A 64,012-nucleotide genomic window follows, 5' to 3' on the forward strand; every position below is an offset into this window, starting at 1 on the left:
CGGACAGTGTTTTTCACCTGGAAGCTCCAACTCCCAAGTTTCCTCAAGGTCAACTTCGATTGGTCTATCTTAAACGAAGGTACGAGGAGTGGTGCGAGTTTTATTATTCGGAACTCATCTGCTAGAGTCGTGGCTGCAGAGGGTAGTCAACTTTTCGACATATCGGTTTCGGGTGCAGAGCTGATGGCCGCTTGGGCGGGCCTTCGTCACACCCAGTGTGTTTTTCGTGCTAGTTTCATCGTCTTGGAGGAGGACTCGGCCACGATTATCAGCTGGATCCGAGGAGGTCTAAGGGGCAACAGTTGCATCCACTCTTTGCTTTGAGATATCTGGGCAATGGTGAGGGTTGGAGGGACTTTCCAAGCCAAGCATATCTTTCGTGAAGCTAATAGGGCCGTAGACTGGGTGGCTGCTTATATAGCCAGTCTCTCGGATAGTACCTTATGGGCTGGAGATGGGGAGTTGCCCTTGACACTCCGAAGTATTTTGTTTTTTGATTTTATTGAATGTATCCGTACTCTGTGGTATGATCCATCCGCCCTAGCCAAAAAAAAAAAAAAAAAAAAAAAAAGAAGAAGAAGCAGTACAAGGTGACGGGAAAAACGCTTCCATGCATGGGCGCATGGCAATCTCTTCTTGGCGTGGACCCAAACTTCTTCATCCCTGGTTAATGGACCCCACTTGGAAATTGATATTGGGTTCAAGACAACCCTCAAAAGAAGACATTGGGCTCATGATCTATAAGTCCTTTGTTGCTATTTGATCCGCTTGCATGGCAACAATGCTATGGTTGAGTCACTTCTTACTAAATATATTTATATTTAGAATAAATTACAACCCCTTCTCCTTTTAAGATTAAGATAAAATTACATTTACATTCAATAGTTTAAAAAATCTACTTTTACTTCCTTGAAGTTTATTTTTATTCAACGTTTTAACTCATAACTTAACATAATATGGATCTAATAGTTAACCTTAAATGGGATCCAAATACCATATCAGATTTTTTTTAAAAAAAATAACTAAAATAATCTTAAGTAACATAATAACCACCCAGCGACATAAAAGAAATATGTGCATCCTTCTTTTATCCGAGAGCAATTTCAACTTTTCATACAAGGTAAACGGTTTTACTAACATCATTAATTTAATTAGATGTATAGACTATTAGGTTTAAGCATAATAAACATAAATGTTAAGAAGATTTTTGTAATTTACTCTTATATATAAAAATGCAAGGCCTTGAAGAGGTAGTTTTGATGTTTCTTTTGGTCCGAGGGGCAACCATATTTGAGTCTCAAAGAGAGGCATGGAGATGGATGTGTTTGTTGGTGAATGGTGGAAACAAAAGTTCTCTAGATTTGATTAGTCCACACTCAACAACAGCCCCCACCCAAAACAATTCCTAGTCTCCCTTGGACTCTTCAGGATTCATTGGACAGTGCCAATTTTTTTTTTAAATCCACCCTGTTAACAACCTTTGGCACCATGCATCATTTATATGACACCTTTTTCTTTAATCAATACCAAAATGATTTGTTGATATTATATTGCATGCATAGCTTAAAACATACTAAGATCCCAACTAAAGCAATAGAAATAGCCATTATCTTATTGGTGGAGTGACCCTTGCATTAGAAGGACCACTTTGGAGTTGGTTGACATGCATGGATACAATTCTAAACTATGACTACTATTAGCCATTTAAAGATTCTGGTGCAGGTGTTAGTTAGGTTGCTTTCATATCCATTGGCTTTTGGTACGCAGGATAAGACCTCCTCAGATTTGTTCCAAAACAGATGATGCTGCAATAAGAATATCCAGCCAAAAATGATTACTTTGTATTCTTTAACCTAAAGCAGGGGGTGGGGTGCAACCTTAAGCCTGGCTGCCCTTATATGACTTATATATTTATACATTTATATTCGATCCAAGAACTGCCGAAACTATATCGGATGCCGTACCAGTCGATGCTCGGTTCGATTTGGTACCGGGCTCGTATCAAGAGAAAACTAACTAGAGCTGGAGAAAACGAAGAGAAATAGAGACCGGGCGGGGGAGGGAGGGAGAAGGAGCTCCGTCGCCCCCTGCGACCCTCCCTCCCCCGCTTGCTCTCTCACTTCGTTTTCTTCAGCTTCAATAGTGAACTAGTTTGGAAGCTGAAATCGTACTGATAGGCTACCGATATGATTCGGAACCGGTGAAATCGTTCGATTCCACATTTCTTGATTTGACCCATCGTGAACCCGCTATATTAGATGGTCAAAATGATGAATGGAATGGAGACTTTGTTGATTATTTATTAGCAAAAAAGCAATTGTTCATGGAATTAACTATCATCAAGGGGGTTACTCATGGAGAAGAGTATTGCGACAATTTGCCGGCTGGTCCTACGTGGCATTCGAGGATTGGGCCACCAGGAAAATATGCAGAAGTTTGCAAGTTAGAACATAAAGGTCCCTTGAAGGCTTCATTTGATGTCAAAAATAGATTATATGAATTTTACGATGTAAGTATTATGATATAAATATTATAGCAGTGATATCATTTATCTTAAACAAATTCGCATGTACAGTATAAGTATTGCTCCCTATCTTTGACCTAGGTTAAAAGAAAATCAACTTATCCCACAGAAAAGAGAAGCAACTGAATCTAATCCTCATGCAACTACAATTTTTAAAAGATTTAATGAAACAACTTGGCTAAGACTTTATAATTATAAATCTCACTCGTGAATGCCACCCCGCCATGCACATGTGAAAATATATGCTTCTATTAGCTATCATATAGATGATTTTTCGTTGGTTTAATTATATCTATGATTTATATCTTTATCTGGTACTCTAGTAAATTAGAAGTGAAATTTGACAAAAAATTTTAGTAATATTTTTGAATTCGATAATTTTAACACGTAATCCTGTGATATCAATCCTAGCGCTAAAAAAAATTCTTGATAGTCAGCATGCCATATGACAAGAAAGGATTGGTGCAGCTCATGGATAGCATGATTTATGTTGTATTATGCTATTTTAACAATAAATAATTTCAAATCATATAGATTGGGAGAACAATCGCTATTATAACCAAAGAAGAAATTCATCAAAAATATAATTGTTATTCGCTAGCAAATTTTCTAAGCAACGAGGCTTATATGTTAACAGTATAGAAAAAATAAGAACCGGAGAAATTATGCCATGTGTCAAAGCTATTACATGCTTATGCCAAATTTTAAAGGAACCATCTAAAATATTGATTTGTTGATAGAAGAAGGCAAAAAATTACAATAATATACAATATTTTATAATAATATAATACCAATAATATAAATATAACATTATAACATAATATTAATATTTTGTATCATGATATTTTATATGATAATATTAATATTAAGGAATTAACCTAAGCAATATAAAATTAAAAAAATACATCTTTTTGTATATTAAGAATATCTAGAGGGAAATAATATATTTTATATGCTATATGAGATTTTTTTTTTTTTTGGCTAGACCGGATGATTTATATAACACGTATATGGATGCACCCAGTAAAATCGAAAAACAAAATATCGCGGAGCTCCTGAGGCAGCTTCCCATCCTCCGCCCACAAGATGTTATTGGAATAGTTAGCCACGTATATAGCCACCCAATCCACACGCTCGTTGGTTTATCTAACCACATGCTTTGCCTGAATAATCTTTTTTCTTCATCTAGGTTTTTGAGTATGGACTGTGGAGTGGGGGCTAACCAAACCTCTCCAAAAACCTAATTGACTTTGGTCAGAATAAGCCGAACCTTATATGGGATTATTATTATTTTTTTCTTCTGAAAAAACGGGAACGAGAAGCGAGCGATTGCGATCGCGAGCTGAACCCCCTTTTTTTTCTCTTAATTATAAAAAAGGATTCCTCCTCTGTCCTCTGATCTCTAATCCTACGATGTTGGCGGCATTGCGATCGCGAGTAATCTCGGGCTCCCTCTTTCCTCCGTGCCCTCTCCATCGCCCATGGAGGCAGCTAGGGTTTCTCCTCCGCCCAGCGTCCACCTCCTCCTCCTCGGCCAACGGGAAACTAGGGATCCTCGATCTTGAGGAGGTCGAGAAGGTGCTGAGCGACGTCAAGGCCGATGATGTCCGGGTCATCCCTGTCCGGAACCAGTGCGACTGGACGGACTACATGGTCATCGCCACCGGCCGCTCCAACTGGCACGTCAGGAACATCGCGCAGGCCTTAATCCACAAGGCAGGTTCGATTCCATCTTCCCAATTAGATTAATTTCCCTCTCAGTTGGGCAAAATGTCAAATTTCTGATGGTAGGGTAGGGTATCCTGGGTTATGATCTTTCTTATTTATGACGGCTTCAGTTTCTTGAGAGCAAAGTGGACGAATAAGCTCTGCGGGTGTTTGAAATTATGGGTCCTGAGTGAGATGAACCAAAAGAGATATATATATATATATATATATATATATATATATATATATATATATATATATATATATATATATATATATATATATATATATATTAAAGATGAAATTTATATCTAGGTATCTATCCTCTTGTTAACTATGCGGCAGCGAAATAGGGCCTTAAACTGAAATTATTATCTAAAGTTTTCTACCTTTTGCTCCTACATTTTTTTTTCATAGTCCAAGCTTCAAATTCACCGTGTTGTGGAAGGTTCATGGATCAAGGCTTCTAGTTCCGCTTATGCTGATAAATTTTTGTAGCGAAAATTTTTATCCCAATAAATCCCAGGACATTTGAGTGATGATGTTGCTGCTCAAATTAATAATGAGTGTGACTGGATATGATATTGGTTGCTGACAATATGTAACATTCTTAGCTAGCTAACGTTCAACAAATGTTGCTTCAAAATATGTTGATCATTAGGTTATTTTTCTGTAATAAGTACACCGATATTCAATATATTCGTATCTCGTCTTTTGATATTTTATAGGAACTTCTTCATATAAGGCTCATTATGTTCTAAAGCCTTGTACCTTATGGCAAGGATTATACTTGTACCTGAGAAGGTTTTATTGCCAGACTGTATCAGCTAGTACAGGGTGTGTCATTATCAGTAGGGAACCAATACCCTGAACACCTCTCTGGCATTGGATATTTTAAAAGAGAGTTCTTTATGGTGACCTTGTAGATTGCTATAACTTCAAGTAGCTGCTTGGGCTTATTGGTCACTGGTATTGATAATTTTTCTATTCCGCACTGCGGTTATTTCCAGCTGAGCAGACAGTTATACACAATGACCAAAATTTCTTAGGTGCTTATATATTTTTGCTTCTTAATAGTTTACTGATTTGTCATGTATCTTGTAGCTACAATTTGTCCTCAGTCTTTGTCATTATCACAAAAGTTTTTTCTCATGCTATGTCTTTTGATTTGTTAATTTATGTTGAACAGGTAAAACAAAAGCAAAAGGGAGCTGAGCGAATGCTGCTTCCAAGTGTAGAAGGCCATGGAGGAGGAAAATGGATTGTCATTGATTCTGGTGAGTTCCTCATTTCTAGAACCACATTTGGGGCCGATATCCTTTAATCATTCAACATTTTCTGCAGCTGATCAAGCCTAAAAATAGTCTACCTTTCTACTATAGAGCTTTTAATTCTGTTTTTCTTTTCCAGTAAACGATTACCAAAATGTTTTTTTTTGGTTTACATAAGGACTTCTGCTTAGTATAAAATTAATACTTTAGTCACCTGTTCTTAACTGACTAGGTTCTTTGGTTCATACTGTTTTCATTGCTCAGGTACTGTGATAGTTCATGCACTTGATGAGAAGGCAAGAGCATACTATAATTTGGAAAGCCTTTGGACAACAGAGATTTCTCCCAAGGGACCCAGCCAGGTTGGCTTAGAAATCTATGCTTGTATTCAGAATACCCAAGCACAATGGATAATTTTGATTTGAAAGACTAATGCTGAGCTCATTGATTTTCTTCCTTTGTTTAGTTTCCCATATCTAAAATGAAATTATTAAATTACCGACTGAAGTACATGGTCCAAGCATATTAGCATTTTCACTTAGAAAAGAAAAAGGTGTTGACTTTGATGTTCATGCTGTTAGAAAATTGGTGAATGTCCCTAGTGTTTATCTGCTAGAGAGGAGAAGGCATTTTCATCTTCCACGGTACATCAAAATCAAACGATGCTAGTTTAAAACATTATAATGCAACATGACAAAAGGGGTTTCAGTCAACCACATTATTGGACAGATGGCTTGGCAGACGCCATTGGATTGCATGAATGGGAGTTCGTTCATGCCTAAGGAGTTGGCAGACTTGAGTACAGGCCAAAGAGACTCAGGAGAAAAGCATCAACTATATGTGCTTGGGGAACTGACACATTGCAAGTCTCATAGTGGACTTTATGCTAGGGTGCAAGTCCAAGAAGTCCTGTTGAGACTAAGAAAACAGTGCATATCACTTGATTAATCAAAAAAAGTCGAGTTATGAGAGCTTGCTAAAAAATATTTGTTTCAACTTGCTGGCTTTAACACAAATTGTTGCACCATGCATGTGCAGATTTGTCTATGCAAGCTATCAGATGTTCTTGGTCATCTTACATCATATCACTGAGGGTGAAATCTGCAATTCAAAGTTCCATAAAGTAGACTTGAAGATTAAAACATTTAAGAAATGAATCCTGGCTGTTAGACATCCGGCAACCAGAATACACATTTTCTTCATTTTGCAATTTTATTTTTGAATTTGCTGTATGTTACTGGGTGGTGCACTTTCTTGTTTTCTGCCCTTAAAAAGAGTAAGAACTATACCAAAAGAAGTGTAATTATTAAATTTAAAACAATGTATAGAAAATGAGCAGGGCGAGAATATGTGAATTTGATTTGCAGGCTAAGGAATTTGTGTTATAATAGTTGAGAAGTGGGTGTTTGTTGGCGGTCCCACATGTTAATTGTTAATCTGCATGATATGTAACTTGCGATACCTCCACTTTGGCTGTTGCAATTCTCTTGTACTCTGTAGAGTAAGAACTAGATTAACAAGGGTTGTTGTGAGATATTATGTGCTTCCAAAAGACATACTGTTTCAACGGTGACAAATTGAAAGATATTTTCTGAACTTTTAGGTTGTGGTTTCTGGCTGTCAACAATCTTCTCCCTTGCAGTGCTTTTTGTTCCTCTTTGTGGAAGGTGATTCGGTTGGAAGAATATCTGTTGAATGAATTTACTTATACACTTAATCATCCACTTAATCATCCAATTGTTTGGTGTCCTCATTTTAGAAGAAACAAAGTGCAAAGCAACTAAGCCAAAGACATTAGTAATTTGTGTATGCTTATGTAATGATGCTACAACTTCACTTTGCATATTCTATCCTGATAGTTTGGATCTCGAAGAACTAATGGGATATCCATTTCTTCTCTGCAGGATTTGGAGAAAGCCATTGTGAAAACTCGACGTAGGAACAACTCGAAAAAACCAATGAAGAGTGTTCACTGATCTACTCTATTTCAACGAACCAGTTGTGAATTCCAAGATGCCATCATTCCAGCGTCCTGGTTAACATCTCTGATTGGAAGTGTATTTAGTCAACCTTTTGCAATTGTTGTGCTTCGTTAATGAATATTTGGCAGTTTCTTGTCCAAGTTGCATTGGAACTATATTTTGGTGTATGATGACGTATAATTATCTCGTCTCCAAGCTGAAAATAAGGATGAGTCAGTCTTGATTGGAAGGGAAAAGCCTGAAGTCAAGAAGTCCTGTGCTTCCTTGGTGGCTTTTAGATTAATGGTCATATCAACGATGCAACACCGCCTTCTTGCTGACCTACCTGAGCCCCACAGCAAGTGCAGCGGGGCCTCAAACAATCTAGTCACAAGTTAGGTTTGTTCCAACTATAGGGATTTGGCTTATACATGACTTGACCTCTTCCTCTGATATTCAGGACTCTTGGTGGGCTCAGTGGAAGGGAGCAGATTGTTTTCAGCTATTCTGTAGTTGTGCTTTTCACTTGTTGGAGTCCAACATCAAGGAAGAGGTTTCATTTTGTCACAATAAGGAGTACAACCACTATATGATGCCCTGTCGTGTTGATGACTATGATAATGATTACAGAAAGCTTCATAATAGTTGCTTTAAACAGGAGACTTTGATGTCCATATTTTCTTAAGAAAGATAGCTCGTACATGTTCTGTTGTTCTTCTAGCATATAGATGATTAGGTGATTCTGGTTAAGGGCAGAGTATGTTGGGAAGAATTCTGATTGGTTCTTTTAGCTATTGTTGAATAAGCTGTTCAGGTACCCACCAAAGAAAGGAGCTGGGCAGGTACCCAGTCAGAAAAAGAGAAAAAAAAAAGGAGGTAAAGGGTTGTGAGAAAGTCTTGTTCTTTTTGTGAGATGGGCAGTGATGGTGTGGAGTCGGAAAGTGAATAGACTGGGTTCAAAACGAGATAATGGTAGTTCAAGAGAGGTCTAAAAAAAGATGCTGCAGTAGTTGGACTTTGCCAATCTCTCTATTTGTTGTGAAATGATTGCATTGGCTATAATCATTTACTATTATCGATAGTGTGCTACTTCTGTTGATAAGATTTTAAGATAAAGAGGAGGGGGAAAAAAATCTGGACACACAAATTAATACTTGTATCTACTTCAATGGTGCAGCTTCAAGCCTTGAGCCAAGTTCAGGCATTAGCAAGCAACACTCTCATAACCACAGCTCATTATTTCATGATTGTGCAAGGTCTAGATAGGCTGCATCATGGGTTGTTGTTAACATTGGTGCAACTTCATTTTATGAAAGTTTTCTAGTCTTTCTATATTGATGCATGGTAGGCTAGGCACCTTGCCCCTAGTGGCCAACTGAAATACACAGACTAGGTCTGTTCAGCAGTGGAAACTTGGTTTCTCCTATTAGGGGATCTGATGGTGCATCGGAAGGCGATCGTGGAGCTGCGCACGAATCTACTCAAGCCTACGGTAAAAACCTATGCAGCTATCAAGCTGCCAATACAGATATTGTGCATCACATACCTAGAAACATAAGCCCCATTGAACATTGACAACAGTTTGGATCACAGTATACTGCAATCACTATTGTTTTTCCAGTGAATGAAAATTGAAACAGTTTGGATCACAGTATGTTGCAATCATTGCTGTTTTTCCAATGACAGATGGAGAGCATATAATGAGCTCCAACATCCTTGATCACACCAATGCTAGAGGGAGTTATGTTGGATACAACCAATCTGCCATTTAAGGCTGTTCTGCAATCGTAGTACATTTTGAGATCTAATTCCTTTTCATTGAAATCACAGTTCAAAGTCTGAAAAATTACCATGGTGAGTTACTATTTTACCATTCATTTTTTGGTCACCAATTAAATGATCCATGTTGGATGTGGTTAAACTGGGTAAAGGCTTAAAGGAACAAGCAATGATGGCTTCCCATTGGGTAAAGGCTTAAAGGAACAAATTTTCTATAAAACTAAAGGGAAGATCCTTGGGGAACAAAGGCTTCAAACGTCAAGGAGTTTGGGCAAAGGCATATTATTCTCTACCATACTATTCTTCGGCAGATAAGATAAGAATCTTGGAAATGAACATCAGAAAGAAGTAGGCCAACAACTCATGCATTTTTTGGCATGTTGGTTTAGCATCTGACTGCTGAAGTCGTAAAGGGGAGGCCATCTCTTTGATTCTAATATGAGCTGGTTTTGGAGAATTCTCCAACACCTTCAAGATAAGAGGAGCAATTGGCACTTTATAAGCATTGATGATGACATCAAGCTTGCAAGGGCTCAGATGCAATGTGCTCGAAGCCGGTATAACGGCACAATTTTGTCTGTCAATTAGAGCCTATTGGTGCTTAATCTCACCAAGATATTGGTCAATGGTTAAGGCAATGTATCATGTTGGAGTATGCTTGATCCAATATACAACAACATATGAAAGAAAGAAAGAAATTAAAAGGTTGTACCTAATAGGATTAGCGAGATCAACTCCCATGCCTTTTTTTGATGACAAGGATTGGTTGCTTAATACAAGAGAATAAGAGGCAATATCTTTCCACAAGTCCAAGGAAAATTCTAATTCTAGTGGTATACATGATTGCAAGGGAAGGCCTCAAAGTAGGGAAGCAGGGAAAAAAAGAGACACTATTTACATTGCTAAAATGATAGCCTATAAAATAATTTCATAAGTGTTAAAAATTGGATTTTTTACATGTAAACCTATATAAATATTTAAGATTGCATGTATTCCCTCATATATTCACTATTTACGTGCATACCTTTATAAAATATTTCTTATTATATGTCTACCCTCGATGTCATAGTTATATTAGTTTAACTAGCATTTAATTATCTTTTTTTGTATGTTTACCTTTAATAAATTTTTAAGCTTATGCATACACTCATAAATTTACTATTTAGATGTTTGCCTTATAAATTATTTCTTTTATACTTTTATCTTTATTAAGTTAAGGTTATTTAATTATTTCAATTTTAAATAGCTCATTACTTCATGGCATTAGAGAGCATATTGACCACTGGGTAGATACATTAAAGGAAGTAATAATATGTAAGAGCATATATGTAAACAATAGATATACAAGAGTATACATATAATTTCATATATTTATAAGGATATATATGTAAAAAAAATATATTTATAAATTGGGAGCATAGAAATTTCATTATGAGACACATAGATGTGCCTATTTTAGCTATTTTACATGCAGTTTAACCATGATTGCATGGCATTATCCCCAAACAGCTGCTTTCATTTAAACAAGATAGACATGCCATGAATCTAATATGGTAGTATGATACTACTATTTTGGTTGTATACTTGTATTTAACCTTCTTCTTTGTTTATACCATACATTAAATTTGGAACTAAATCAAGCTAAGCCTAACTTGAATTGTTAAATGTTGGAAACTTGGTAGTCAGATTCCACATTCAATTCCAACCATATCCAATTTGGAATGATGACTGGGTTAGGCTGCAGATGATTTGTAAAGGCAAATTAGAAGGTGTTTTGACATTTACCGGTAGAATTCAACCGAACACCACCAGTAACCTTGTGCATGTCCACATAAAACCACTCTCTAAATTCATATTTTTGTATGAACTAATGAAAATAATTTCCTTTGTTTACTTGAGGAACTCTATTATACAAATAATGCTATCAAATTTTTCCTATTATCTTTAGTTATTTTCTATTATATTGGCGAAAAATGATCAATAATATCATTGTAATAATTAAAAACAGTAAGAGTGGTATGTGAGAACTCGTGCGGGTGTGTGTTTAGTTTCACATCAGTTACTCGTTGGATAGATATTGGATACTTATATAGAATCAAGAGATCCAAATAATATCTTTCGACCAGTCTTTTTGAATGAGGTCTTAAATTGTTATAAATGATATCTGAGTGGATTCGGCCCACAATCTATGTAGATTAGGGAACATTGTAATATAAATTCATTAGAGCTGACTACGAACCGATCGTAGTACTTATAATTAAATTTAAATAAAATTAAATTTTTAGTTTAAATAAAAGAGTACGTGAAGACTAGTTCGTCATAATATGCTTCGTCTTAATATGCATGCAGCATGTCGCAAGTCTAAAATATGAAAGAAGTCTTCTCATGCATGGTGCATCTAACCATCCTAAGGTCTGCAGCCGGACGCACCCATGCACTGAATTTGGAGATGATTCTAACCAGACCTACCCTGATCTTTGGTGAACTAAAAAGTCTCCTTCGACTTTCAGTTCCAACTTTTTCCGGTCTGCATTTATGACTGGTCAAATTCCACATTCAATGCCAACCATATCTGTTTGGGTTAGGCTGTAGATTATTTGTATATATATATATATATATATATATATGTATATATATATATATATATATATATGTATATATATATATATATATGTATATATATATATATATATGTATATATATATATATATATATGTATATATATATATATATATGTATATATATATATATATATATATATGTATATATATATGTGGGGATTGATAACCTACTCTCTGTTATGGTAGGTTATCAATCTACCCATTTTTTCTAAAACAAAAAATATCCTTACTTTTTATAACTCTTAAGGGTATTTATGTCTTTTTACAATTCCACATTAATTCACCCTCTCAACCCTCCAATTAATACTCTCTCCCTCTCTCTCTTTCTCTCTCCGGTGTATATATGTGTGTGTATGTATGTATGTATGTATATATGTATACATGTACATTTATATATATATATATGCATATACGTACGTATATATACATACATATATCTATCTTTATATACATACATCTATATGTATATGTATATATATGTACATACATATACATCTATATATGTATGTATATACATACATATACATCTATATATATGTATATGAGAGAGAGAGAGAATTAATTGGGGGGTTGAGAGGGTGAGTTAATGTGAGATTGTAAAAAGACATAAAATACCCTTAAGAGTTATAAAAAGTAAGGGTATCTTTTGTTCAATGAAAAATGGGTAGATTGATAACCTACCATAACAGAGAGTAGGTTATCAATCCCCTATATATATATATATATATATATATATATATATATATATATATATATATATATATATATATATATATATATATGTATGTATGTATGTATGTATGTATGTTTATATATAAGTAAATATATATATATAAGTAAATATATATATATATATATGTGTGTGTGTATATATATGTATATATATGTATACATATATATATATATGTGTGTATATATATATGTGTATACATATATATATATATACATATACACACACACATATACATACATACATACATACATACATACATACATACATACATACATACATACATACATACATACATACATAGACACACTTAGGTATTTGGATTTAAGATTTTTCCATCATGAGCTCTCTCATGGATAGGCCATGGTGCGCCATAGGCCAATCCAACTCTATAACACCTCATTGGAGGCAGCTCCTCCAATCACCCACCGATCAACCGTGCCAACCCTATTAAGTGGGACCCGCAGCTCCCCATCAATCATCATCTTGCGAATGGCTCCCACTTTTTCAATATCCCCGAACTATCCCTCCAACTAGCTTCCAAAGTTACAACAACTAGGACTCCTACCTCCTAAATCGTTATTAACTGTTACAACTGCTATGAAGAATATTATTTACTCAAACCTAGTTGAATTAATACTATTTTAGAAATAAAATGATGACAGTGCTATAGCTATTCTACTAAATAAAAAATATCCAATAATACAAAAATTTGATTTAAATATATTATTTTATCAACGCAAATAGCTATAACCTATATTACTATAGTCATACGGTAATATATAATGGAAGTAATTCTCATTGATATTCATTGAATACTCCACTGCATCATGTGAAATATCATGCTACTAGGAATATCGAAAATCTATATTACTTGGGATAAATAAGAGTTAAAATTTAGAAATGCTTCCGCACATATATCATATGTGTTCAATATCGCACATAACCATCGAGATCTCAACTTGATAGATATATAGATAGACCTAGTTTCAAAAGTGGCACATTTTATTGAGTCAATGACTAAATTGGTTGTCTCTGTCCTACCAACTATAGCCTCAATAATTCTGTTGTCTTGTTGATGTAGACTTCATATTACTTGATAAGATCGTACCTTTATTGCAACTTTTTATTAATGGAAGAAGACCCAATGGTAGTTATCACTTGGTTAAAATATCCACTCGATGAAATGGTCAATCTCATTTTATCTCTTGGGACATGGTTTGTTAACCTAAACATAAAGAGGGCTGTCATTTACTCCAAACCAGGCAAATAGCTCTTTCATGCGAACTGGCTGCTCGGGTTGTAGAAGTTGTGTATTTTAAGTATAAATTTTCACTCCCATCTCGCGTAAGATATGCAGGTATGGATCATACATACAAGATTTATTTCAATGGCAGGTTTACGTTAGATCGTGGATCTCTACTCTTTCTTTTTTAAGCTATTGGCCTACTTGTTTTTTTTCTTTTTTGGTACATCGGTTACTTTTACTAATCTCGCATGAGCACAGTCAACTGAAGCCATAAAAATAAAACTACATAGTGATGGAGGGACAGAAGCGTGCCGAGTCCAGAGAATCCTTCCAGAATATTGGGCAGCAAATGAGGCGACCAAATCAGCAGTTCTGTTTATCTTTTGAAATACATGCATGGCCCGGAAAGCACATCACTCCCTCAGTATCAACTAAATATTGCCTAGAAGCGGTGCTTTGCCTCCCCTCGCCTCCTTCCGTATGCGCTCAATCACCACATCTGAGTCCCCTTCAAGGAGAATACACCCAACCTCTAGCACACGTCTCGTATAGGAGAGTCCCTCCCATACAGCTCTGAGCTCCGCCCCAAAAGCAGAAATCTCAAAAGTACGACATCTCTTCCGTATTAATTAACCTGGAGGCTTGGTCCCTGATCACAAACGCCACTTCAGCATTACCACCATTAGCAAGCAGATTATCATCGAAATTTATTTTGAGATGGCCAGAAGGTGGGAGCTTCCAACATACAAGAACATGTCTAGGCGCAACACAAGCAGAGAGAGGGGTGCCCACTTGTTTCAACAAGGTGGATCCTGGCTCATCTAATTTGTAATGTTGTATTTTATCTATTTTTATTTTTTATTGTTAGGTTACTATTATTAGTCTGATTCCAAACAGTTATAACGGCCGTTAGCGGAGAACATCTTATCCAGGTGGGGGCATTTTGGTCCTTCGAAGAAAATATTTAAGCCCAATAAATCTGGTTGCAGGCCACGTCGCTGTCAAACCCTCAACGTGTCCCCTCTCCCCACTCCCCAATAATAGCAACCAACAGCACTGATCCATCTCTCATTCGTCCACGTGTCTTCATTCTCGAGACTCGCCCAAACTTTCTACTATGTAAGGCAAAAGGTCCACTGGCTCGACGCGTTTTTTTCGGGAGCCCTAGCCAAAGACACTCCTCGCCTTCCCATTGGCCCGTTCCCTCTATCCCCGACGCCGGCTCCTTCCTTCCCTCCAATCCCTATCTCCTAGCCTTCACGTGGTCACCTCCTCTCCTCCCGCCACGTGTTCTTCTGCCCACTCGCTGTGCCCGGTCGCTGTCTGCCACGTGTTGACGTGGACACGCGTCGCCCTTCTCCGACTACTTATGGCACCCCTTATCGGCTCCTAGCTGTGTCCTGAGGCGAGAAAGTAGAGCTTGGGAGGCGAGTTCTGAGGTGGGAGATGGAGAGGAGGGGAGGGTGTTGCATCGCAAGTTATGGAGGAGGAGGAGGGGGGGGAGGAGGGGATTGTGGTGCTGACGTTGCGTGGAAAGTTGGCCGGATTATGCTGAGGTTCCGGCCGATCGCGCCGAAGCCGGCGGCACCTCCGCCGCCGCCGGTGGCGGCCGGGACTGCGGCGGACGGGGTGACAGCCGGGAGGGCGAGAAGGAAGGCGAGCGGCGGGGGAGGGAAGGAGGGTAGAAGGGGAAGGAGAGCGAGAAATGTAGCTGCAGGGGGGTTTAAGGTAGGGGAGAGAAAAAGAAGATCGCCGTCGTCGTCGGTGGCGTTGTCGGTGTGGTCCGGGTCGATGGTGACGCTGCCGCTGATGCCGGAGACACCGGAGAGGAAGGGGGCTACGCCGCCGGAGGACGTTCCGTCGGCGCCTTACGTGACCCCGGCGTGGCTACGAGAACGGGAAGGAGGAGCGGATGGCGGCGAGGGAGGGGAGGTGGTGGCCCCGCGGCCGGTGAGGCCGGCGGGATCGTGGGTGACGGTGGAGTGCGTGACCGACACGTGGGCCGCTGCCGCCGGTGGCGGCGGCGACGAGGTCGTCAGAGCGGCGTTGGAAGCCGAGGACGTGTGCCCGGGTTTCATCTCCGACGCGTGGGACCGGGTGATGTGGACCAACGAGGCGTACCAGAGGATGGTGGTGGGGCCGGTGGCGGAGGACGCGAGGGAGGAGGTGGCGGATCAGGAGGAGGAGGTGAGGGTGGCGCTGTTGACGAGGGGGATGGTGCCTGGCGTTACGTGCCGGGCGTTCACTTGCAGGGTGCGTGTGCGTTACGCGAGCCGTCGGCGGGGACGGGGGTCGCTGACGGCGCCGTGCGACGTCTGGCGGCTGGATGACGGTGGTTACGCCTGGAGACTCGACATCAAGGCCGCCCTCAGTCTTAGCTTGGGGAGATAGATCTAAGAAAATAACAAAGGAGGAGGACTAAAAAGAAATGGCATATAGAAAGATGGCAGGGGGGTGGTTGTAAATATTTTTTGGCCGGAGTCCTTAAGGTTTGATAGAGTCTCCGGCGAAGTGCAAAGCCGTCGACGGTGGGTGCGAGCTAGGATGGTGGAAGAGCGGAAGACGAGGACACGTAGGCATCAGGCGACAGAGGATTTGATGGGATGGAGCATGTAAGATGGTGATGAGTGCCATTCTATCAGCAGACTGAATGGTTTTATTTGCAGCATACTATTTTAAATTTTTTTTTTTAGACCTAACAGTTTTTTTGTTTCTTCTACTTTATATGGTTTTTTTACTGGTTGTGCTCATTTGGTGTGAGCAGTCGATGTAACAATTAAAAAAAAAATGATGAGAGAGAGTGTTTGTGAGCTGTCCTATCAATATTTGATGAGATGACAAGCGAAGCTAACTATATGTGCATGGTTTTGCTTTCGTTACCAGAAATAGCATAAAATGTTGTGTGTCTATTTGTGTGTCATGCACTTATTTATTTATTTATTTTTTCCTTTCTTCGGTTGGGAGCAGGTGCCATGTAAAGCAGTGTAATGCTGATTTCCTAAGGAAAGTAGAAGGTTGCGTGGAGTTCTACTTTTTCTTTTTCCATTTGCTGTCCTATGAGTGATTTTGACGAGATGACATGATGAAGCTAACGATCCCTGAGATGGATTGGCCTTCCTTACGAAAAAAAGTGGCATAAAAAGATGTGCCCGTCTTTGTTTAGATTGTGGGTGAACCGCACCGGGTGGGTGCTCGTGCGTTGGTCCGACGTAATTGGATGGATGTGATGACTTGAATTAAGATGGCATAAAGAAAAAAGAATAAGAGGACACAGTTTTCTAAAGATGGATCATAAGATCCGTGCGCATTTACTAGTATATACAAAATAAGACTTTCTATATTTATACACTTCCCAACCTTCTTATTCTTGACCGGTTCACCCACCTTAAGACATAGTTCTTATTTTATCATCTTATTCCATTGCCATAATATTTAGTTTCTTGACTGAATGGGCTAAGATTGTATTTTTTGTGCGATAGGATGATTTCTTTCTGCATAGATTTTGAAGCAGCTATTATATGATCCAATGGTATGCAAAAGCTTTAGAAATTTTTTTGTAATTTATTCTTAATTTATTATTATTATATTTAAGGTCTTCCCTCTTCAAAGTTCACATATAAGGTTCATAGATGGTCTACAATGGACATTAGATTTGATCAACTTGAGATCCTAATCAATGATGCAGCTTGAATTCTTGGCTCTTAGCTGCAGAGTTTAGGTCACGTCGGATGAGGTCGCGATTCTTGGATCTGGCTACAAATTGAATCTGATCATGAAGATTTGGATGATAGTAATGCTAGCTCCTGCACCACTCATTCATATCATATGCTTGCCATGGAAATTGCCTGTGAAGTAAGTAATGCTCAGAATGGTACACATCTTTATACCCACAGTGGGATTTTAATTAGATTTGCGTTTGAGACATGGTTAACATGTTCATGTACCTCTAAATATTCCTTCTAGGATGTAACACCCAACAGGAATCTAAAAGATCCGCACGTATCTAATCCAACGTCACAACAACAATAAAGAATCCATCATGTAGCAGAAGTAGCCATGTGTTTCTCCCAAGCTTTCTAGTTGCGAGTCCTACGTAACTTCTACGACCTGAATCATGTGGCCTCCCATGTGGTCTTGCCATGATTGGTCCACATAACGGGAAACATCTGGTCCAAATGAGACCAATAGAAGATCTAAACAAAGCAATGCTACGACTGACGTAAGTTTGAAGTAATGCTACAGGACTTGAATTTATTATCAAAAAATTTTCTTGTAATCCTGCCAAGTCTTCTCGTGGTTAGATGCGAGCAAATTTGATTGGAAATTAAATTCAAACTTGGGAATTGCAACCGAGCTTGCATGTTTGTTATCTGATCGAACCGAATTCAAGCACAGTTCTAGCCAAACTTAAGCTCTTTTAAGCTACTTGGAAAAGATTAACTAAACTGAAATCAGTTCAAGACTTTTAAGCATGGTATATGGTGCTCGTAACATTACTATTGTTTTGTGGAAGGTTTTTCTTAATTATAAACAATATCTCATATTTGTGACACGTTGCATTCCAGCTTCCTATGTTGATGAGTCATAAAAGTGACATTAGAGAAGGGTGGCGCATTAGGAAATAATATAGCCAATTGAATATTAAAGTTTTAATGGGAGATTCCACAGTAGAAAGGTGGTGGAATGCAAACAGAAGTGTCTACATCTAAGAGGGGCTGGATATCCGAATTATATTCTTAATCAAAATTTGTTGTTTCGGTATCAGATCTCGTATCGGTATTACACTACTATAGTATCAATATAGTATGGTATTAGATTTTTTCAGCACATGTATGCTATCTACGTCATATATTGATATTGAACTATTATAATTTGATTTGTTTCATACCGATTCACCCACTTCATGCACATTTCGGCTATGTTTGTTTTTGTATATTCTATATATAATATCTAGTTCGTCAAGTCACAACACGTGTCCCATTAATTTACATGCAGATAGAGAGGCTCGTGCAGGTGGACAAGATTCCCAAAAAAGAGGCATCAAATATATTCCAAATTTTGGAGGCTCTCTTTTCAGGGTTCACATTTGGCATGACATAAAAAAGTCAGAGAGAATCGATATGGATATTAGAAAATTCACCAAAAAAATAAAAAAAAAAAATATTGGATCAATCTCAAGAGTGCTAGTAGCTTAGATCGGCTCCAGGTTTAATCCATACCTGTTGGGATTTCAACTCTTAACTTTCCTGCATACCCTAGTATAGTTAAGGATGAGATCAGACGTGGGATTGAGTAATAAAAATATACATCAGGTTTAGATCAGGTGGAAAATAGGTCCGGATACCTATGAAGTATCAAGCATTATATCTTGAAGAACTAACCAAGCTAAAATAATCCATACTTTTTTTTAAGAAGCTTATCAATGGAAAATCCAATACATTCTACAAAAATTAAAACTTAGAATAGCAAATACTTGATGGTTCACTATATAACAACAGGTATCAAAACATTGAAAAGATATATTTTACTTAAACTTAAGTTAAGCACTGCTCCTCTAAACAATAGAAGAAACTTTCATGTACTAAGAGTTCAGAAATTAATTGGAGGATTTACAAACTAATATACATATATACATATGCACAAGCACAAACATACATATATGTATGTGTATAAACTAGGTAATTATGTAGGTTCCGGTAAGGTCAGGCCTAAAATTCCAAAATATAAATATGATTTGTAAGTTTTAGTATGTCAGATTTTGAACCCCTACCCAGTTTTTTCATCGTTGTTCTAGTACAAGACTAGGTCGAGTACTAGGTTTATACGTTGAAGTGATAGCCCTATTGACATATTCATCAATAAACACATTTATAGAAAAGTCAATAGTACTGTAGACGGGATGGCGAGCTATGTGACTAATCATATTGGAATTTCATTTTGGAATTCTTCAACATATCTTCATCTTAATTTTTGAATATTTTGTTTTAGGATTTCCACAGATGTATCTATACTTGTATTAATTAATTTATTTAACTTACAAAAGAATAGTTGAGTCGAGTCTACCATAGGCGTAACCCTGGTAACCAAAATGGCCCTTCATAATTAAAATACCATGAGAGAAAAGACTCTCATATTCTTTTTTAGTACGGGGGTCGGCCATAATACCACTTTAGCTAGTCAAAACTTTAGATTGACTCGCCAAACATGACTTATAGCTACTTGTAGTCACAAGTTGACCATGGGCAAAAGCAAAAATTCATAGTTAATTATCAAGTTAGGGGCTTGTGGGAGCAGAAATTTCCTCTTTAGATTTTGGTACACATCATACTGTGATAGAAGGACTGCTGGCGAAAAAAATGTATAAAGATGAAATAAAAAAATGATCGATCATGGGAGGATTTTGGATCTCAAAATTTCAAAATTAGGATTAGATAAATCATCTTTCTAATAGAATCTAGTTTTAAAATTCAAAAACTGTGAATTTCCCTGTTTCTCTTATCTCTCTTCTCACTAACATGTATAATTTTAGATAAATAAATTAAACCATGATTCAAATAGGGTGCAGTAAAAAAAGGCAAAAATAACATATATTACTGTAGAAATAACTTTCTACCTCATCGTGGATTACATTTAATTTGGCTAGAGATTTGTACTTGGGAGATGATCAAACTTTTCATGTCCCAACAAACAAATCCCTGCCAGCACCTTAAAACCCAGCAAATCTCGAAGCTCAGCGTGGGTCCCACGAAATCTTGCAGCAGACAGACACAATCTAGTTTGAATTAGATTTTGTGAAAGCAAGACCGGATCTTCTACGACCTGAAACATGTGGCCTTACAATGATTGGTCCAAGTGTTGATGAGGGACATGTGGTCCAAACAGAAGTAATCAATACTACCACCAACACCTGTCCTGGTTTGATGTAATTTTATAGTGTAGTCACCGTTTGGACCAAGTATCGATGCTCGGCACTCAGCAGCCACAGAATCTTAGGGTTTTTTTTTTTTTTTCTTTTTTGCATCAGAACTTGGGGGAATTAACCCCATCTGCATAGCAACCTCCACTGGGCTCCTTCTACCAGAAAATGTTCGATGCAGATAAAAAATTTCTCATATCATTTCTACCAGTACGGACGAACCCGCGTGTGAGCACGTTATCCCAGCACCATCTCAGTACCAGAGGACCAGCAGCATCCTCAACAGACAAACTAGATGGGGGACATCCGATCTCTGCATTTAATCGACGCATGTGCGTTTCGAACTTGTGTCACTCCGTTGGAAACAAAGCTCCGTTCTAACTGTGCTACTACCTCGGTGGTTAAGATTTTTTTCAGGACATGCTTGCTTGGAAAAAGATGGAATCAAAAATAAAAAAAATAAATGGCTTCTATTCAATCTATTGTTTCAAAAAAAAATTATTTTTATTTTAATTTTGAAAAATAAAAAAATAGTTTAATTTTTAAAAATTTAATTTGAATTTTTATCTAGTTCTCAAATTTTATTTTGATTTCGGTTACTAATTAAATATATTTGAAAAAATAATGATGCTTTCCATTTCAATTTTGATTTCGATTTCACTTATAATTCAAATACATCTTTTTATTTTATCTTAAGAATTATCCTATCCAGCACAATTAATCAGTAGGTTGGGATGAGTGAAGCCTTCACATCAGGACTCAAACAATCATTGTGGTGCAAGCTATCATGAGGTCTAATCATGTCCTTTTAGGAAGGAAGCTCCAAAACAAATGGACATCTGAATGAAGCAGGAAGTCTTTACAGGTCTGTTCATGGTGGCGACATCTTCACCATAAACAAAGTTGTAGTGAGATTTATTAGTCTAGAGAGGAAAAAGTTGAATGCCACATTGAGATGATGGCTTTCCCAGTAATCTGAGAAGCTTGGACATTGGCTGGTAGAAGATCCCTTTCATGGTTATTATTGGCAAATCAAGCTTTGTTGCCAGGTATTTGCATAAATGGCTCTCCACTAATTAACTTAGCAGCAAATGCTTAAGGCTTTCTGAATTCTATAACTAATTCTTGAATTGTTCATTGATGCGAAAATTAAAATTTAATTAATTAATCTATGTCTTTGGTAGAAGATCTCTTTCATGGTTATTATTGGCAAATCAAGCTTCGTGGCAAGGTATTTGCATAAATGGCTCTCCACTAATTAACTTAGCAGCAAATGCTTAGGGCTTTCTGAATTCTATAACTAATTCCTGAATTGTTCATTGAGCACTTAAAAACTAAAATTTAATTAATTAATCTATGTCTTATTATTGACAGCAGCAGTATTGCTGTTGGTCATTGTTGTTTCCTAATGCTTATTTTAGAATTTTTAAAAAAAATGTATTAATGAACAAATCATAATTTTTAAACCTTTCACTAATTGGTATCTACTATTACCTAATTTCTTTCAAACGTTTGGTAAATACTTTATCAAATTTCAAATATTTTCTCCTAGGACATGTTGTTCCCAGATGCCAAAATTGTGACTGTTGTCTTAACCATCTTAAATTTTCCCTTGTAACTTAAAAAGTTTAACTGATTTAAATTCCAAAAAAAATGCATGAATATATGGTTTTGAACGGTTCAATTCCATCGATGATGTTTAAGTGGTGGAAAACAATTTACTTCATGATGCAAAAGACTTTCTAAGTAGTGGTTTACTAATGTGTCATACATCACATTTTGGATGGTCATCAAGTGCTATGCAAGCAAAATCACCTGAACCATCTGTTAAATTGCTGTGAAGTTAGAATATAGCGATGTAGACCAAGCGACCGGCATAAAATTACATGTAACAGGACTGCTCCATTACATCTAATCATCCATGTTTGGTTTTAAAGATACAAAAATTATGATGTTACTCATAATTGCTAAGTTTTTCACTGATACAGTATATAAAATTCCCATCCCAACAAATAATGACCTCTCAATTATTTATGAGAGTAACCTGATGTTGAAGGTTGAGAGATCATCAGTGAGACGCAATAGTTTTCACAAAGACTCAATCATAACGAAGGTATTCTAAATATATCGATCAAATACCAAAAGATAAGAAAAAGAAAGAGATGACAAACAACTCAAGATGAGTGTCTTGCCAATTATTTATTCGTAGTTTGTCAATCAATAAACCCAGGACTTATGGATGATACACCCAACTTCTCTGGTTTTTCTTTCTATAAAATAAAATAAAAAGAGCAAAGAGAGGCGAATTCGATGAAGGAGAGTGCATAAACATAAGGTAAGCATTACAGCATCGATCATATGCAAATATAGAATACACTAAGCACTGTTATGTGATAAATTTTGATCATGTTAAGAGAAACAAAAAGAAAGCAAAAAATAGTCAGGGCCAGCTGCCCCAAGATTACAAAAAGCATCATAAATTCGATTGTTTTAAAACCTGTTTTTGACCCTTTAGATTGTAAGCTAACAGTAGTAATCTTGTTATAAGATCTTGCAGCTGAAATGCAACAACAAAAGCTGAGCCACAGCTAAAAGATACAAACTGTAAGCCATCCAAACCTTTCAGGCCTACCGTCTAGGCCCAAGTTGGCTTTCGGTTTTGGATCTAATTTCAGATTTCATGGCTATTTTTTATTTTTTTAAATATAAAAAAATTAAATTAACTTTTTAAAAAACTAAATATGAATAATTAGATATTTGTCAATAATCTACATATGTCTATTGTCCCATTAAATTTACATGTTAATAATAATTGTCCAACATAAGCAAATAATACCAAGGCCATGTTTGGATGCAATAAGGATTTAGACCAATTCTATAGGATTTAACAATTCCAAGGATAATAAATATTCAATACATTCACTACAGAAATAGTATCTTTTACCAGCATTTTTTATAACCTTTACCGATAATTATTAGCATCGGTACATTTCCGGCCGACGCTAGAAAAAGTGTCGCAAATGCGTCGGCGATACCTGAGTAGAAAATTTTTTTACTGATTCTACATAAAAGCTGTCACGCCCCCGGCTTGAGATCGCGAGTTGGGGTTTGTGCCAACCGACGTACACCCGTAGGAAACTCTTCCTACGAGCATGCAGGGCATCTTAACCAAACATTTCAATTATATAAATCCAAAATAATTCATCTAAATAAAAATGCAATCTTATTTCAATGACTAACTCAAGTTATAAAGTCTCACAGTTTTTAAATATACAGTAGAACAATAAACTGCTAACATGCATAAACTTATTTCCTTAACTAACAAAATTTTGCAATGTCTCACACTTCTAATAATAGTTTAAGATAAAACATCAATTTAAATAAATCATAATCTAAGATAACTTGTGCTTCAGTTCTTCTAGTCGCTCTCCTATTTTGAAACCCCGATAGGTTAGTTCTCGGAATCTGTAAAAAAACAATAAATTGTATAATGAGCTAGACAACCTAGTAAATAATAAATATCTTAACTAGTAAATTCATATAATAACATAAAATATGAATACAAATTATGATGAATCAGCATAATGACATAATCAATTCTTTTTCAAACACTAATCCATTGAAATCCGTATCTTTCAAATATACATAATTATAAATCCAACTCGAAACAAATCACATTCAACTCAACAGCCTTTAACTACAACCACACTTATACCCTATGGCTAGGCCAGAAACAGAACCATACTTATACCCTGCGGAGTGGGCCGGAATACCGCACTTATACCCTGCGAAGTGGGCCAGAATACCGCATTTATACCCTGCGAAGTCGGCCAGAATACCGCACTTATACCTTGTGGTGGGGCCAGAGTTACCAATACATAACCCCCAATTGGCAGGGTGTAGAACATAGCCAGGCCGAGAGTTCCAAATCTGATGCACATCAAAATTCTTTTGGTAACATAATAGGCATATCATAATTCGATCTAATTATGCATATATGATGCAAGAACAGTAAATATAATAATAGTCCAAAAAATATTATTCCAATTCACATATCTATTTTTCATTCAAATCATCATTTCGTAAAATTCATAAATCACATATAAATTCATTAACAATTTATTCGATGCAAAAATAATATTATATAAATGAAGAGTCTAGAAAAGACAGTTTATTACTTACATCAAACGCGGTCTACAACAAATCCAATTAATCTCACAAATTCCTCGCAGAACCTAATATCCAAAAATCATATATTTTTCTTTTAAAATTTTTCACAATATATATAAAACTTAAATTTTAACATTCTCCCAAGACCGACCCTGCGGAAGTGTCTAGCACCCTGGGTTCGGGTTCGGATTCAGGTTCATACCCGTAAACCATCCTCTCCCTTTATTTATTTATTTATTTTTCTTTCTTTCTTTCTTTCTTTTCTTTTTCTTTTTTTTCTTTTCTTTTTCTTTTCTTTTCTTTTCTTTTCTTTTCCTTTTCTTTTCTTTCGTTCCCTTCCCTTTTCCTTTTCTTTTCTTTTTTTCTCTTCTTCTCAGGAATCTTCTGCCCCCGACTTCTTTCTTCCTTCCCTCCTTTCGTTCTTCTTTCTTTTCTTCCTCCTCCTCCTTTTCTCTTGACTTCTTCTCCTTCCCCCTCTTTCTTTCTTCTTCTTTCTTCTCCCGCGAAGGGAGTTCGGCGAGCTCGAGAGAGGTCAAGTCGAGGCCGACGGCGCCCAAGACGGCCAGCCCTCTCCTTCTTCCCGCAGAGGAGGCATGCGGGCGGAAGAAGAAGAAGAGCCCGCGACGGTCAGCCTTCTCCTTCTTCCCTCTCTTCTTCTTTCTTTCTCTTTTTTTTTCCAAATGGTATAACAAAGAAATGAAGGGTAGAAATCCTGGCGAAGATCCGGCGACAATGGAGAAAGAGGAAGACCCGTACCATGGCTTCTCGACTCTCTCTCTCTCTCCCTTTTGGGCGGCTGCACGAGGAAGAAGATCGCCCAAGGAAGGAGGTCTAGCGGCTCCTCTTCCAGTGGTCTCAAAGGGAAGGATGGAGCCCTAAAAACAAGGGAGCTGGCTTCTTTGGGATGGCTCCCCCCTCATCACACGCCCTCACGTGAGCCGCAACGTGAGGCTGAAATCCTTGGGCTAGGCCGGTCAATGGACCGGGCCTAGTTTCAGAGTCTCACAAAAGTGTTGGCAAAACTAAGAAATAAGTGTTTGAATGATTAATTCTAAGGATAGTTTCTCTATGGAAATATGTTTATCCTATAGGATAAAAATAAAGTCCTCAAAAGCATATTATTTTAATCCTGTGATTATCGGGCTCCTCTTCTCAATACCCCCCTCTCTCGTGAATAACTTGAGATGATGTGCCCGATCCTTTGTTCACTCTTTAGTCAGGTCCTCTTCCTCCAAAGGCGCTTGTCCTCCTTCGGTTTTATCTCTGCCGCTGCCATTCCCTGTGGTGGGCCAGCCTAAGACGAACTTACTAAAAAAAGGCCTTTTTCTTTTTTGTTTGTCTTTGAGGTCTTTTCTGCGGTTGACCTTCTTTGGGCTTGGGCCTTAAGTGACCGCCTCAGTTATCTTAAGGATTAGACCGGCCTTGGCCTTAGCCGTTCGTGACGTGTTGGGCGGTGCCATGACCTCCTCCTCCTCATTCCATGTTGACTATCTCGAGTCTAGGAAATGGTCTGCTGGATGATGAAAGAAGGCATCTTGTCGGGCGTTTCCACCTTTAATTTCCTCCTAGAGGTTTTTAAGCTATTCTACAGTGTAATAGACGATGGGCACAAGCACTTCCCAACTGGATTAAAGAAGGGGGGAGAGAGGGGATCCAAATAGAATCAGTTATATATAGCGCTTTTCTCCCAATAGGAGGATTTCCTGCATAAAACTCGTATGGGATCAGACCCTAAGGTCTTGTTTGATAGAGCTGTTGGCATTAAAATTTTTGGAAATAGAGCTTTTTAAAGTAAAAGTTTTTTAAAAAGCTATTTGCTATTTGATAACTATATTTTTAAAGTGATATGAAATTTTAATATATATTTAGTAAATAAACTGAGAAAATATTTTTGATATAACAAAATGACTATAAAGAACGTAACATAGTATTATATAACAGGGCATAATAAAATATAATATATATTAATATATAAATATATGATATAGTATAATACTATTGTAATATAATATAATATTATTATAATATCGTAATATAATATTGTATACTATAGCATAATAATATAATATAATTTGATATTATATAACATAACATATCAATATAATATGATATAATGTAATATAATATTATATTTATAGTATAATATAATAAAGGTATAAAAATTATAATAATAATTATTATATATTAATATTTTTATTATTGGTATTTTGGACTAAAAAGAAAAAAATTATAAATCAAAACAGTTTTCCGATGCATGCTAAAAGTGCTTTTTTGAAGAAGCTCCATTTTAGAACTTTTTCCAAGAAGCTGTTTTAGCTTTCTGATTTTTACCAAATACTCTTATTCTATCCAAAAGTATCTTGGGACAGTCAAAATGTATTTTCTGGCCTACCAAAAGCTTTGCCAAATGGGGTCTAATGCGATGCATCATAAGTACCCAAACGGGCTTTAAATGGGCCTATTTTTCTGGCCTTGTGATCCGAGGCGACCTTAAGCGTGAACAGGTCTACTGATCAAATCCACAGATTACAGCAGTGGACGTCCATCTCAAAGCAAAATCCCTCCTCCCCCGGCGTTTCCGCCCGCTTTTCAAAACAAAATGCCCGAGTGACCGGACCCACTCCGCAACCCCAAACTTCGGTCCTTCCGCCGTGCCGCCTCTCTCTCTCTCTCTCTCTCTCTCTCTCTCCGGAGCTTCGAAAGACTCCTACCTCCCACCCACTCTCTTGTATACTCTCTTCTCTCTTCTCTGGCGATCCTCCGAAACTATTACTCCAAGCTCTCCTCCTCCTCCCTCCTCCTCCGCCTCTCCCGATCTCCTCCCATGGCCGCCTCCATCGCCTTCAACCCCCCCGTCATCCGAGCGAGATCCGTCGCCCCAAGGAGGATTGCGCCATTCCAGACCCTCTTTGCCGCCCCTGGCCTCGCCGCCCGGTCCCTTCGCCTCAATTCCAGGCTCGTTTCGGATGGGCCCGCTGCCTTCTCCGGTAACCGTTTCTCTCCTATTCGCACTCGTGTTTGATTAATTGCGTCCGTGTGATAGAGAGATCGGCTTTTAAAAAGTCATGTTTTTGGGTTGTGGGTTTAGTGAGAAGAACTCGGGTGGTTGGTTGGGCAAAAGTAGCGATTTTTGGAAGAATTCAACTCATACTGAGAAGAGCGGTGAAAAAAGATGCTGTTTTGATGCATGGGTCTTGTAATTTTTCAGAACTGGGATGATTTGATTCTTTCATTCATTCTTGTTGTTGCATTGGGTTGATCGGTTAAGCACATTGTAATAGATTATTCAAGTTTAGTCAGCTGGAATGCTTGATTTGTAAATTGGAGCATAATATGTAATTTTTTTTGCTCTGTCTCATTTCAAAAATTCATGATTGATTATTGGATACATGAATACCCAGCAAATGTTTAGGTTGAGATATGTGTGAATGTGTTTTTTGCTTAGAAATTAAGTTTCTATGATTGTGAGATCATTTGTGATCCCGTGTTTCTTTTTGAGTTGTTCTGCATGGTGCAGTTTTCTGTTATGACTTTCTGGCCAGTTCCATTTGTCACTGAGAGGTGCCTGTAAAATCAGAAATGGGCCTAAAAGACATAAATCCTCTTGCTCCTCGACCTTTCTATATAACGTGATTACTTGAATTCTTTAAATGGCAGAGACAGTACTTCTTGACTCTAATCTTTGGATATGTAAGTATAGCTGTCTGCATAAAGGCTTTCACTTTAATGGGAAAATTGAAGTTCATGTCAACTGATATCCCAAAAGTTGTAATTTTAGTCCATTATTTTTCAAAGTTGGGCTGGATATTTACCTGGAAAGCAGAGGACATCGACATTAGGTTGAGGCTCAAGAGAATCAAAGACAAAGATATAGAGAAAACAAGGGTCCACTGTGATGATTTTCTACTCCCAACTTTCTACTGGAAAAATGAAGCTCTTTCTTTTCTTGACTGTATAATCAAGATGCAGGGGATTAAGCTATGGTCAAGTTTATACTGAAATTCTGGGCAATCGATTGTTTTATGGCTGTTATCATTCATTTCATGTGCACCTGAAAATTCAGCTAAGTTGTGTGGGCTAGTGCGAATGAGAACATACTTACTGGAGTTATTGCCTTTATTGATATTTTATAGTAGTAGTTTTGATTGTCTTCTTGTGGACACTATTAGAAAGACATTAACAATTCCAATTTAATATTGTTTATGTTCTCAGTAGTAGCTTAGAAATAGGTTGTTCTTATTCAACAAGCTGGAAATGTTTATGATCCCCTTTGAGTGAAATATTTGACGTGATATGGCTGTTTTCTTGTTACAAAGGAGAATTCTGGTGATATAGGAGCTTGCAACTGTTCAGTATCTTGTATCATGTATATCAGCATCTTTTATTATAGAGTCTTTTGTACATTATAATTTCTATGATTAATGAAGTACTGTATCATATTTGAACATCATAAAACATCCAAGTTTCATTATTTTCTGCCCTTGTACTTACTCTTAGTGAGTAGTTTAATTAGGGTGAGCCTTGGTGCAGTGATAAGTTGCTCAATTATGAGTTGGAGGTCATGAGTTTGAAACACAGAAATAACCTCTCCATATGCAGGTTAAGGCTGTGTACAACTGACCTCCCCAGACCCTACGATGACAGCACCGAGCCACGCCCTTTTTTAATCAAGTCTTTAGTTCTAAATATCCGTTTCCTATGACATTAACCTAAACATGTTCATAATTATGTCCTATTCACTAATGGCCCAAACAGGTGTAAGAACTCAGGTTGCAGTTGTTGAACGAGCAAGCATCAATGAGGCTCAAAAAGTTGAAGCTCCTGTTGCTATCGTTACTGGAGCTTCTAGGGGAATTGGAAAAGCGATAGCGTTGGCCTTGGGCCAAGCTGGTTGCAAGGTCGGTAGGTTAATATCACATTGTGATTCTCTTACTATAATTAAGATTAAGCATTTGGCATGTGGAATCTCAGCAAGTTTACAAAAATGCGAATGAGATATGAGCCGGAAATAGGGGATTCATCTTCTAGGGGGTTGTTTAGGGCTTTAATTAACTTTTTCTAAGAGTTCTTGTGTCTTTTGGTTAGGTTAAAAGAAAACTTTAAGTTGTTCCTTCTAATTTGATCCATATGGGGCTGCTGAGTTGCGAATTAAATCAAAATCATTGCCAAGTGCTGCATTTGTTTTGCCAGTTTTGCCTAAGTTAAAGTTTTTTAAATTCTATTCAGGTCCTTGTAAATTATGCCAGGTCTGAAAAGGAAGCTAAAGAAGTCTCCAAAGAAGTAATTCTACTTGTCTCCTTATATATTTGTAAAAATATCTTATCTACTTTTTATCTAATGCTGCAAGTAGTTTATCTACTTTTCTTGTTACCATTCATATTTGATGCAATTACTTTCTTATAATTAGAATGACCTTATGAAATGTTTAAGAAGCCTTGAGAATATTTGCTTGTGTTGGATAAGTTATCATGGATTTAATTTATTCTTTTTTTTCCTTGAAGATATTGTTGCTTTAAATCATACAATTTTCGTGCATGCTAGATCTGTAGTTGCATCAGGTGTATAGGTAGCACGATAAACTGTGTTGTCGCCGTCACCATCACCTTTATGTTTTTCTCTTGTGGTGGTTGGATACTCTCTGTAAAAACTATTTAAAATGTCTGATCCATGAAAGCTGGTCAAAAATTCGAATTACCGGATTTCTTATTCACCCTTTATTCGGAGCCAATATGTACAGATTCTTTTGTTGCTTAATTATTTAACTGAGGTAACCTTTCTTGGCTTATCGATGATATGACTCACCTAGCTACTGCAAATTAATCTGTCCAACATAATGAAAGTTTTCTAATTTTATAATTTAAAAGACTTTGCTCTGAGGAGATAGCAACTCTCAAATTTGAATTTTTCATTAGTTTGTCTCATGGTTTACAATTCTTGTGCCTGAAGTTTGTGTCAAAATATGGACATTTTCCTGAGAACTGCCATAATATAGGCCTGCATAGGGCACATAGTAAATATTTTTCTCTCAAGTAATATGCTATAGAGGAACTTTTTTGAAGTTTTTGTCATGTGCCAAACTTATACAACATACTTTCCTGCTGTAAGATTCTCTTCATACTCCCCACATATTTACTATGATCATAAACATGGTTTGCCATACCGTTCTGTACCGCTCGGTATGAGGTGTGCTGTACTAGGAGAAAATCGATACGAAATTTAACTTCAAGTCGGTACAAGTCCCATACCATCTGTACCGAGGTGTACCGATCCGTACTAAGGCATACCGACTTGTACCAAGGCGCACCGAGATAAAAATTGAGAAAAATGATTAGAGAGCTATTTTGGTACAAGGGTGTATTGTATCGTACTGAACCGATAAGTACTGATACGGTATCTGGTACCGAGATTGTGGACCTTGACCATCAAGCTATGTGCTTATAGGCAGGATTTGTTATGTACCATTTTAAATTTTGAAACTGAAAAATTTTGACACATAAATTTGTCAAAAATACTGGTAACATAGACAAAGATATGTCTAGAGTATCTTGCAGTGGCCAATAAAAAAATTGAAATGCAGAACTACTTTTTTTTTTTTTTTGGGGGGGGGGGGGATTTTAGACTAACTCTACCAAAACCAAAAAATTGGACTAACAATATTCCTGTTACAAGTATTGCTATTTTTTGTGGCTAAGCCAAAAAAAGAATTGCTACTTTTTGAGAACTATATTCTGGCACATGCAGTGCTAGAGGATAGTTTTGTGGGCCGTGTGTACGCATGTCTTTGGAACTTCTTGGAATTCATAAGTGATTAATAACAATGACGGTTTATTACGATCTAATAAAGTTTTTTTTTAGTTTATCAGAATTAGTTGGAACTCTAGATGCAAAAGTTTTTTCTTATTGGTAATATCAAAATGATATTTTTTTGAATATTTGTTTTTGAATGTGGGAGATCATTCATAATCACAAGAGATAAATATCCAGAGGCAACATTAAAGTTGTCTCGATCTTTATATTTTAATGGAAACATTGCTATTATTTTGAAAAAATGTATTTCATTCTTGGTGTTATTAGAATGTAGATAAAGATATGCATTTTTACAATCTATCTAGAATGTTAGAGCAATCATATGTTTTTTTGGGAACTTATATATATCAATTTGAAGACTTAAAATTGGTACAAATGGTTCTCATTGCTTGAGATCTTGGATTTACGCCAATAGATCTGTCAAAATTTAAGCCATGTTGTTTAAATTTTATTTATACTAATCGTTAAAGTGGTCTTCATGCAAAAAGAGGGATAATGGCACATGCATTGGCATGGAAGGCACAGCAAGTGCCAGTCCAGCTGCTGTCTGGCAGCACCAATGCTTGAAACCTTGTCGAATAGTGACTATACAGGGTAGCCAACTATTTAGTTCACAAATATTTTTCTCCTGTTCTGTTATGTTCTCATCACTTTGGGGGCCTGCTCATTATTTGTTATCAGATACAGAACATTAGATCATGAAGTTTCATGTCTATCTCAACTGCAGATTGAGGCATCTGGTGGTCAAGCCATTACATTTGCGGGAGATGTTTCAAAAGAGGCTGATGTGGAATCTATGATCAAAACAGTGAGTCAGATAAACCACATGCATCTAATGATGCACTTAGGAGTTGTTTGATATCCTCTTATTTTTTTCTAAGCTAATGTGGCACATGTGATGCTTCTAGGCAGTAAATACATGGGGAACAGTTGACATATTGGTAAACAATGCAGGTCCTTGGGATTTCACCTCTCTGTACTTGCTACTATCACCTTTTTCTTCCTATAAGTGAAACTACTGATGCTTTCAGGAATTACACGAGACACATTATTGATGAGGATGAAGAAATCACAGTGGCAAGAAGTACTTGACCTGAATTTAACTGGTGTCTTTCTTTGTACACAGGTATTGCTCTCCTACCTCGCATTTCATTCTCGCAATTGTTAGGAAATGAATCAGTTTATTCATAAGTGCAATCTATTCTTTTTTCAGGCTGCAGCAAAACTTATGATGAAGAAGAAAAAGGTAACTGAAAGTCCATGTTCTATTTTTGTTTCATCTAGAGTTACTGGCAAGCCTTTTTTGGAATTTGTGACTTAGTGAGAGTAGTACTTAAGTGGCCTGACAACTCTTGTGTTCATGTCTTACATTACTCTGATTGACCTGTGGCTGGCAATCTAAAGAAATCATGACTAATGATAAATATGTTGTTGGCATGGTTCTGTTAATGTACTCACGAAAGCATGTTGTACATGGAAGAACTAGAAAAAGAAATTACTGCTGGGGTTTTGTGGTTGTCTGAAAGATGTTAGTCTTTTTTGGTAAACAAACGATGGTAATCTTTTGTACACGATGAAATAAGCTTGTGTATATTCTGCATAAAAGCATATTATATGAATAGGAGAGAAGGTTGAATAGAGGGCTGGGGGTTGAAATAGTTTTATCTTTAATGTATCATATTCCACATCTACAACTTCACATTGATCCCATTTCCAGAAATTATGATGTATAACCGTTACAATTACTTCATTCTTCTAAATGGTCTGACAACATTTGAGGAGGAAGTGGTACGTGAGATAGGCATATCACTTTAAAGTAATTATTGTCTTTCACTAGGTGGAAGAACACGGATAGGTTGGGTTTTTGCTTTTCTGAACCACAATCAGGCAAAGATGTTTTGCACATAGAAGCATTAAGATGCAGAAGAATTGATTTTGTGACCTTTGTATATCAATGTTGTTAGAAACGGCTGCTGAGGCACTTAATTTGGGCAGGTTGCCTAGGCCAAGCCTGCTTAAATCCTTTTTCTTTAAGAGCTTTTATCCCATTTCCTTCTCCTATCTGAGCTCCATATGGAACATGTGGGAGGGCAGCGAAGGCTATCTAGTCACAGCCAGTTGGCTGATCAACGGCTACCGACAAGTCAGCCAGCAATGGCGAGTGGCAGTGGCAGCTATAGTGGCTAGCACTAGTTCCAGGTTTGTCTATATTTTTTCTTTCTTCTTCTTCTTCTTTTTCTAGATGTATCTTCATTTTCTTCTTCTCCTTCCTCTGATTTTTTTTCCTCATTTCTTATACTTCTACCTCTTCTTCAGCTAACCATTCTTCCATTTCTTGTTGCCCCTTCTGTTCTACTTTCTAGATTCTATTCTTCTAGCCTTCGCCTTCTTGGCGGTTGATGACCATGGCTCTGTAGCCTACCGCCTTTTGGTTCCTACCCACCTCCTCCTCTTACTTCTGCTAGGTGCTGGTTGCTTGGCTATATCTTACAGCTTGTGGACTGTTACACTGGCAGCAATACTGTTGCTTCTCTCCTTGTGGAATTTGATCTCTAGACTTTTTAAGTGTGAAAATTAGTTTTCATGATGCCATACATGGTAAAATTGTACACATGCATATTTATGCATCTGATTAAAGATATGCATATTAAAAACCTGGAGGGCTTTCTTCCCTAGGGAACAGCTAAGCGCCTAGGCAACTACCTAGGTCATATAGGGGGTCAGCCGCTTTGCCTCGCCTAGACAGTTTGACAATCTTGGTATATATGGAATGGAGTGGGAAGACTACCTTTCCTGGGGCATCCACTTTGTGCAAAATACCAAAGGTTTGATCTGTTCCCAATCCACTCCTCCCAGAACCCTGGATAGTCAGGACCATAACTGGGTGGTGGCCCTTTATGGGGAAGACTACCTTGCAAGCTGGTACTTTAGGCGAGTTTTGTATCTTAAAGAAGTTATGTCTGGTTTTGTTGGTAGGGATAAGTGGAGGGCAAGGGCAGACTATTGCTTGGAAGAGCATAGATCCAGTTATTCAAGGATTCTAAGCCATAAAACAATGCCAATCAGAAAATAAAGTAATAAACCAAGATGTCTTTCATCAAAAGTAAAGTATCAAGGTTGCTAATTTTGGGCGCATAGATAAAAAGGCAAAAAGAAGATAACTTTTGAATGGAGCATTTGCAGTCCATGCAGACTCAAATTTTCAATTCATAGCAGAATTTGTTATATTTACATATTTCTTATGCATCCTCCCTCCCAAAACATAAAAAGGTTATGCCCTTGCCATCCAGAATCATGCAGGCTGCATTTTGAAGTCTTCTTTTGGAAGAATCCAAGAAGAGGCGGTATCTGAACTACACGTTCTCCATGACTACATAAGCAGAAATTTTCAGGAGATTATAGGTTACAAGCTGGTTAAGAGGATCTGATTTTTCTAGTTTGATAGTGGATTATTGAAAACAACATGAATTGAGAACTTTTCTCCTTCAGTACTCCAACTCTGGCTGTTTTTCCCCTTTTATTTGTCTCTTATTCTTTCACGTCTGTCACTCCTGCTTCTTCTTTTGCTATCTAAGTTGCTCTCTCTCTCTCTTTTTCCCCTAAGAGAAGGATAAGTGGTACATCCTTTCTTGTTTCCTTAATTTCTCAAGCTATACTTTTTTTTTTTTGGGTAAATGCAAGATATAGTTTCAACTCTCTTTTCATATCAAAAAAAGGATACTTGGAGACATTTAATAATGTTTCAAGATGCATTTTTCTTCTCTTTTTCTGGCCATGGATTCCCCAATACCACCTCAACTGTGGCCCATTGAAATTACTTTATTTCCGTTATGGAAGATTTGGCCTGGATAGGACCTAGAGCAAAGTAGGAACCATAAAAATGATCAAACTGAAATAGATAAGGTATGCTATGTCTATGACTACCAGTCTACAATACCTTTATGAGACGCTACAGAGTGATAGCTTCTTAACTGCTGTATTATTTGATTGTTTAGGCACATCAGATTTGAATTTTATGCCACCAGGTGACCAGTTTTACAGAAGTCTTTGACATGTAAATATTCTTCTTTTACTGCTGGATTCTTATGTGTTCATCTCTATGCAGGGAAGGATCATCAATATAGCGTCTGTTGTTGGTCTTACTGGCAACATAGGTCAAGCTAATTATAGCGCTGCAAAGGCAGGGGTGATTGGTTTTACCAAAACTGTTGCAAGGGAATATGCAAGCAGAAATATCAATGTCAGCTTATGCTTCTATTAAGGTCCAAAATAATTTAGCCTAGCTCTTGGAATTTGATTATTAACTACCTTTGCTTTAGGTAAATGCTGTTGCCCCTGGGTTCATTGCATCCGATATGACTGCCAAACTTGGAGAAGCCATTGAGGCGAAAGTCTTGCAGACCATCCCACTAGGTAAGCACGAACCACCATGTGTCTTTGTCCTGGCTTGCTAGTCGAGTCATTTATATTAATGAGCAAAAACTGACAAGGTCCTGTAAGATCCTTTGGAAGTTTGATGGATTATTTGGATGCATACTATCTTGTTAAAATGTCTAGAAGCAATACGTGAGAATAGGTCTAAATATCCTTGTTTATGTGTCAACTTAAAGACAGATCTAGTACTATGTTCTATGTAACTTGGTCATGTTGCCTTGCCAAGACCCTGAACACAAATTGATAGTTTGAGGCCCTCAGAATTTCCCTTCCTACGTAGCCCCTGATACAGGTACTTCTTCTTTAGGTTGCCTCTACAGACTGAACCTGCACAGCTTCCTGTAGTGGATGATATTGTTTCCACAGCTGCATCTTTTCTACCAAGCTTTATATTTTGCTTTCGTATCAAATGATATAAGATTCTTAATTATTCAAGTGTAAACCTTACAAGATGGGGTAAACACACTGATAGATGAAAATCTTGTTATTTTTTGATACAACTTTTCAGGGAGGTATGGGCAACCAGAAGAAGTTGCTGGGTTGGTGGAGTTCTTGGCCCTCAATCCTGCTGCCAATTACATTACTGGGCAGGTGAAATAACTAATTTAGATTTCCAATTTAAGTGCTGATTTGATGATTCTGAGACTACCTTCTTCAACCAAATGAATAACCGTCATTTCCAATCTTAGATTACCGCATATCTTCTTTGCATGAACTTTGATTTGCAAGGTGTTGTGCATAACCCTATACATCTTCTTTTCGCGAGTATCAAAAATAATTCTAAATATTATGATGCAGGTTTTTACCATTGACGGCGGGATGGTAATGTAAGCTCGAGTGGATTTTTTTTTTTTTTTTTTTTTTTTTTGATGCAATGGCGGTTCACACAGGTGTGAATGCGGCCAACAAAATCAGAAAATAAAATACTACGTAATGGCTCTGGAACAGATCTACTCCCAACCCAAACAAAACCACCAGAGTGGTGGGCGGCATAGGGAGTGGATGTTTCAATCAAGTTTTCCTGTGTGTTAAGCCCCCACCTGGCAGATCAGAGTTTCCCCACTCTTGTTAGGTGATTATGGACATGTTGGTAATGTACTCTGGCTTCTCTGTGGTCAGGCTTTTTTTTCCTTCCCATGTTCTGAACCTCCATGTGGTAGTTCAGAGCTTCCCCACTCTTGTTAGGTGGTTAAGTGACAAGAACAAGAAAATTCAATTTCATTTTTGCTGTTGGTGTACCTTCTTGCAACTGATGTTTATTTTGATGGGTCAGATTTATATTCATTGTTTGTGTTTCTCTACCAGATTAGACTAAACTTCATGATTAAAAGAGGAATTCATTCTATTATGTAAAATCCATGGATGCATCCAAGATGGCCAAGGTCAAATTGGTACTAAAATCTGATGAAGTACAGACATCTGACTCTTCGGTAATTAGCATCGGAAGCTCAATAATGTAGTTTTTTTTATTTTTATTTTTATTGAAAGATGGTTAACAAAAACTGGCCAACAGCCACATTAGAAGCATCAGTCTTTCATATTAATATATATGCAAGTTTGTAGGTAGTAGGGACATCTCTGTTGCCCATAGTTGGTTCTCGAGCAGCTTATTGTCCCTGCTGCCCAGGCCATAGGGGCAAAAGCCATCATCCCTGTGTCTCACATGAGCACGAGTCAACCCCACCACCATGTAGGGATGGCCATGAGGTTGGGTCGGACAAGATATGGATCGGGTCAGGGACATGATATATCAAAAAATCTGCCAATTAGAATCCAATCTATCTATTAATGGATCAAGAATACATATTCAAATTTGATTATTTTATTAAACAGGTAATCTAGCTCAATCTACAATAGATTGAAACAAATTAAACATGTTAAATAGTTAAGCATTGCAACCTCTACCAGCTTTATTGCAATTCTGCAGCGTAGCGAGGACATGTTTCCTTTTGTTTTGGTGAACCGGCTTCTCATTACACACGATGGTGAGAAAGCCCAGAGCAATCACAAGATAAAACACGATCTAATGTCTGCGACACATGATTGGAAATGCCTCATAATACAAATCCGAAATGGTGGGTTGTATAAGAGACGATCCAGTTCGCAGTACTGTTCGCCTCTCAAAATACATGCGAAATCCGAAATAAATCTAACTCCACCATGCTCCAAATATTTCGGAGTAGTGGGTGTATATTTGGCCTAGCCTATCGGCACCGGATCCAGCTGACCACTGTGGGCGAGTCGCCCTCTAGGAATATCCGCCAGTACTCAGGTGCACTCTAGTATAGACGAGATCCTCTCACGCCGCATGCAACTCCGCCACAGGAACGGATCCATCAAATGTGTGCCAACCTCCTGCCATATTCAGTCTGGAGTCCTGGTCTCTGATCACAAAGCTCACGCTACATCTGGTGTCGCCCTCCGATACACTGCCGTCGAAATTGACCTTGAGAAAACCAAAACGTGGGGGCTCTCAGGATACCATCGGTATCATCGCATACCTAGACGCTGCAGGAGCCAAAGAGGAACCCCAGGTGTCTCTGTCATCTCCAGGTGAAATGTCAGCTATAGCGCTCACCAGCTCGGCTGCATGTGCAAAAGCGATAGACATGTTTAAGGGGCAGAGAATGCTTCACCATTTTAAGATCTCTAATAGCCAACCTGTCCCATTGCTTGGGCAACATGAGGGTATCCCAACTAACATAATCTAATCCCATGGCATGCCCTTTAACCCAGATAAAACCATGAACAAGCATAGCAGATAGCCTCAAGAATAGAGTCAGAGACCCAAGTCATGGCCAACCAATAGTTGGAAAGAGGAGCAAGAACACAACTCCACCAGACATGGATAAAGAATCCCACTTCCAGCCCGCCACCAGGAATTGTGGAAGCACATCCAAGTAAAAGAAAGGACAAGAACCTTCCTGCAAGCGCTTGCTATTATTTTGATCACCATCCTTGACCTAGTTGAGCCAAGCCTTTTGTTGCCATTTTCCTCTGATGAAGCAAATGCCCGCTTTGTAGAGGTGAATCCCCGAGATTGGCATCTCTCTCCTCTAGCTCCATAGTATCATCATCTAACTGTTTAATTCGCTGCTCCAAGTTTCCAACTTATCCCTGCTCGATGCGAGATGATCCGTCTCGTATGATGAACCAGGCTATTTATAGAGTGTATACGAGTTGGCAAAGGAAAGACAGAACTGAAAGAAGAATATCCCTTGTTTTGGGGAGAGTGATGATAGATCTGGTCTCTGTTCTTCTTCTTCATTCTCAACAGGAATCCATCAACAAAACTTCCCTTCCATATGGATCGTCGTGGCATGTCCAAATTTGGTTGATTGGATGCATCATATGTCACCAACTATGCAGGCTCAGTAATCTGCGAGCCTTGTGCTTCCATCTTTACACAATTTCGTGATATTTTGTTCTTTGACTCTGCTAGTTGTATTTGCTCTAGCACTATATAATTTTGCCACTATAATAGAAAAAAAAATTCAAAATCAACCGGTACATTACTATCAACACAATCATAAAAGTGTCGGATGGATTTAGAAACATGGAATGGTTTACCTCTCTTTTGTGGTGAAAGATGTTAGCAATATATCTCCTAACTAAATAAATAAATATATAAATTCAATTAATAAAAAATCTTAAAGGAAATAATATACATGCATATCATTCGGCATCCAAATAATTCTATTTTAATACAAAATAAATCTATTCTAGCACAAAGTAAATCTATGCATTTAATAAGTTTATATCATAGAATTTCAAATCCTACCCATCTACTAATATTAAATTAAAAATAAAGGTAGAAGAAAGTAGCCTGATTGAAAGCAGGTCGAAGCGCGTAGACGCTGTCCCAAAGAAGTATTTGCCCCCACGTACGGGTCACCCGGCAATTCTTCTCGGAGATACGACGACCCTACAACCTCTTCTTCGGCACGTCTCGGAAGAAGTCAAAACGAACCCGATCGGACTTGCAGATCCAGCAAAGAGCAGTATGAAAAGAATAAAATAAAACTGAATAAAAATGTAAAAATGAAAATCGGAAGTGGCTAAGGGGAAGAAGAATTTCTCCAGAGTTTTTCCACTATTTTTCTATATTTTTTTCGTACCCCTAAAGAGATGAAATGGAGGGGTTTATATAGGGATTTAATCGGGGGCAATATGGTCTTTTCGGCGGACGCGTCCGCGCAACGTGTGCCAACGGGCGCACGCGTCCCATTTAATGCAAACGAAAACGCCCGTTGGCGTTTTCGTTTTCAAAAGAGCACGCGGCCGCGGCCGCGGCCGTTTCCAAAGCGTAACGCCCGCTGGGCGTTACCCCTTTTTTTTTTTTCTCTCAAACGCGCACGCGGCCAAATTTGGGGCCGCGTGCGCATTTAAATTTTTCTCAACAATCCCCCACAAAAATTTAAATAATTTTAAAATCAAAATAAAATGCTGGATATCTTATATTATGTAATAGGTGTAGGTACCTTTCGGTTTGAACCTTCACTTAGTGACAATTGATTACATCTGTGGAGCCAAGGTGGTCTTAACCTTGAACCTCGGTCCATGGCTCAGATTAAATCAACAGCACACATAATATAGCCCGATCTGGGTTCTAAGCGGGTTGCGCTATTATGGCCATGCGCAGGTATCTTTCATGTGCTTTTTAGGGAATCGCCCATTTCCCATAATCGCGGCCTCACGACTGCACATATAGGTGAGTCCTAATAAGGATGCTAGCAAGGAAGCTCCTGCCTCTTGGGTCTCGGACTCATTAAGAGTTATACAAACGAACTCATCCTACCGCTTGCTTTTATGAGCACTAGCGCCATAGGGATGAGGACAACATAAAATAGTGCTCCTCTTAGTCACACTTCGGTTTGTTTCTACCCATTGAACCTTTTAAGGTTGGGTTCCCACCGTGGTGATCTATCTTTATGGGCTAAGCCCCATCCCCCTCGACGACTCTAGAACCACTGTTCTAGATAAACCTTTTGTAAGCTGATCAGCCAAATTATTTTCTGATTTTATAAAATTCAAGGCAATAACATTATTTTTCAATTTATATCTCAATGATTTATGACGTACTTTTAAGTGCCTGTTCATTTTTACATTGGCATTTTCTTGGTTGCACTTATCTATTGCAGATTTACAATCACAATGTAAGGAGACAGGTGGTAAAGGTGACTCATCTACAGGAAGGTCTATAAGTAGATCTCTGAGCCACTTAGCCTCAGTGCTAGTAGTGTCTAAAGCTATCAGTTCAGATTCCATGGTACTCCTAGATATTAAGGTTTGTTTGGTGGATTTCCAAGACACAGCAGCACCTCCTAGGAGAAAGACGTATCCTGTGGTGGATTTAACATCTAAGGTATCGCTGATCCAGTTGGCATCACTATAGCCTTCTAGAACAGCAGGAAACCCACTAAAGTGCAAACTATAGGACTTGGTACCCTTAAGATACCTAAGAATTCTCTCTAATGTTGTCCAATGATCTCTATTTGGATTAACAGTATATCTACTAAGTCTATTTACAGCATATGCTATGTCTGGCCTAGTGTAGTTTGTTAGGAATCCTAGTGAGCCTATGATTTGAGCATATAGGCTTTGAAGGACAGGAGTTCCTAAGTTCTTCTTAAGATGAGTAGAGGGATCAAATGGAGTAGAGACAGGCTGACAATCCGAATAATTAAATTTATTGAGTATCTTGTCAACATAATGACTTTGGGATAACTCAATTCCATTTGCACTTCTAATTATTTTGGTATTTAAAATTAAGTCAGCTTGTCCCAAGTCTTTCATATCAAACTTATGACTTAAAAATTGTTTTACTTCATCAATTATATGAAGATCTGTTCCAATGATCAGTATATCATCTACATAAAGGCACAAGATCACAAATTTGTGTCCAACTCTCTTATGATATACACATTCGTCTGTGCTATTGATTTCAAATCCAAATGTCATTATGGTTTCATCAAATTTCAAGTGCCATTGCTTGGGTGCTTGTTTAAGACCATAAAGAGATCTGACTAGTCTACAAACTTTATTTTCTTGGCCTGGGGTTTTAAATCCCTCTGGTTGGTCCATATAAATTTCTTCATTTAAGTCTCCATTTAGAAAAGCTGTCTTAACATCCATCTGATGAATCACTAATCTATGAATGGAGGCTAATGCTATAAGGACCCTAATAGTAGTTATCCTAGCTACAGGTGCATAAACATCAAAGAAATCTACCCCAGGTCTCTGAGTAAAGCCCTTGGCAACTAATCTAGCCTTAAATTTATCTACAGAGCCATCAGGCCTAAGTTTCTTCTTAAAGATCCATTTGCATCCTATTGTTTTACAACCAGGAGGAAGATCAGTCAATTCCCAAGTATGGTTTTGGATAATTGATTGCATCTCATTGTCCACAGCTTCTCTCCAAAAAGGTGAATCCAAAGATTTCATTGCGTCCTCAAAGGTAGTTGGAGAGTCTTCTATTAGGAAGGTATAAAAATCATCTCCAAATGTTTTCTCTACCCTGGATCTTTTACTCCTCCTAGGTTCTGCTTCTACTTCTATTTCTCTTGTCCTTATTCTACTAAAGCTACTAGCTATACCGCTATCTACTCTAGTCTTAAGTGGAAAGGTGTCTTCAAAATATGTTGCATCTCTGGCTTCTATGATAGTGTTGTTACTAATATCATTTATTTCTGAACTTATCACCAGAAATCTATTGGCATTACTATTGGCTGCATAACCTATGAATATGGCATCCACTGTTTTAGGGCCTATTTTCTTTCTCTTAAAATCAGGTATTTTTACTTTTGCCAAGCACCCCCACACTTTTAAATAGCTAAGATTAGGTTTTCTATGTTTCCAAACTTCATATGGGGTTAGATCATTATTTTTAGAGGAAATCCTATTAAGGATATAACAGGCTGAAACAAGAGCTTCCCCCCACAAATTTTCTGGCACTCCTGAGCTTATAAGCATGGAGTTCACTATATCCATTAAAGTCCTATTCTTCCTTTCTGCTACTCCATTTGATTGGGGAGAATAGGGTGCAGTCACTTCATGAATGATTCCATGATCTTCACAGAATTGAGTTATGTCATTTGATGTATATTCACCTCCCCGATCTGATCTAAGAATTTTAATTTTCTTTTCCTGTTGGTTCTCAGCTTCAATCTTAAAAATTTTAAATTTGCTGAGCACCTCATCCTTGGTTTTAATTAGGTAGATGTAACAGAACTTCGATAGATCATCTATAAATGTTACAAAGTATCTGTTACCTCCCCTAGAAGTTCTACCAGAGTCACAAACATCACTATGAATCAACTCTAATAGATCAGAATCCCTATTAACAGATTTAAAAGGCTTCCTAGGGAGTTTGGCTTCTACACAAGTTTGACATTTCTCATGGTTCTTGAGATCACTTTTTGGTATTAGATTTAGGTTCATAAGTTGCTTAATTGAATTATAATTTACATGACCTAATCTACCATGCCAAATAGAAGGAGGCTCTATATTCATAATCAAAGAATTTTCATTTATTGAAGGAGCTATTACATTCAATTTGAACAATCCTTCACTAAGGAATCCTTTTCCAATAAACATAACACCATGAGAAATTACAACCTTATTGGACTCAAAAACAAGACGAAAGCCTTGCTGGACAAGCAAAGAACCACTAATGAGGTTTCTCCTAACAACTGGAACATGTTGGACGCCGTGCAGTGACAGGACTTTTCCAGAGGTAAGCTTTAAGTCCACACGTCCTACTCCTAACACACGTGCCTCCGAGCTGTTTGCCATGATCACAGCTTCTCCACTTGAGATCTGGTAAGAAGAAAACCAGGAACGATCCGAACAAATATGAATACCAGCTCCGGTATCAATCCACCAATCTAGTGATTGTAAAGTCATGTTAACTTCAGGAGTGAAGGAAACAGACCTGAAAGCTGTCTCAGAGGAGCCAGCGCCGGAAGTCACCATGTTGACTTGAGCACTGGATGTGTGTGGGCCCTTCTTCTTAGATTGAAGAGGTGCAGTCTTCTTATAGAAGCACTGTGGAGACAAATGGTTGGTCCGACCACACACATAACAGAAACGAGCACCACCTTCCTCTTTCTTCTTCTTCTGCTCCTGGGATTGAATAGGCTTCCCATTGTAGTGGTGGTTAGGGTTTCTAGGGTTGTAGGGTTTCTTCTTGAAATTCTTACGGAAGGGTCGGTTCTGATTTTTCTTAGGAGGAACTTCTACATTATATGCATTATTTTTGGGTCCAGTAGAGGTATTATTTCTGAGCCTATGCTGCTCTTCAATTCTAATGGAGTTTAAGACTTGGGTTAGGGTGAGAACTCCTTGGGTATGGCTCAGGGTCTTGGCAAAATCAGACCAGGAAGTAGGTAGTTTATCTATCAGACAGGCTACCTGGAATGATTCATCCAAATTGGTTCCATTAGCCCTAAGCTGGTGGATCAGGGTTTCAAATTCATGAATTTGGTCATTCATAGGCTTTGAGTCCACCATCCTAAACTTATTGAAATCGGAGGCCTTGAACCTCTTTACCCCAGCATCATCAAGACCATATTTGCTATCTAGGGTGTCCCAGAGTTCTTTGGCACTCTTGGCTGTGTAATAGATATCATACAGCCTCTCAGAAAGAGCACCTAGGATTCTATGGATACAATGATAATCTATCTCATCAGGTGTCCTAGAGGGTGTGTTAGTGGAGGCAGAATGTTCAGTGTTGGAAGAGGTAGTTGGGTTGGACCCGTTATCAACTTCGGTCGTACTTTCACCTATGGCTGAGATTAACCCTAATGTAGTGAGCCAGAACCGCATTTGGTTCTGCCACCTCCTAAAGTTATGGCCATCAAATTTTTCAGGTTTGGCACTAAGATGGTCACTAGTGTTTGAGGCCATAGGATCAGGGTTACAGAATAGTGACAGAAACCTGATTGAAGGCAAAAAATCTATGTCAAAAGATTGCACTAATATTTATATTGAACTTTGGATGTCTAATTGATATATCCAAAAAACTAATAGCCAGATCAGCTCCAGATCGGTGGTGGAGCACTAGGCTCACTTAAGTACCAGCCTTTCTTAGGCACGTATGCCTTTTTGACAAGCTTTTCTTAGACACTATTAGTTAGTGGATATAATCACTAGAAATCACACAAATTCAATATTTAAAATAACCTAAATGCAAATTTAAACGAATTAACTAATTTTTGAATATTTTTTTTTTGTTTGACCTTTCCGAATTAGTAACAATTGATTACTAAATTTAATTCTAGCAAAACAATTATTGTAATTGAAATCTAATTTATCAATTCAATAAATTATATATAGTAGAATTGATTTATTTTCTTATTAGAATAATTAATTACTAATTTTGTAGCAAATCAATTATTGTAATTAAGATGTCAATTCGATAAATTAAAAGATTTATTTCTTTATTAGAATAATTGATTAAGATCTAATAAGTCAATTCAATAGATTAATTATTATATATCAACCAATTTCCGAATTTTCCGTTTGAATGGGATCTGGAAATTACTCCTTGAGGAGTCCAAATGGAGGTATAATAAACCTCTTGGAGGTTAACCAAATTATTAACTCTTTAGAATAATTTATTATTAATGATGTGCTAGCAAAAACAATTATTGCAATTAAAATCTAATATGCCACAATTGTAATAAAGAATTTAATTAATTATATATTACTAACAAAAAACAAATACTTCTTTGGATTGTTAGCAATATATCTCCTAACTAAATAAATAAATATATAAATTCAATTAATAAAAAATCTTAAAGGAAATAATATACATGCATATCATTCGGCATCCAAATAATTCTATTTTAATACAAAATAAATCTATTCTAGCACAAAGTAAATCTATGCATTTAATAAGTTTATATCATAGAATTTCAAATCCTACCCATCTACTAATATTAAATTAAAAATAAAGGTAGAAGAAAGTAGCCTGATTGAAAGCAGGTCGAAGCGCGTAGACGCTGTCCCAAAGAAGTATTTGCCCCCACGTACGGGTCACCCGGCAATTCTTCTCGGAGATACGACGACCCTACAACCTCTTCTTCGGCACGTCTCGGAAGAAGTCAAAACGAACCCGATCGGACTTGCAGATCCAGCAAAGAGCAGTATGAAAAGAATAAAATAAAACTGAATAAAAATGTAAAAATGAAAATCGGAAGTGGCTAAGGGGAAGAAGAATTTCTCCAGAGTTTTTCCACTATTTTTCTATATTTTTTTCGTACCCCTAAAGAGATGAAATGGAGGGGTTTATATAGAGATTTAATCGGGGGCAATATGGTCTTTTCGGCGGACGCGTCCGCACCTTCCGCGGACGCGTCCGCGCAACGTGCGCCAACGGGCGCACTCGTCCCATTTAATGCAAACGAAAACGCCCGTTGGCGTTTTCGTTTTCAAACGAGCACGCGGCCGCGGCCGCGGCCGTTTCCAAAGTGTAACGCCCGCTGGGCGTTACCCTTTTTTTTTTTTTTTCTCTCAGACGCGCACGCGGCCAAATTTCGGGCCGCGTGCGCATTTAAATTTTTCCCAACAAAAGAAAGTATCTTCAAGAATTTTATAGAAATTATTTTATTTTATTTTTATTTTACAAAAATGAGTCAAGTGAATCGATTTGCTTAAGTGTTGGTTTGTCTGTTGTGTGAAAATAATTAATCTCGAACATAGCCAAACAGTTAGCCTTGATCCACAAACAAATGCATGCACTGCACGTTATATTAATTGAGGCAAATATAACACATAATGAGGCATATGAAATGCTGAGTTCTCGACAATGGCTACTATTTTTATGAGAGAAGTCCAAGTGACTAGGCTTTTTAACTTGTAGCTCAATGTCTTTTTATAACTAGATTTCTAGAACTGGATTTTCTTCATAAATGGATATTTAGAGTACCAATGCCACTGAAAAATAAAAAAAAACTAGTTCATTGCAATCTTCTTACCTTTTCCATGTACCATATGCTACCTGGATTCCACATCTTCCTCATATTTTGCTTTCATTTCTTTCATTTATTGCATGCTTCTCGCATGTCTTTTTAGTGTTTTAACAATAGAAGTTTTTATGATTGGATTTTCCTTTTTTTTTTTTTTTTTGGGTAAAGTGGCATTACAAAGAGACAGGCTTAAGATACAAAAGAACAGACTCAACTGAAAGGAACAAAAGATTGGATTTTTCTTTGATAATTGAAATACCTGCTATAATACTCTGACTCCACTTGTCATTTTCTTTCTTTCTTTTTTTTGTTTTTGCTCATCCAACCTTTTTTCTTCTAACTCCACTATCTTCAGCCTTTTTTATTTGTTTTTATTTTTTGTACTCATCCACTGTAAATCAAAATAAATATAACAAATTCTCCTAAATCATTATAATGGTCGGTATATTTGGTTGGAGGGAATTAGACTTTGAAATGAAAATAGAAATAAGCGATTTCCATTCCAGCCATTTGGTTGGAAGGAGTCATATTTTTACTTCGATTTAAGAGGAAAATGGAAATGTTCTAATTCTCTAAAATCTAATTCCTACTTTTTTTTTTTTTTAGTATTCAAATCGTATTTTTATTCGTATTCTAGTATGACCAATTTCGATTTCTATTCCAATCTATTCCGATTCTATAGTGGACACATCAATATTAAGCTTGCGTGCAAAAAGACTCTTCCGGCCGTACCCTAGTTAAGAAAGGCCATGTATCTAGAACTCCCTTTCCTACCTAACTATTTATCCCTCACGACACTACTAGCTTAACGCTTGAGAAAAAGAGACACTTTTAGCTTGAGTATATCAGGCTACTAATCAATTCCAGCGTTATAACGTCTTCTAATGGCCAGAATTCTAGCTTGTGACACTCTGGTCAGAAACTATAAGACGCTAAGAGCATGACTAAAGAACAGGACCACCAAGGCTGGAGCCCTATTTCTCCTCGTCTTGATGCCACAGAATATGAAGTATTATTGGGCCCACAAAATGCTAATGGTGGGTCTTCTATGTGGACTCCTTTTAGGGTGCACATTAGACGGGTCAATTACTTATAGACATAGGTGTATATTTATCCCCGGCACTCAACATAGCATTCATGGTCTCAAGCAGGGCAGGTAGGTTAGATGTAGGAATAATTGTATACTTTATTATTTGTAAATTATAAATCCAACCCATGCCTTAAAAGCAACCATTAAAATGGTTGTCTTCGCCATTAACTAATGATGACATATTTTTTAATTTCCCTTTCATTTGCCATCTCACTTCTAGAGGTGCCAATGAAGACAGATAACTTGCTAATTCAATCCAAAAACAATCTAGAACATAGAACTTAGATTAAGAAATAAACTTAATAAGTTACTGTATTGGGTATGACTTCCAAAATTAGACCCAAAGTCTTCTTAAGCTAGGTTTGGATTAGAGACCGAAACCCGAAAACCAACCTGATATATGCATGGATATACAAATATATGTTATACATGTTTGCACATAGAAATACAAGTGCATTCACGCATGTGTGCACGCAAACACACATATATACATATATGTATGCATATATTCGTACATATATATGCATGTATCTATGTTTATATTTTTTTTCCCTTTTAATCATTGAAAAGATCAAGTATATTTGTTGATTTAATGTTTCTACTGAGCTTGACTTTTATAATATTTTTTATAATTCTGTTCTTGCATCTTCATTATCCTATACAACCATACAACGGCCTAAACATGCATGGGTCATATTAAAAATTGCTATGTAATCAATATGATCTTTCGAATATTCCTAAAATATAATTATCAAATTGTTATTCTTTGTTAATATTATAATATTACTTGAACAATGTTATTTACATATTCTAAGGTATTACATGTCAACTATAACATGTAATAATGGCTATGATGAACAAATAATAACATGACTTATAAATTAAGAAGCTTTTAGAAGTTCTTTCGCAAAAAATCAATTTAATAATAGTGCCATGCATGTTCAAGTGGCACGTTTGCTTGGAGTTATTGATACTGATTGTCACAAAGTCATATTTCAAGAGTAGAGAGCTATAAACACATTCTTCTTATTACACACATTCTCATAGAGAAACAGACAGATAAACAGATAGACAGACAGAAAGAGAGAGCAGAAGTGCAAAACACGAAATAAGAAAAGTGTTATTATGTTCGATAGAGTATGACAACTACAAAGCATCTCACGAACATCGCAAATAGAGAAGGAGATCAAGCTATAAAGTAAAAATAAATAATGTTTTATGCCCAAGCTTTAGGTAAATAGTGAAATAGATGCTGTAGGATCATTATTGGTATACAACATAAAACAAATACAATGCTACATATCAGTGCATGAAATAAGTGCAGAGGACCAACTTGGAAGGCTGATGAGACACCCATATCTAAATTGGGTCTGAATTTTTGATTATTTTTCCACCCACATTACTAGTGGTATTTCTAGTGCACGTAGATAGAAATTTATATAGATAAACATGATTGATTAATGACACATCCCATGATGTAATTATCCCTAAACATGATTGGTAGTTGGTGGGAGAAGTAAGGATGGTTTCCAAAAGAAAGATGTATGGGAAATCCAATAAAAACTTGCACACCTAAACCAAGAAAACGATATAATTTTCCTAGTCTTTGTTTGAGGATGAGAAGAGATTGGATGTGTTATTCCATCAAAAAAAAATCACCATAAAATATTGTGGATGAGATACCAAACATCCAAACATCAACATTACGATTTTATTATGCAATCTTGACTTCAAAACAAATTTCAACTACTTGTCCTTATAAAAATCCACCATCTTTATTAAATTTTTATGAGATTTGAAGCCTGTGATATACTCCCTGAAAAAGAGCTTCTCGACTTGAGACTTACGACCTGAATGCTTTTAAAACTGAAGCCTCATTTTATTCTGTGAAATATAAAATGGGGGCTTGCTGCTGGAGTTTTCAACAGAATTTCTTTTTTTATGGAAATTCTTAACATTTTTTTGTAACAACCCAGAATCTTACTCAAAATGGCTAGCCGAAAAATATTATTTGGATTTCTTGATCCTGTATAAGTACTTGAGAACTATCCAGCGAATAACCAACACACATCCGCACGGATCCTCACATACTTACTCCGTTTAAGCCCTGACGTCCTCATCAAGCTAAGAGTTCAAATTCATTCAAACCTAATCACAAACACTACGATCGGCCCGTGGTCAACCCTAATGGATTCGTACTGCAGTGTCCCTAGTCCATATAGATTATGGGCCGGGTCTGCTCTGATACTATTTGCAACAACCTAGGATCTCACCCAAAATAGCTAGCCGGAAGGTATTATTTGGGTTACTTATTCCTTTATAAGTACACAACAACTATCCAGCGAATAACCGATATGGGACTAAACACACGCCCGCACGGGTCCTTATATTTTTTGTTTCTGGTTTAAAACCTAAACCTAAAACCGAGGTACTCGGTGCTTGGCATCTGAATCCTGGGATTCTTGTTCTCCAAAATCTGAAATTGGATTTTTCTGGTATATATGATATGATCGTTGGGATCCTAAAATACATGGCAGAAATTTTGACCAAAAAAAAAAAAAACATGGCAGAAATCATATTTCTGTGTCGTGTCATATAACTCCGGGTCCAAACACATCTTCTGGTGTTTAGAAATTAGAAAACTGACCGTCTAAAAACCTGATACTAGGAGATGAATGCTTGCAGTTTGCAACCCACAGAAATCCATAGATTCGGACGTGACCTCTATTTCATTATTTGCTTTGACAAATTTCAATCTCTATTTTTTCTGTTAGGATTTTCACTGCCAAAGACTTCAGCGGCACAATGGGCTTAGTTAATAAAGCCAGAGTTTTCAGTATTTTAAGACTTTTCTTGAGTACTACAAGCTTCAGCCCCTCTTGGGTTAAGGGCTAACAATGAGACTTGGTCCCCTTATGTTAGTAATTTTAGGCCACTTCTAATGCAACTAACATCAAAATTTTTTCTTAAAGAGTTCTCTTAATCAACTCTTACTTCAAACTGTAACAATCCAAGACCTCATCTAAAAATGACTAGCCAGAAGGTATTATTTGGCTTTCTTGATCCTGTATAAGTACCAAAAGTCTACTAAGTAAATAACCAATATGGGATTAAACACCGCCTGCACAGTCCTTATATACTCTCCCCGTTTAAGCTCTGACGTTCTCGTCAGACTAAGTGTCCAAATCCATTTAAATCCAATTACAAGCACCACAATTGATCCGTGGTTAGCTTCAATGAGCCCATACTGGGATGTTTTCTAGTCTACATGGGCCATAAATCGGGTCACTCTGATACTATTTATAACAATCGAAGACCTCACCCAAAAACTTTGAGAATTCCAAATTTTGCAAAGCCTCATGCAATGCACATAGATCTTTTCCATAGAATACTTTACTTTCTGAGGTGGAGAAGAAAGCTTGGATATACGATCAATTTTGTGATTTATTGTTCATTACGTGTGTTGATAGAATTTTTAGTTTCTAATTGCTATCATATTTCTTTTGATCGGGCATGGAAGAACTGCTACGCTCTTATAATGAATAGTGCTTTGACAACCAAAGGTGGAAGAGAGAAAGAGAGGAGGAGATGGGAGAGGGAGAAGAGGCGGAGGACATAGCCGACAGCTACGGTGGTCGGGGGGTTGCCAACGTAGGTTGCGTGGTCGGGAGGAGGATTGGGGAAGGAGATGAGTTTATGGTTAGAATTTAGAGATGGATTTTGTGTATTGGGATGATGGTGGCGACAGATCTAATTATTATTTAATTATCTTCATGTCAGCCAACAAGTAGGCACTTTTAGCCGAGGACTTCCACATCAGCTCACAAGTAAATTCTATTTTTAACTAAAAAAAGAATGGGCAATATTGTAATAATTTGAAAAATATAAGGTTAATATTAGCGCAATCTAAGGCTAATTTTTCTTTTTAGTTTTTTTTCCTCTCAAAATTCTTAAAGGCCTCACGAGTAGTTGGAGGTCGGGCGCTTTCAGCTATATATTTTGGCTGCCGGTACTCTCGGTGGGTGGCTCTTGAAACCCTAACCCTATTCATCATCTCGACGATTCGGATCTGGTGTTTGGAAGGATCCCGTGTCCGAAAGTTTGTGTCTTTACGGGTCTGATTTTCGGAAAGGAAACCCTAGCTGTGGTTTTCCGGGAAACAGTAGGAGAAGGGATTGATTGCTGGAAAAAAAATCTCCACTTGAAGGTGTATATATTGATTTTATTCGCAAAATTCGACTTTGGGCTATCGGGAACTCTTTGAAGAAGAAAAGCTCTGATTTTTATTGTATTTGTTTGGTTCAAAGTTTCAATTTTTCATTAATTTTACAATGGACGTTGTGATTCCTGATTACTCGCTGTTCCCTTCCTTCTTCGCAATGTTCTGTCTCATATATCTGCTTGGACGCTTGGTAGTTTTCCGGAAGTGGAGTCCAAAGAACCGCCTGGATGCATCGAGCTGTTTCATCTCCTTGTTCCACGGAACGCCGGCTGTCTTCTTGGCTCTCTCTGCAATTCTATCACAACCTATTCGAGGATTTGCCTCTCCCAACACCAATTTCCAGAACCTGGTTCTTGACTTCAGCATTGCCTACTTCACAACTGATCTACTCCACTACCTAATTTTTATCCCTGGAGACTATCTTTTCATTGCCCACCACCTTGCGACGCTCTTTGTGTTCGTCACCTGTCGCTACCTTGTTCTTCGTGGTGCTTTTGCAATACTGGTCCTCCTGGTGTTTGCAGAGGTTACCAGTTTTTGCCAGAATGCATGGACGCTGGCCGGACTCCGGAAAGAAGAATTGCCTACTGCAGCAAGAATATATATGTTCTTATCTCCTCCTTTCTATGCTTTGTATAGTGCCATGAGGGGATTTGCAGGGCCGGTGTTCTTCTATAAGATGAGTGCTTTTTATTTGAGTGGGAAGGCCAGTGATGTGATTCCGATGTGGGTTTCTGTCTCATGGATTGTCGTGGTTGGTGCGGCAATTGCGGTCAGTATCCTGTGGATTTCAAATCATTGGATGGAGCTGTTCAGAGAGATGAATCAGAAGGAAGAGAAGAAAGGGAGGTAGTTGCTGGCTGGGGAACGGTTCATTAGCGGTTTGGTGGATAAGCTGTATCCAGTCCTCATGATTCAATGAAGTTCTTCATTGGCAAAGCTTGTGCTTAGCTGAAGGTATTTAGGAGTCAATTGGGCTTTTGAAAGTAGGAGATATAGTGGGGTAGTTGTCAAATTATATGCTTTGCTTATTAATCTTCTTAACAAAGATTTATTTTTTCGAATGGCATTTTGTGGTTTGCTGTATTGGATGGAATGATTTGAAATTCTTTTATGAAGATGCCTCATTGATTTTCGTCGGGATAAACCACTTTCATCTGTTGGCCAGTTATCTCTTTATTCTACTTAAAATGGTCAGAGAACCTTAATTTACTTTTGGAAGAAAGATCAACAGGGAGAGTACTGTATTATATGGATGGGAGGAAAAGAAGAGGGAGCGACCTTGATCTTAGAGCTTAGGTAGAAAGAGAATGATCAACAGGTATATTTATTCTCTGAGAACCTTCTCCTTTATTATATCATCAGTTAAGTAATCTTCCTTAAAGCAATGATTAAGATTCTACTAGGAAGCAAAAAAAATGTCACTTTGACTTTTATTAGAATTTTATATGTTTTGTTGGGATTTATATTAGAATCCAAACAAACTTGCTTTCTACCCCAAATCCTTTTGTTCACGTGGGCACTCACAACCTTTGCACAAAGGCTCTTCTTAATTTGATTCTTTAGTAAGAAGGCCTAGAGAGTACCTTGATGATGTTAAACAAATTATAGAACCAGAAACCATGGCTGATCTTCAGATTTATAACTGAAGTTTCATGCGATAAGGCAATCACCTTCACACCTCTTTACCATGTGCCACCAGTTCCATACGTAGTTGTGTCCAAGAATCCAAAGTCACGAAGAAAGCTATCTTTTCCTCTGTATACATTTTTGTAAGATTTAAAGGTTTGTTCTCTCTTGCGAGTGTTGAGACTTCTGCAAATAGTTTTAAGCCAGAAGTTTGCTTGCTTATTCTCTTCTTGAACCATACCCACTTCCTGCTGCCTTGAACAAGCCTCGTTAAAGCCAGGAGATAAAATAGCATACATCTATTTGCATGCTCACAGCTAATTTGGATCAAACACCAAGAATCACTGATCACTCGGTACTTCGCTTTTTATAGCAATGCTAATTCTTGGTAAGTATGTGCCACAAATTTAGTGGCACATATATGTTTGAGGTAGTTACCTAATTATGTTCTTTCATATCCTCTGTAAGTTACATAATATGATTCTTCAAGTTAATTGCTTTGTCAGGAGATGTTGTTCTGCTATGAACAAAGCTTTATTTGCATTCTTTACCAAAAGTGCTTTTAAGTAGTAAAGTTAGTGTCTGAGAACTTTTTGTGGGAAAAGCATTGTGCTGTTTATTATAGTATTCTAGTATTCATCAAGTCAAAGAAGGTTAAGGATTAAGGAATCTTCAACTTGTGCTAATGTTAGTGGCATTGTATTGGATTGGCTTTATCAAGATTTCATCTTTTGGCATCCAGTATGTTGGATGTTTGGTATGGTGCTCAAATTTGTTGGCCTGCGGTAATTTGGTGTAATTCCTAGTGGGGGTTTGTACAGCTGTAATTTGTAGGTAGCTACTGCCAGAATGGAAAAAAAGAAACTATTGGTTCTTGTCTTCTTGATGCTTCTCTATTTGATATCGCTTTCTGCGCATTGTATGGTTCTAATGATATCTTTTTTGAGGAGCATTTACTTTTCTAGTTCTGTTGCAGCATTGATGTTCCATTTTTTTGGCAGAATATCAAGAGTAACATTAATGTTCCTTCTAAAGCAATCCCCCAATTAAAACTTTATGCAAACAAACATGCCATATGTTCTCTCTTTACTTGTAAGGAGCAGGGTATTTTCCAATAGCTTCCCTTGTACCATAACAGCTTGTGCGCTGTCTTGGCTGAGCTATTTGCAGCTTGTGCCTTTTAAATTAGTGCAGGTATATGTTAACAAGAGAGGGAAAGAAAAAAAGGGCTGGTCATTCCTAGTCTTTAAAATAGATTTGTTCCTTGCACTTGGCTGGACATATTTCATATACCTTAAAGCATTTAAAGGGTTAGTGATATCATTTAAGGTTGTTATTGTTTGAAATTCGATGAATGTGCTTATGCATACATGGTAGTAATTAGTTGATGACACAATGCATACCAAGTACAGAATTTCTGCATTCTGAGAAGCCACTTGTTGTCCTCTTTGTTTGTGCTAGAGCTCCATTAATGTTGGCGGAAAATGCTATGGGGCTCCCACCATATGTGCACATGAAATTAAGGTTTGCCGAACCGGGCCGAACTGCCCAGTTCAGGCAATACCGAACCGGGTTGGTTTGTCATGCATATGCAGTCTCGGCTCCTACCGCCTGGAACAGATATTGGACGGGCTGGAACCGGCCGGTTCGTACCGAGTTAACCCAGTTTCAAATCGGGTTAGGTATGGGCTACTTGCACTGCCCTACTAGTTTGGTTCGGTACTGAATCGTATCGGATGCTGGCCGGTATGGATCTTGGTATCGACAGACTTTGCATGAAATATTCATCAGGCTTGTTAATGCTGGCTTGGCAGCTCCGATTCCAATTACCTCCATGTATTGTGTGTCTTGATCAATGCCTTCGCACTAGGATGATGCTTTATATGCAGGAAAAGAAGTAGGACTCCATTTTGTTAGATTCCTTGTTGGAATGTATGTCGAGATCTTTAGCTTTTATTTTATATCTTGAGCAACTGCAATCCAAAGTTTTCTTTTCATGGAAAATAGCAGGAGTGCTGCAAATCATTTCATATGAAAAAATGCAAAATTACATGGGTCGCGTACTTGAGAACAATTCCCCAGCATAAGCTAGCCGATATCAAATATGGTAGAGAAGCAACTTTGATAATGCTCTCCAAGTTGGAACCAAAGTCTCAAATTTTCATCAGCTTGGAACAAGCTGAGCTTGAAAGAATATGCATAAGACAAGGAAATTGATAAGACTGGTTTACTTGTTGCAGAGTTAAAACTTTTTTTCCCTCAAAAGGGTACTGTCCCAATTGGTAGAATTTGACTTCCATACTCATGTTCCAATGAATCAGATTTAGTGATTCATCTGATGTCCATGCAGCATGCCATTCTTCAAAAACTAAAAGACCAGCCAAATCATAAGTTTGTGTGAAGAGAAGAGTATGTGGCTTTTGAGACCTTGCAGTAGATGATTTCCAAACAACAAAGGTGGAAGAAAGATCATTTCATGCTGACTCTATCCAAGAAGTCACAACAACGCAACAAAGGATATTGGTTATAAAAAATTCTAGCGAGTGAACTCAGGATGTTACTACCAGAACTTATCATGTATGTGCAAACTGTATTTTTGGATCCGGATGCCAGCTTGTTGATGAAATCCAAATGGAACATGAGAGGCTTAATGGAGAGTAAGTGAAACCTCATGAAGTGGTATAATGCACGACCAGGTTGTTTCTCGTGGAAACACTGGTAGAAACCATGGTCTTCAAACTCACGGATACTTAAATGCATCAGATACCAAAACATTGTATTTTCTCATTTTAAGTTTCTCCTGTCATGATCCAATAACTTCAAGCCTCCTCAATGACAAATCATCTGTCCCCCTACTTTATATTCATGCGTATATATCAAATTATCAAATATATATAATGAGAGGATTCCATGCGTTCCATCAGCTAGTGTTGCCATTGGGTGAAATATGTAAACAATACAGCCAGTCCTGCAGGTAAAAACAAATAACGAGGAGTTACAGCATTTTTCATTCATAGAAAGCCTATGATATGAAACAAGCATTAACAGCTTCAAAAGATAGCTTCTGGTTGAAAACAATTTCTTTGTGTCACATTCAATTATGTTTTTCCCAGAAGATCGTAATATTCCAGCTAATACTGCTATGCTAATGGGAGTTAACCATATCAGTTACCAAGTCAGCCTTTAAGGCATCAGCTAAGCTAGAAAGCTACTAAAATCAATGTGGGTTTTGCTGTGAAACTCCCTACCATGGACAACAGAAGATTGTCCATGTGGAATTTCTTCGGATTCCCTGCAGTAATAGTTTAGCTTAAGGTTCTTTGATGCATTACATTTGTGAGGCGACTGCTTAGAGAACACATGCAAATCTGAGTAATCAATCGACAATGGTTATCTTGGTAATACGAAGTCTATGGTTGAATGCATGCAATTTTGTAATCAGATTAATACTGATAATTTCACATTAAGTCAGGCATTGTTCAGGCAGAAAGCTACATCCATTCTAGACATAACTAGAAGCAAACATAAAATAAAAATGCTCTCAGGAAAACTACTACGTCTTGCTCACAAATCACACTTAGCAATACTGGTGAACGGAGCAATTACCGTGTTAATTACATCGCCACGAGCTCCAGATCTTTCAACAGGTCTATCAAGCCACTGGTAGAACTGAATGTTTGAATGTCCGAGCTGATAGCTGTCCACTGACTGAATTCTCCAGAGTCAGACCTTGTGTGCCAAAACAAAAATACCGATTCATCATTCTAGTATTCACAAAATCAGATTTCTGTGATACATTCTCCATTATGCCACCAGCAGTGACCGATGAAATCGAGCAGGAGGCACCAACACGGGGTTCATTCTGCGAACAGATGCCTTTCTTTTTGTCTGATGTAGGGGATGACATTGATGACTTCGAGGAAGAACCAGATGGAGACCATGTTGGAGGAGCCAGATGTGGCATGGCTTGAATGACCCCATGCATCAAACCTGCAGCAAATTTCTTCTTCGTGGCTGGACTTGGCATGGAACTCCTAACAGAGAGAGTTCGCTTGTTGTTCAGAAGCGATGTTCCCCTGGAGAATCGCTGTCGGAGAGGTGTTGGGGTCTCCTCACGCTCGCTCCATTTCTTGAATGAGTCCATTGAGTCGTCGTCTCCCAACTTCTTTGGTGTATCAGTTTTCTTCTCCTTCTGACAATGCCAACTGAGTAGAATCTTGAGCCGCTTTGCTGCATTGCTGACAGAGTTTTGTTTCTTCTTGTCTGAGGACTCTTGCTTCTTCGCACCAATGGTGCCAAAATTTGGTAGTTCACTCCTGCTAGCACTTGAGCATGAGCTAGGCCTTCCACTTGTTTCTGATGCTTCAATACCTGTGTACAAGAATATCTCTGCATCGGAAACTCTGAAAGAAGTACCTGGGCTGGTTCCGATACCTTGCATCTTTACCTGGGAAGCAATGGCTGATCTTGCCATGTAGGCCTTTGAATTTGAGATTCCTCCAGCACAAATCAATTGTTTGATCAGTATTTCAGATGATGCTGATCGCGGGTGCCGTCGGAGTAGATCCAATGGGGTCATACCATCAGCATCTCGAATGTTTAGATTGATTGATTGTACAGTCATCAACAGTTCAACAAGGCCAGAGTGCATGTTACCAATCACAGCCATGTGAAGGGCTGTCCTTCCATCATCATTCCTGAGATTGATGATCTCTTGAACATTTACAATAGTTCCACAAACCAGCTGCTTCATGAGCTCCATTTGTTGGTCGAGCCTTCGGAAACCAGGAGTTCTGAAACCTGCCACAGCCATATGAAGAAAAGTATCTCCAGCATTGTTTGTCAAAGGGAAGGATGATGGAGATGCAGTAATTAAGGCTTCGACAACTGACAAATGTCCTCGAAAGGCTGCCACATGCAGTGCTGTGTTCCCTTGATTATCTCGAGTATTAATTATATCAAAACGTGCCACTAGATTCTTAACTACCTGCATTATTAGTTCGGATTGATTGAAGTTAGTAGGAAATTAATTCCAAATGGAAATTTCACTGCAGATGTTTCTTCATATATTTGCACTCAAATGAGTTTGTTTGAAAATTTAACTTTCTAAACTTACTTCACATAAGGAAATCTTCCATATAATACAGAAAGTGCAATGGTGAAGAATTCCCATAAATAATAAGGAGTGCAAAAGGGTAGAGGCTCTTCAATTAATGCAAAGTAGTGTATGTAAAAGAAAGACAAAATGCCTGATATTATGAGAGCTCAAGAATCTCCCTCAGTTTGCGACACAGAAATTCATTAGTAGGGTAAGCAAATTACATTTTTTTTTGGTAGAAAAATTACCTTTCATACGAGGATGTAGAATCCTATCGCATTTTCTTTGAAGAAACATAATTGTCGCACCATCGTGCAATTTCATGCAAGCACGGCATATGATCTGATTTACAGAAAAAATATTTTCGAAACAAAAAAATATTGTTAATTAGAGCTTGATGTCCACACCCCCTCCTCTTAGTAACTCCAAAATGATGAACTGTTGAGATTTTGCAAAATTGTTTGAGCAGTGAACTTCCATAGCCATTTTCTTCAGCCCCCGAATGCTCGGTGTCAGGGGGGAACATCCTCCCCAGGAGTTTAAATAGGCTTCATGGTTCAAAATAAACTATTCAGAAGCACAGGTATTGAATTAATTACGATCTGATCAATTGCACAACTAAAAAGTGAAAATGACATGCAAGAGTAGTTAAATGCACATATTAACCTCTCTGCTTAGATCTCGGTGTTCACCAATAATTTGTATGTTCATTTAGTTCTTCTTGATATCGACACAACATTCCATTTGTAGACTTGTACATATTCTTAGTAAGTACCATGGTACAAATAGCCAACCATACTGCAGAGTTCCAATATGATCCTAAAGGCTGCAAATTTTTCTCATCTGTTTCATTTGTTTTTAATTTTGACATCTCCATATAATCACTTTATCCAGAAAAGACAGAGAAAAGGGAAAAGGACAAGAAAGAAATCATGAGTGGGCACTTAAATTAAACCTAACCATTAGCTCACTATTCATCAATTCATGCTAAAAATATACCAATCTCCTGCTGTTGGATTCCTAACCTTGCGTTTCTAAGAAGAAACTTATAGTCTATAGGGTCATTCAAGCAATATCCCCAAACCATGTTCTTTTATCCCTCTTTGTATAGACATGCTGAGAACAAGCTTCTCCTTTAATGCTCTAGAGACTATGAGGTAATAGAATGATAAAAACTAATACTACTAGATTGCAACTCATACAGCTAAGATACTCACTTCACCTGCTTCATTATATAATTGGTTCTTCCATCAGCTTAATTTGTCTAAATCCTGGTCGTGTTGGATAACAAACAGAAAAATGCATACTAAGTTTAAAGAGTGATATATCACCATAATTACATTTTCTCAGAAGATGGCTTTCTCGATTAGATCCACAGGTATAGAAATTACACATTCATTTATAAATTTTTATTCTGTCTATCATGTTTACAAGCGAGACTCCGTCTTCTACATCAGATAACATCAACAGTTCAATGCTTGATTTCTCAGAAGCATCGCCACAAGGTTTCTTGATGATGCATCTACAGTTACAGATGTTTTAAGAGAATGTTTCAGGCAAATGGTTCGCGAATTGATTTCCTGGCAGGCACACATACAGGGAATTTAACACCTTCAGTATCAAAATCAATAATTAATAATCAGTAAAAGCCACAAAATGATAAAACAAAAGCATAATCAATAATGTGGTAGGGTCCAAAATGACAACATGGATGAAAAATTTCCATGACAATTACCTGTTATTCAGAAATGAAGTCTATATCAATTGACTTTAGGGAGAAAAAATATGTATGACCGACAAAAAAGGACATTGTAGAATTGATAGTAAACAACTTGGTAATTTAGTTGAAAGGAAGGGCAGAATATGTATTTATCTAACATAATCATACATGGAGCATATACCAACAAGCAGTCAGCATGATATAAAATCCTCAATGATTCTTCATATCAAGTTTGACATATTTGATTTTTTTTCATCAACAATAACACTTCGCAGTTATAAACGCATCATCATATTACGGCATATAAGGTTCATGGTTTACATAAAAATATGAAGGAATTAATGAAGTTACTTCCACAAGATCGTATAATGACTAAAGGGCTATATCTCCAATCAAAGTCAATAGACTAAAACCCACAATTAGGATAATGCAAGTCTGTTGCTTTTGAACTGCTGTTCTTCGCACAAGTGGAAAGTAAACACTTATTGCATATCAGAATTCTTTTTTTTTTTAAAAAAAAACAAACTGTTTTCTTCAACATATGAAAAACAATACAGAGAATGCTAAATTCACTATGACAGCTGAAAATTACTGAGAAACCACAACTTCAAGCAAACTTCAAGAATGAAATATGAATCAAGAGGAACTTCACTCAACTAGATAATCCAAATTTGAAATCTAAAGTGGAAGCAGTCTCACCTCAACTTGTCCTCTGCCAGCAGCAGCATGCAAGATGGTAGATCCTTGAACATCTCTATAAGCTAAGACATCAGAGCATCCCTGAAGAAGCTCTTTCAGGATATCCAAGTTCCCTCCTCTAGCAGCAGCATGAACAGCCCTGTTCACCATCTCCCACCTAAAGATCGAAACACCAGCACCCGACCTGTTCGCTGCCTTTCTGCCGCCGCCGCCGCCTGCGAAGCACCTTGGTGGCACGGCAAAATCAAACAGAAGCCTAAAAACCACAGAATTCTTGCTCCTCGCCGCAGCGTAGAATATATCAGTCACACCATACTCCCCTTCTCCAAAGACTAGAAGTGGGTCTCTCTGAAGCAACTCCTGAACAAAGCTAATATCCCCTGCTGAGGCTGCAGTGTAGAGCAGCCAACCACCATAGCCAGCTCGAATCAGTGTATTCTTTCGGTTCTTCTTCTCGCACTCGAGGAGGAGGTTTCGGGCGACAAAGGACCGGCATTTAGCAGCATCCACGAAGCGGGCATCGTCGTCCCAGACGGTTTCGAGCCGCCGGATCCGGCGGAGGGAGGTGAGCTTGATGAGGAGGTTAGCATCAAGGTGGAGGAGCTCCCGGACGAGGTCGTAGTGGCCATTGGCCGCAGCCCAATCGATAGGAGAGGCATACCACCACTGGTCCCCAGTGCTCTCCCACCGAAGAGGGAAGTAAGATTGCGGCATTGGAAAGAGAAAATAAAGAAGCAGAATGACGTAGATAGAAGAAGCCAAGATGAACACAATAAAGAAGAAGATGAGATGCCTTTTAGAGGTCTAATGAAGAAGCATTCCTGAAGACAGCATTAAGCAAGCATAGAAGAGCAGGGATTTCATCAAACAGAGCGTAGAAGAACACAGTGTAGTGCACTCATGCGAGAAGTAGAAAACTTCAGATAAAATAAATATGACTCATGCGAGTTTAAAGCAACATAGAGCCCAAGAGCCAGCAAGCTTCAGTTAAGGTTTAGCATAGAGAGAGAAGATCCAAAGAAGTGAAGAAGATGAAGAAAGAGAGAGAAAGAGAGCACAGACCTCAAAGGAGCCAAAAGCCATGAAGGTGGTAGAGAATATGGGGAGGTGGCTGTGGTCCTCTCCAACAATCCAACAACATGGTAGAAGAGGAGAAGAGAGGGGAGGTTAACAATGGTTTGAGGGAGGAAAGGTATGCAGTGATGCAGAGGGGTAAAGATTCTTCTGGTGTTACCAGTGGAAAAAGAGGTTGTGGGAAAGCTGGCAGTGGGGGGGCTGCAGATGATGATGGAGACTTCTCTACATATAAAATCTATATAAAATCTGCATGAACCACCCTAAAGGAAGGGGTACCATGGCTGTTCTCAGATGAGTTGGCTGTGGGGATTTTGCAGAGCTTTTATCTCTGCCACTTGGTTGAGTACACTTGGTATTATTAGACATGGGGTGGAGTGGTATTGGAGGTTTGTGGACCTCATTAGAGTCATTTGGATATTAGTAGATGGAATCCTGTGCAGAGTTTGTCTCTGATTTCTCTAAATTCAGGTCATGTGAACTTTGTAAAAAAATTGGAATCTAGGAAGATGAAGTACATGTTAATGAAAGTTGGTACTTTTGCCAGTGTAAGTGCTTCCATTATGAATTTGTAAGCACCATTTAATCTGCATCCTTCGTGGCCAACGAACTTATCTAGGTTGGTTGGAATTATCTCAGTCTGAGATTGGATAATGGAAAAATTTTAAAAAATTGAGACTTTTTGAGATCTCAGTCAAGATATTCGGATTGAGGTATTGAAATCTTTATCCTTAAATTCAATTTGAAATTAATAATTATTTTTAAATGTAAAGATTTATTAATTAAAGAATCTATTTGAGGAGGTAGTTGGAAAATATTGACTGATATGTTCACTTCATAATGTTTGTGAATTATTATTTTACTAGCACTACGTTGCATATTTGAAAAAAATAAAATTTTAAATTATGATGCATAAATTATAAAAATGTTTAAAATATATTTTTCTATTTGTGTTTTTACTTTTTCCATATTTATCTACTCTGGCTAGTATAATAGTTTAATATTTCTTTATCTATTACAATTGTTCTTTCTAGGTTTTTAATTTATATACTATTGTAAATTTTAATTATGGTATTTTCTTTATTTAATTTTTAATTATTTATCATTTTACTTCTTTATTTGCAAAAAATTGTGGCGAGAGACTAATAGAGAAGAATTTTTTTGGATATGGTTTTACTAAATTGAACATATTTTATTTCCAGCAGAGTGCTAGAAGTGTGGGTTCCTGCCACCCTTTGCTTAGAGACATCCGAGCCATGATTTATGTTGAAGTGGCTTTTCAGGCTAAGCACGTGTGCAAAGAGGCCAACATGGTTATAGATTGGGTGACCTTGTACGTGG

The 64,012-nt window shown here is 37.7% G+C and overlaps 5 protein-coding genes across 7 annotated transcripts; 4 read left to right on the top strand and 1 right to left on the bottom strand.

Moving 5' to 3' along the window:
* The first annotated feature begins 3,812 nt into the window (after positions 1 to 3,812).
* LOC103714756 (protein Iojap-related, mitochondrial) lies at positions 3,813 to 7,720 on the top strand. The gene is made up of 4 exons (XM_039130889.1): positions 3,813 to 4,240; positions 5,421 to 5,508; positions 5,767 to 5,864; positions 7,407 to 7,720. Exons 1-4 carry the CDS (start codon positions 3,938 to 3,940, stop codon positions 7,476 to 7,478), a joined length of 561 nt encoding a protein of 186 aa, XP_038986817.1. The 5' UTR covers positions 3,813 to 3,937; the 3' UTR covers positions 7,479 to 7,720.
* A 7,232-nt stretch (positions 7,721 to 14,952) lies between these two features.
* Positions 14,953 to 16,876, top strand: LOC103714755. The gene has a single exon (XM_008802139.4). The coding sequence runs from the start codon at positions 15,289 to 15,291 to the stop codon at positions 16,231 to 16,233; it is 945 nt and encodes a 314-aa protein (XP_008800361.1). The 5' UTR covers positions 14,953 to 15,288; the 3' UTR covers positions 16,234 to 16,876.
* A 10,625-nt stretch (positions 16,877 to 27,501) lies between these two features.
* On the top strand, positions 27,502 to 37,453 carry LOC120112174 (3-oxoacyl-[acyl-carrier-protein] reductase 4-like). Of its 2 annotated transcripts, XM_039130890.1 has the most exons (12): positions 27,502 to 27,915; positions 29,684 to 29,826; positions 30,155 to 30,208; positions 32,463 to 32,543; positions 32,644 to 32,689; positions 32,767 to 32,861; positions 32,949 to 32,981; positions 35,841 to 35,975; positions 36,055 to 36,148; positions 36,678 to 36,760; positions 36,968 to 36,996; positions 37,060 to 37,453. In XM_039130890.1, the coding sequence occupies exons 1-12, from the start codon at positions 27,753 to 27,755 to the stop codon at positions 37,199 to 37,201; spliced, it is 1,098 nt and encodes a 365-aa protein (XP_038986818.1). In that variant the 5' UTR covers positions 27,502 to 27,752; the 3' UTR covers positions 37,202 to 37,453. The 2 variants fall into 2 exon arrangements, with proteins under 2 accessions (XP_038986818.1, XP_038986819.1); XM_039130891.1 differs by having other exon boundaries at positions 27,504 to 27,915; positions 36,968 to 37,453.
* Positions 37,454 to 52,174: 14,721 nt separating this feature from the next.
* Positions 52,175 to 54,960, top strand: LOC103723306 (TLC domain-containing protein At5g14285). Its single transcript, XM_008814187.4, has one exon. The coding sequence runs from the start codon at positions 52,561 to 52,563 to the stop codon at positions 53,302 to 53,304; it is 744 nt and encodes a 247-aa protein (XP_008812409.1). The 5' UTR covers positions 52,175 to 52,560; the 3' UTR covers positions 53,305 to 54,960.
* Positions 54,961 to 56,600: 1,640 nt separating this feature from the next.
* Positions 56,601 to 63,057, bottom strand: LOC103723307 (putative ankyrin repeat protein RF_0381). 2 transcript variants are annotated; one of them, XM_039130892.1, is made up of 4 exons: positions 62,660 to 63,057; positions 61,598 to 62,418; positions 57,687 to 59,067; positions 56,601 to 57,048 (listed from the first exon to the last, which is right to left on the bottom strand). In XM_039130892.1, the coding sequence occupies exons 2-3, from the start codon at positions 62,309 to 62,311 to the stop codon at positions 57,733 to 57,735; spliced, it is 2,049 nt and encodes a 682-aa protein (XP_038986820.1). In that variant the 5' UTR covers positions 62,312 to 62,418; positions 62,660 to 63,057; the 3' UTR covers positions 56,601 to 57,048; positions 57,687 to 57,732. The 2 variants fall into 2 exon arrangements, with proteins under 2 accessions (XP_038986820.1, XP_008812410.2); XM_008814188.4 differs by having other exon boundaries at positions 61,598 to 63,057.
* Between the last annotated feature and the right edge of the window lie 955 nt (positions 63,058 to 64,012).

This window comes from Phoenix dactylifera, chromosome 10 (genome assembly GCF_009389715.1).
Source record: "Phoenix dactylifera cultivar Barhee BC4 chromosome 10, palm_55x_up_171113_PBpolish2nd_filt_p, whole genome shotgun sequence".
NCBI classification, from domain to species: domain Eukaryota; kingdom Viridiplantae; phylum Streptophyta; class Magnoliopsida; order Arecales; family Arecaceae; genus Phoenix; species Phoenix dactylifera.

Excerpts from the sequence above, each read along its gene's own strand:
- LOC103714756 (XM_039130889.1), top strand. The coding sequence starts at position 3,938 with ATGTTGGCGGCATTGCGATCGCGAGTAATCTCGGGCTCCCTCTTTCCT. Across the intron at positions 4,241-5,420 it reads CGCAGGCCTTAATCCACAAG|GTAAAACAAAAGCAAAAGGG; the intron begins GCAGGTTCGATT and ends TATGTTGAACAG. Across the intron at positions 5,509-5,766 it reads ATGGATTGTCATTGATTCTG|GTACTGTGATAGTTCATGCA; the intron begins GTGAGTTCCTCA and ends TTCATTGCTCAG.
- LOC103714755 (XM_008802139.4), top strand. The coding sequence starts at position 15,289 with ATGGAGAGGAGGGGAGGGTGTTGCATCGCAAGTTATGGAGGAGGAGGA.
- LOC120112174 (XM_039130890.1), top strand. The coding sequence starts at position 27,753 with ATGGCCGCCTCCATCGCCTTCAACCCCCCCGTCATCCGAGCGAGATCC. Across the intron at positions 32,544-32,643 it reads TGGAATCTATGATCAAAACA|GCAGTAAATACATGGGGAAC; the intron begins GTGAGTCAGATA and ends TGATGCTTCTAG. Across the intron at positions 35,976-36,054 it reads ATGCAAGCAGAAATATCAAT|GTAAATGCTGTTGCCCCTGG; the intron begins GTCAGCTTATGC and ends CCTTTGCTTTAG.
- LOC103723306 (XM_008814187.4), top strand. The coding sequence starts at position 52,561 with ATGGACGTTGTGATTCCTGATTACTCGCTGTTCCCTTCCTTCTTCGCA.
- LOC103723307 (XM_039130892.1), bottom strand. The coding sequence starts at position 62,311 with ATGCCGCAATCTTACTTCCCTCTTCGGTGGGAGAGCACTGGGGACCAG. Across the intron at positions 59,068-61,597 it reads CTGGCAGAGGACAAGTTGAG|GTAGTTAAGAATCTAGTGGC; the intron begins GTGAGACTGCTT and ends CTAATAATGCAG.